The sequence below is a fragment of the Cupressus sempervirens genome, chromosome 10 (assembly GCF_028749045.1).
Source record: "Cupressus sempervirens isolate cs-2001-9-10 chromosome 10, ASM2874904v1, whole genome shotgun sequence".
NCBI lineage: Eukaryota > Viridiplantae > Streptophyta > Pinopsida > Cupressales > Cupressaceae > Cupressus > Cupressus sempervirens.
In genome coordinates this window covers 831,317,581-831,387,674 of record NC_143127.1, presented here as the reverse complement: position 1 = coordinate 831,387,674, position 70,094 = coordinate 831,317,581, and the positions used below count along the sequence as shown (strand labels likewise).

The following is a 70,094-nucleotide window of genomic DNA, read 5'->3' as shown; positions in this document are numbered from 1 at the left end:
TCAATACTTGTCTTTTACTGATTGGTTGCATGCCTTTATCATTTTTCTTATTGGCTACATGTAGATTGCATAGGAAAGATAAAAGATTCGATCTCATCATTAAATCCTTCGAGATTTTCCTTAAGTCGGCTGCAAAAATAGTTTGCATCATAGTTTGTGCAATTACAAACTCTTATGCTGATATTCTGAGTTACTCGGCTCCTGAAGCATTGCTGATGCTTGGCACATGTTGTTTCCTGGATAGCTCGACACCTAAACAAAATGGTATCACTTGGCACTTACTGTTACTCGGCACTTGTTAACACTCGGCACTTGTTAATACTCGACACTTGTTAACACTCGGCACTTGTTAACACTCAGCACTTGTTGACACTCGGCACTTGTTACACTTGGCACTTGTTAATACTCGGCACTTGTTAACACTCGACACTTGTTTAGTGGAAAAATGGTTAAGTGTATTGACACTCAGTTGTCAAATTTATTCTTTAACCTAACAATCTCCCCCTTTGACATGAGTAGCAAAAACACTTAACTAAGATCCTTAACACTCCTTATTAGTTGATCCTGTATATACACTTAGTGAGTTCTGTCCTATTTCTGCATTATGACTGATCAAAATTTGCTATGTCAAAATTTGCTCCCAAAATTTGCTATCTCCCCCTTTTAGCATACTTATCATTTTATTCCTGTACTGAACTCCCCCATACTTAATCTCTTCTTACCACTCCCCCATACTTATTCTCCCCCTTTTTGACACTTATTTCAAGGGTCTTACAAGGAAATGCCATACTTGGCCAAAAATGTACTATTTACTTCAAGGAGTACCTTCAGAGCTGCATCCCAATTTGCTAGTGCAACATCCAATGTCTTATGCTAGATGGCAATCTCTACGACTAGGTGTACAAGTCCATCAGATGAAGAAAGATTGGGGTCTTTCTTGAGGACTGTCTCTGCATTTATCTGCTCATTATGAAGTAGTTCCAAATGAGGAGTTATTGATGATTGAATTTGCATCAATTTAGCTTTTTTGTTTGCCTCTTTTGCTGCTAAGACATCTAACTCTCTTTGTGTGTGAAGCGATTGGGCAAAATGCTTCTCACTCTGAGCTGGATTTGTGGAGAGTTGCATGCTAGAAATCTTCAGATTATTTTCCAAGCTTAGTATTTTCTGGCTAGTGTCCTGTGTGAATGTGGAAAAATCACACAACGTGTTGTACAGAGAAAAGATGTTTCCTAGTATAGTTTTAACTGTTTTAATTTTCTTTGCCAGTTCTTCTTGTGACAGTGCTATATCACTGGATATTTTACTATTTACCTTGCCTTGGAACTTCCTTTCTAACTATTCGAGCAATTTGGCATTTGTTTCCTGGTCTTCACTAGTCACTTGGTCAACTATATCAAATAGTTGCTCTATAATTGATCTTGACTCATCTGGAGACTGTAAGCAAAAAGCTTCTATGAATATGTCTTTGATTTCATTCAAGGTAAGCTTATGCTTGTGTTCTTTTCTTAGTGCTTCTTGTCTCCTTCTTCTGTCTAATGCACTCTGAATTTCATTGATCTTTTCTTCAGTAAGAGTGCTAGATTCATAATATGGGATTTTTATTTCTTCATCAAGCTTAGGAACTCCATAGTGAAGTTTCCTGACTGCCTTTGATGAGCTCGAGCCTGGTGTCCTGATTTATAGTTGTAACCCATTTGTGCTCGGCTACTGAAGAGTTTGTGTTGGAGTACCAGATTTTGGTAATGCAACCAGTGTTTGTATTGCAGTCTCCTCCTTCTTCTTTGTCTCATCTTTTTCTTCAGCTTGAGTATCCCTTTTATGATCACTAGGTGGGGTTGAACTTATTGGTTGTTCATATGTTTCTTTTATTTCCCCTGCTGCTGTACTTGGCATTTGAAGTGTATAAGTGACTACACTTGGTGGAGGTGGTGGTGGAAGAAATAGAATACCAGTAGTTTGTATGGTCGAAGGTGGCACTTGTGCTTTTACCTTGACTATCTTTGTTTTAACTACTAGATTCTGTAATTCATCAACACTGACCAATACAGGATTTGAACTTAATTTTGCTACTAGTGATGATTGGTCAAGGATTTCTAAATCCTCTGCAGTTAATGGATTGATGTTTGGATTTGAAGTGTCTATAACATATTTTATTTTTATAATATCTGCAGGTGTGATGATGGCATGAGGAGGACTAGGAGGAGATACCTGTGTGTCTTGCATACTTTGATCTTGTGGCTCAGTTGTATCTTTCTCTTCCTCTTTCTCCTATGTATGTGCCTTTTCTTCCTTTTCTTCTTTACTCTTCTTCTCCACTTGTTCCTTCTCTTTTTCTTTGGTTCCTGACACCTTCTTTTCCCTTTTCTTGGCACTTGCCTCTACCTTATATTCTTCATTATTAACATCTTCTATTTTCTTGTAAACTATTTTCCACAATCTTGTGGATTTTGTAACTACCTCTTCAATTTTATTTTGTAATATGTTGAATGCTCTATGCTTGGGAGTGAATCTATTATTATGCCCTTTTACTGCATTTGTTACTTGATCTTAGTCAAATCAAGCAACAATCTAGCGAATGTTGACTCCCTTATCTCTTTTTCCATTTGTAAACAAAAATGCCATTTATCCTCTACAATTTTATACAATTCTTTTGGCATAGATTCATCTAATTCTAGAGGTGTGTGCTTATATTCATCCATCATAGCATACATAGATTCCTCTAATTTATTTTGCTCTTCTTTGGTGAGCTTAGAAAAATTCAGGTTCTTTAAACCTTTCAAATCATCATTCCTAATTTTTGAACATAATTTGTCAATAGCAATCTGAGGTTTGTGTCTTAGCACTTGAAATTGACTATTGTCCTCTGACTCTATCTTCTCCTCATCTGTTTCAGGCTAGGGAATAAATTTTCTTTTCTTAGACTCGGCAGCAGTCTTCTTTGAGTCTTTCTTCTTTCCTTTTGCCTCCTCTTGGGCTTTTTGTGCTGCAGCCCTAGTGGTAGGTCTCTTTGGTGCAGGAGCAGCTACTTTCTTCCCCTTGGATTGAGGAGCAAGAGGAGTTGTGGCTTTTCTTTTAACTGGTGCTTCCTCGGCTTCTTCTTCCTCAGCACTTTCCTCTTTATCTTCTCCTAACCCTTGAGTCAGACCTTGAGGTTTATCTCCCTCTTCTTCAATGTCTTCTCCTTCCTCTTCTATTGTTTCTTCTTCTTCAATGCCAAATTTTTTCTTGATTTGTCTCACCATTTTTTCTTTCTTCTTTACTGCAGAAGCAATCTTCAAATATATTATCACCCTTGATTTAACAACATCATAGGTTCCAAAAGTTTTTGCATTTTTATTAACTTCTTCTACAAGTAGGGTTGTTATCGTTGTAGAAGCTTGATCAATATCAAGTTCATAACCTAGTGGCCTAAGCCATCTTACTCTAGGTATAACTGCTTGTATATAGGTATAATCTATATCTACAAGAAAACAAATGTCCTTTTCATATTTCTCAGTCAATGAGACTAGAATCCTCATTCTTTGTTTCATGGACTTTTTGAAGTCCTCAAAGTAACTAGTCATTTGGGCATCAAAATTTTCACCATTGATTTGTTCAACAATTGTTTTGTTTGGACTCCATCTGACCTTACTCATAGAAAGGAATTCTTTCATCAGATAGAAAAATATGCACATCAAAACTGATCCAAATTTGCACTGAGCTCCCTTGCTCTTCCTTATAGCTCCCATATTTTCATTAATCTGTTGAAACATGAGCTCTGCTAGATCATAAGTGTGATCCTTTTTTATTATCTTGTATGCAACATCAACTGCTATACAAGGTACACTATTTAACCTACTTGATTGATAGAATTTGTGTGAAATGATTCTCACAGCAAAATCTAGTAGGGGATCTATGACTGTTTCGATAGTCATTCCTCTATTGTTCCATTTAGCACCTATGTTTTTCTCTATTACTTCCCTTTTGTCACTTCGCAGGGTCTTTGGCCGATCTAGGATTGGAATACCAGTAACCCTATGAACAGTTTTCTTGGTGAATTTTACTGGCCCTGACTCTAACCAAAAAGCTCCATCGTGTATTCTACTCAAGATTATCCATACCCATTCAGTTTTGAAAACAATCAAAAATTCTAGGGTTTTGGTTAATCCTTTTCTTTCTATTATTGAGAACTCATCTTTCAATCTTTTGTTCTCACATAGTTTGTCATATGCATTATAGATTTCTAAATCTCCTATGGCTCCAATTTTGTAGTTATAACATTTGCGAACATCTTGGACCATAACAACTTTATCTGGAATAACTGATAATGCACTTGCAGGATGATTCTTGTATGCTACCTCTGGAATGGGCTTAAATTCAAGTTGTTTAACTTCATTGTTGACCAGTTGTATCTCATGAATCTCTCTACCCTTAGTGGTTCCTAACCCAAATGCCATTGTTTTCCAAACTAGGGTTTACAATTTAAACAAGTTTATAAATTCTACATAGCTCAAAACTTAAGTAAAATACCTCAACTCAATGAAACTTGTCCTGAATCGCTGTTGAAATCTTCACAAATGGCTTCTGAGCTGATCTTGATCTTCTCCGCTCTTCTCAACTTTGCTTCTTGTTTGAATGGTGGGAAAATGATCGAAAATCAAATTTATGTACCCTTCAAAATAGAGTAATTAATGCTTAGTGCACTGCCAACTGTCTACTCAGCACCTAAAGGGTTTCAACATGACTCGGCACCCATTTTATTTCACTTTGATTGGCTCCTATTGATATTTCACAACTCAGCATCAACTATCAACTCGATCACTATTAGCAACTCGGCACCTGAAGACAACTTTGACAGATCTTGCAAAGTTCTCAATTTTGACTTTGCATCTTTGCTTATGCTGATTTCTTCTTTGTAGTTCTTCTATGTCTTGGGACTGATTTATGATGTAACTTGGTTTATCAATCCCACACAATTATTCTTGCTTAATTTGATGAAGTGTGATCACTTGACCTATTAGGTGAAGTGATCTCTGCACTTGATGTGCTATACTCATCTTTCTTCTTCCATGTCTTATTCATTTCACTTCTGATATGTCCAACATCTATCTTTTCCTTTCCATTACTAAACTCAGAACTTGATGCCTTTGACCTTGTTGGGCAATTCCTGCTGACATGACCAATTTTTAAGCAACTGAAACATGTTGTTTGATTCAACCATTTTTGTAGTTCCCTCTAAAATGTGTTCTTATGCAGTTCTGTGGTATATGTCCATATTCTTGACAATAGTGACAACTGTACCTGGTGTTGTAATCCCAAAATTCATGGTTTGATGTTTTTGTTGGTTGATTTAATGTCCACATAGGCTTTGATCTACATTCAAAAGCTCTATGACCATACTTTTTCCAATTATAACAATGTCCATCAAATCTTGATGTCTTAGTAGTTTTAGTTATGCATTCATATGCTTGATGACCTTTCTTCTTGCATCTATGACAATGGTTTATACTTTTAGGTTTATCATGCTGATGGGCATTCTTGCTTCTACATACATTAGATGTATGTCCTTTCTTTCCATAGAAATGACATGTAGGTTTAACATCTTTACCTTTATCACTTCTTTGTTCTACACTCTTTGATGATTCTCCTACTTCAATGCTATTGTATCCAAGTCCTGATGTATCATGGGTGATCTTGGGGATTTCAGTAATTGCTCAAAATATTTGATGGCTTCACTTGACCTGTTGAGATTCTCTGCCACCTCTCTTTCTCTATTCAATTCATTCTGCATTTGTTCATTTTGCATCTTCAAAGTAGAGATCTCAATATCTTTCACATTGAGTTCACGATGAAGGTTCATCATTTGGGCAAGTGTATCCATCTGCATGTTTGAGACCCTTGTCAATTCAGTACATTTTTATTCAAGTCTGTTTGCAAGATTTCTTTTGTCATTTTCCATCATGACCTTATCATCAACTGCTCTTTTCTTTTGTTTAGTAATTTCACATATCATTATGGCCTATGATTCATGTTCCATCTTGAGAGGTCTTATCTCCTCTGTTTGAGCTTTGTTTTTCTCTATTAGTTCTTCTATTGCTGCATCAAACTCTTTAGTGTCTCCGTTGGAAAATATGCTGGTGGTATCAATCTCTTTGTAGTTTATCTCATTTTTGGCTATGGCTAGATCCTTCCTTTTTTTTAATGAATTTCTCAACTTGTTTCTAAATTCCTCCAAGCTATGTAGAGCAAGTTGCACATCTATCACCTGATTTTCAATGATCTTTCCAAGTTTGAAAGCTTCCATCTTTAGATCTTTTCCTCCAAGCTGTTAGGCTTTCCCTTGTGAGAACCTGGATTGAGCTCTGATACCAATTGTTGGAATATTCAAATATGGAAAGAGTACTTATGAGAGGGGGGGGGGTGTTGGGGGTGAATAATAGGAATCACACATTATCCAATAAAACTTTTAACTGCAAGTAAATTGCATGCATGTAAATACATCAAACAAATATGAAACTAAACACATGCATCAACAACACATAACACTAGAATTTGGTAACCCAAAAACCCTCCAGGAATAAGAAGGTAAAACTGGGGTGGGGATGGTACCCACAAAAATTACTGCAGCAATATTGTTCAACCACTTCTGATGGTCTGCCCTGTTAAAGGCTTTACACTATATCAATAGTGACCTGGTTAAAGGCTTTACAAACACTTAACATGAAGTGTCACCCTGTTAAAGGATTTTAATCACCTAATTAAAGGATCTACAAAATAGTTGTTAAGCTAACCTATCACCATAGGATTTTCATTCTAATACAATTGCTAGAAAGTATTATGTATAATGAACCTGATAGATTACAATCCTTGATTGCTGAATACAAGCACCTTTTCTGCTTTCTCTGATCTTGATCCTTTTGTGATCTGATAACCCTCGCTTCTAAAAATAGTTTTCCTTGTGCACCCTTGTATGTCCACTCATATATTTTTACAATGAAATTTTGTCTTCCTTATAAAGACTTCAAGGACTTAGGGTTAGATATGGATCTATGATCCATATTGAATCTCAATTTCCCGCTCAATACTTGTCTTTTACTAATTGGTTGCATGCCTTTATCATTTTTCTTATTGGCTACATGTAGATTGCATAGGAAAGATAAAAGATTCGATCTCATCATTAAATCCTTCAATATTTTCCTTATGTTGGCTGCAAAAATAGTTTGCATCATAGTTTGTGCAATTACAAACTCTTATGCTGATATTCTGAGTTACTCGGCTCCTGAAGCATTGCTGATGCTCAGCACATGTTGTTTCTTGGATAGCTCAGCACCTAAACAAAACTATATCACTCAGCACTTACTATTACTTGGCACTTGTTAACACTCGGCACTCTTTTAGTGGAAAAATGGTTAAGTGTATTGACACTCAATTGTCAAATTTATTCTTTAAGCTAACATAGTGATATTATATATGTGTGTTTGGACAACTTATGATGTCAGCATTTTTAAAGTTAATCTAGAAGTTGGCTATGCAACTTCCTGCTTGATATGGCCTAAAACTCTAGTTCATGTATAGTTATCAGGGGGATGGATCCCCCTACTATTTCTCCCTCTATCGGAGCTGGTACATGTGTTCCTAGATTTTGAACTAGTCATTTCTACTAAATCTAAGAATGCCTGAGTGTTGCATTTGGTGGTGAATCTTAGTTTGATGGAACCATGTGATGTTCTTGATGATTGTGCCTATTTGGGCCACCACTCTCTGAGGGTCCCATGATGGTTATGGTTGAGATTGAGATCCCGAAGTCAAATTGGTTGAGAGTTATCCTTGGATTCAAGATCATTGTGGATTCTAGAGAGGAACCCATATTTTCCTTAGGGGTTACAAGACCAAGATCTCACTCTTAGACTTTGTGGTCATTCAATTTCCTTGGGACTATCCTTTTGTCTTGTTGGAAAGTTTGTCTCATTCCAACCTATGATGGACATGGTGACAAAATAGTGCTCCACTATGTGGAAACTCTTCGGATAAGTGATTGTTTTTGTAATGGCAAGCACCCTTTTCCTATTTAGTTTCACTATTGAAACGAATCATGAGTCAATCATGGCAGGTTCCTGGCACTTTGGTAGACGCTTGTTGATTTTTTCCAAATGGAAACCAAGTTTTATCCCGAACTTGACCTCTATAGATCTGCACTAGTTTGGATACAATTATCTGGAACCCCCTTGGAGTTTTGGGATGAGCGAGTGTTTAGATGGATTGGAAACTCTTTTGGACATTTCACCAAAGTGGATATAATGACTAGCTCCAAGATTAAATTGGGCTTTGCCAAGTTTTGTGTGAATGTGGGTATGAATAAACCATTGCCAACTATGGTGGATCTAAAATCAAAATGGGGTACTTAGTTGCAGTTGATCATATATGAGAATGTTGCACCATTTTGCCAATGCTACAACTTGTTTGGCGTTTTGATAGTTGAATGTAAAAAGGGTGATAAAATCAAGGATAAAGTATCCTCACTTGGTGTGGTGGTAGTTGAAAGCTCAAACAAGGCAGAGATGAAAAACTAGACTAAACCCTAGGGGATTATGGAATGAGGGAGATTGATGGATGCAACCATTGAGGAACTCTAAGAACTAAAGGAAGCTTGTAGTAAGGAAACGGAGAGAATGAAGACCCCTATGGAGGAGGGTGTTCATGAGCAAGCAAAGGAGATCATCTATGGTCAACATGACGAATAGGTAATAATGGAGCATGAGGAGGGGGAGATTATTGAAGTTCATGCCATGCAATAGGCCCATCCTAGGGAAGGATGCCTAAATAGATTGAAGATTGATGAGATTGAAATGAATCCTCCCCACAACATATCCCTGAGCAAGGCCAATGACTCACTACTCACAAAGGATACCCTGGTGGTCTCACTCTAAGGTATTTTGGAAATGCTTTCCCCTACCTCTATAGTTGCAAGCCTTAACTACCTAAGTAATAAAGTTGAATGGATGGTTCCTAAGAGGAATGCTAGAGGTGGAAATAGGGACGATGTTGGGTGAACAACTTGCAAGGGTGGGTAAACCTCTGATCAAGAACCTTCATCAGAAGGAAATAGAAAAAGAAATAGCACAAGAGGAAAACAAGAACCTTGAAGGAAATCCAACCACACAAGAGATGCAGATAATATCCTAGAATGTGAGTGCTTAATAGTCCCAGGAAGTAGTATGAAATTAAACAAAAGATCATTGAACTTAATACTAAAATGATTCTTTTCAAGAAGTGAAAATGATAGAGTATGTGTTCTCTAGAGTGGTTGATTACATTTGGCCAAGAGTTAAATTTGCATCTAGTGGTGAAAATGGTGCATCTAGAGGCATTGCAATGTTGTGGAACCTGAACAAGGTAGTGGGCAAGGTGATCCTCCTCAATACCTATTTTTTGTTAATGGGTTTCACCTCCCAAGTTGGTAACTAGAATTTGTTCAACTTTTATGCCCCAACACATGTAATGGTAAGCTAGTAGTCTAGGACGAGGCAACTAAAATGGTAGATTTAATGAGATAGGACAACATATTGTGTATGGGAGAATTTAATACTCCTCTCTGCCCTTTGGAGAAAATGGGGGGATTGGAGGATTTCTCTAAGAGTATGCATGACTTGGAGGGCTTCCTTAGGAGGAATGACTTGATTGATATTAACCTTCAAGGTTCATCTTTCACATGGTCTAACAAAAAAATGGGCAAATATCTTATCCAGGTTAGGCTTGACAGGGTCCTTATCTTAGTCAGTTGGCACATTCTCCCACGTACCTCCCTAAAGGAAGATCTGAGGACCATCTTAGGCCATTCTATATTAGTTTTCTCATGGATACAAAATCAAACTAATAGATGAAGGCCCTTTTAGGTATGAAATCATGTAGCACTAACATCTAGAGTTCATGGATTGTATTGTGTGGTGGTGGAATAATTTGGTTGAAGGAATGACTATTTTTGTATTGCTAGGAAACTTGAAAGAATTTGCAAAGAGGTTAGAGGATGGATCTTTATGAATCAAGAGAAAATCTTCTAGAATTAGAGATCTAGGGTTCAATGGTTGGAGGAGGGTGACCAAAATATGGCCTTCTTCCATAGCTTAGCATCAAGGAGAAAAAAGAGGAACACCATAAACCTTTTGGTTGACAATAATGGTCAAAAGATAATGAAAGTGGAGGGTATTAAAGATTGGTCCATTAATTATTTTTAGGAGATCTACAACCCCCATTTACTTAGGTCACTATTAACATGCAAGAAAGTATTTTAAGGTCACTAAATTTAGTGGTGGGTGAACAGATGAATGAGGCCATGATTGGTAAGGTCAATAAGGAGGAGGTAAAAAAGCTATTGTTCAGTATAAACCAGTACAAAGCCTTAGGGCTTGATGGGTATCCCCTGACCTTTTATTAGGAATTTTGGGATATCATTAAGTATGACATGGTTCACATTGTGAATGACTTTGTCAGTATTGGAAAGTTGTTGAAGGAACTTAACTAGACATTCACAATATTAATACCTAAGATGGATAACCCTAGTCATCTTGAATATTTTAGATCCATAAGTATCTACAACACGATCTATAAAGCCCTCACAAAGATTATGGTTAACCTCATCAAGCCCTTGCTTGATCTATGTTTATAGGCCTACACCAGAATAGTTTTATATCAGGGCAACAAATTCTCAATGTGCCCATAACCACACATGAGGTAATTCATTCTATGTTAAGATCAAGAGGGATTTTTTTTTTGATATTCTGATCAAGTTAGGATTCAATGAGAATTTTATTAGAATTTTTCTTCCTCCCAAGGTCTAGAGAAAGGTGACTCCCTATCACCTTACCTATTCATCATTGTGGTAGAGATGTTGAGCAGAAATTTAGTGTCCTTGGCTAATTTTGGTAGAATAAAAGGCATTAAACTTGCATCTTTGTGCCCCCCATAGGTTATCAAGAAATTTTTTTATGACACCTTATTTGGCATATCTTTACTCCATGAAGCTAGGGATTTGAAAGAAATTCTAAATTAGTATGAGAAGGTTTTGGGAAAATGCATCAATTATTAGAAAAGTAAATTATATTTTTTCAATACAGACACTAGCTTGAGAGAAAAGGTGACCAAAATCTTTGAATACAACGAGACACGTCTTTTGGATACCTATCTTGGCCTTCCATTGACAATCAAGGAAGCTTCCACCCAGTACTAGAATGGGCTGGTTGAACACTTTTAAAGAAAACTTGTAGGCTAAAAAGAAAAGATCCTGAGCAGCGCTAGGAAACTCCAACTTCTCTTAGCCTCTTTATAGGGTATTCTGATGTATTTCATCTCTATTTTTAAACTCCTTGGAAGATATAGGGATGTTCTTGAAAAACTATAAAGACATTTCTTGTGGTTGGGATCTAAAGAGAGATTTAGAATGAGCTTGGTGGGATGGGAAAAATTTTGTCATCTTAAGGCTCTTTTGGGTCTGAACATCAGGAGCATAGGACATATGAATAAGGCCCCCTTGACTAAGGTCAGCTAGAAATTGATGAACTCCTTGGGTAATGTGCAATATTGTGAATGCCAAGTATCTTGGAGGTGACTTGTTCCAACACATCTTGTGGTCCCATGTAGTCCCCCAGGGTTCTAAAATTTGGAACAATGTGGTGCACACCAAAAAAAAATTTGAAGATGGGTACTCACTAGGTTGTGGGGGATGGAAACAACATTGACTTCTAAGAAGACCAATGGATAAAAGATGGCCGCCTCATGCACACTAGGTTTCATCCCTTGAGAGAGGCTTGTACGAGACGTGATTGTATTTTGATTTAAAGCTATATCACCCCCGATAGACAATGGAAAAGAATTCATAATTAGGAGAATCTAGGATGAGGCTCACTCCAGAACTCTAGAGTCTTATCCAGAGTTATCAAATCCCTTCCACCCTGGTTGGTGACTCTTTGGTTTGGAGACCTACCCCATTTGGAAACTTCATGGTCTAGCACCCATGGATCCTACCAAAGATAAATTTCTTTTCGTGGACAACCTTACATAAGAGAATTCTCACCACTAATAATCTCAAAAAGAGAGGGTATCAGTTAGCTAAATGTTGTGTGTTATGTTACAAAGAAGTGAGATCTATCCCACACCTTCTCATCCACTACCCTTTTTTGTTGGATGTCTAGAGGGGTTTCCCTATGTTATGGGACGTCTAGTGGTGTGTTAATGAGAACTTACATTAATTTGTTCACTAGGATGGATCATCTAATCACCCATATCTAAAAACCTTATGGAGAATAATTCCCCCATATGTCTCATGGAAAATTTGGAAGGAGCAAAATAACATAATCTTCAAGGACAATATCACCCCCAGTTTGATAGGGGTCCAACAGGTTACAAGACTCTTAAAGGGACATAGTGGGATCTGGTGATGGAAGCCCCCCAGAACCCCTCGGGAAGACAAGATATGAAGTGAGTGTTTGCTTTGGAATTAGGCCCAATGGTGGAAAAGTTTGATAACTCCAAATTTATGGCCAACCATAGAACAACATGTCACACCCCTCCTAAAGCATGATTAAAACTTAATTTTGATGGGTTGGCAATGGCTAGGAGTACAAAAGTTGGGGGAGTCTTCTGGAAGAATACTAGGGAGTTGGTGGTCACCTATACTTGGAATTATTGAGGTGAATCAAACAACAAAGGTAAAGCCCTGACTCTTCTATCTGGTATGAGAATTGCAAGAGCTAGAGGAATTACCAAATTGGTAATTGAGGGGGATTCAATGTTGATTATTAAAGTAGTGTTGGTGTAGCTAGAAGATAAAAAGGATAATAGAAGAAATTCGCAATTTGAGGGAGGGGTGTCAAGAGGTCCACTTGGACTACATTTCTTGAGAAGAAAATAGTGTGGTAGATGAGTTGGAAAAATTTGGCCATAATGTCACATGAATAATCAAATGGAAGGATGTCAGCAAAACTCCATCATCAACTCAAGTGATGATGGAATGTGAGTGTACTTCTTACAATGTTGTAAGAAACATTACAAAAGGTCGCACATCTTTATGAATTTGCATGGATGTCAAGGCCATCAAATTTATTTTCATAAAGTTAAGCTTTGTCAAGATTGTGTGAAGATTTTCTTTTTGTGATACAAAGGACAAGTGGTGTGGATTTGTTCAAATGTTAAAAACTAACAAGATATGATGACAATTTGACACTTTCACCAAACCTCACTCCAACTACAGTTGGTGAGGGATCATTTTTCAAGGTAAGGCATTGATCACAAATGACACTAAGAGAGGGATTTTGAAACTATGAAGCCTTGTGTTCTTATGATGGATTTTGGTTACCTTAACAATTTCAACTTAAATGTGAATTACTTAATCTGTTGCGGCTGCCACAATTTAATCTATAATAAGGGGATGTCAAAAAACTTTGAGAAGGTTGTGATTGATCTTGGTAAAGAAATGGGTGCCAATGACTACATTGAACCAATGAAGGGTGAGGATTATATCAAAAAAAGTGAGGTTTCTTGGGTTTATCTATGGGAAGGAGGATTATTGTCATTCATGGAAGAAATGGAAAAGCATGATGAGTACATATTGATGTAATTCATAAACTCTTGGACTAGTAGGAAGGTAAACATTAATGGGATGACATTTGAAATCATGGAGGAGCTTGTTACTAGGTTCAAAGAGTTATCCCTGAAAGACAAGAATTGATGCAAGTAGGCCAAGGTGTCTGATGAAACCAGTCTGAGGATTTTCTTTAAAGCTAATAGGAAGTTAGTTTACATGCATGGTTGATTTCCCAGAGAGGATCTTTTGAAGCCCTAGGATGTGATTTTCCACACCATTATGAGGTATATTAGTTTTGAGGATCGATTCCAGGTACTGTATTACTACCATTTCCCCATTCTCAACCATTTCAAGAACCATGATCTGATTTATTTTCCATACCTTATTCTATATTCCATGGAATATTGTGTCTTCAAGGCTAGGAAAAAGAAAGAGGAAGCCAAGCCCTTTTACTAGGATTACTAGGATTTAATTTTGCAGTTTTCAAGTCAAATTTATTGATTGATTTATGATTCGTAATTTCTTCTAAAAATGAATGGAATACATAGAGATTTAAAGAATCAAGAATTTTTTGAGTTCACTCATCAAAATATACTCCAGTCTAAACACACTTAAATATGGAGTTTCCTCCAAGGGTAAGCCCACATCACTTGTAACCGCAATTAACAAACCTTTAACAAGTGTTGTGCCTAATGAATCATTCATTATAAATCTCCTTAAATTTTATAATTCATAATTATATGACTAATTTTCCAATACATATTAAAACCTTCTTTTGTAATGATTCACAAACAATATAATTAATTTGATTGGTTGCAAGTGCTCTTACTAGTTTTATTTTATTGAATAATCTAGTGTAAGTAATTCGATTTCATATCACATTGTCTCGCATTGTAGTTATTTGTATTTTATGAGATATATTTTAAGAGTTCTACAAGGGAAAAAAATTCAGTAGTTTTATAGTTTATTTCATATATCCTAAGGTATTAAAGGATACATCAAAATTTCTAGTTTTTTGGATTTTCTTTATTTACAATTTAAGTGATCATATCTTTTTCTTTTGTCCTCCTACAATGTTATTACAAATTTTATAAGATATTTTATGTGCACGGAGTTCAAAAAGTGGTCATTTTGAACAAATATCCACTACATATTCTAAATTGTCCTTTTCATTGTTGACTTGACCAACACTTTGTTGGATATTTGAGTATGACAAATATTAGTGATGTATGATACCAATTGTGTCTTTTCATTGAAATTCACATATTATTATAGTTGTTGTAGACAATATATTGTGTTTGTTAAATTTGGATAATTCATGACGTTTAGATGATATATTGAAGATCAATTTTTTTCTTCTTGTTCGAGGTTTTGATATGTTTCTTGATGATTAGAGTCAACTTACAAAGGTTTCCATGGTTGTTTAAGAGATATATTATGTCGTTGGTACTACAATGTTCATAGTTCAGTGACTAAGTATTTGTTTTGGTGTGAATTGGATTTGATTTTTAAGACTGTGAAGTTGGTGTTTGTATCAATTGGGAGTTATAATTATGTCCCTAGCTATTGGTGTTTGTGATTAAGAATACAAAAAGCTATCTCTTATTATGATAAGGTTTGGTAGTTCAATATTTGTGTTGATTAGTATTGAACATTAGTTTAGATTTTGAGTTAGAGATTATGTGAATTTTTTGGATGGTATTCATGCTACTTATTATTGTTTTAGGATTGTGTTATTATTAGTTTGTAGGTTCACATTGATTAAATATATTAGATTTTTTTATTTTGTTTTATGTAGGCATTTCTTCATTCAAGTTCTAGTTGCTTGGTGAAATAATATGTTATGATTCTTTGTATGGAGTTGGTGATGTGTATATTTGAGGTTGTTGATTTGGGTTCTATATAATTCATTGCTGACATGATTTGGATCACATTGGAAATTGAGTATATTATTTATATCTTTTATTGTAAAATTTATTGACCTATGAGTTAGTGTTTACTTCTTGTAATGTGTATTAAGAAAATATCATTTTGTAATTGTGATAGAATGAATGTAAGAGAGATGGTGGTAATGTATATTGTACTTAATAGAAAATTTATTGGAATTGGTGGTAAAAAAAAAATTCATAGGTAATATTTTAAGTTTGGATTTCATAGTTCATGTTAGAAAATGTTATTGCATTCATTGAGTGTCCACTAGCAATCAGACAAGGTGTAACTTCAATGAAGACTTTTACTCATGATTGTTTTATCCTTGTCAGTCTCTATTTTCTTTTGTTAGACTTGTTTCAACAAGAAATTTACTACCTAATAGAAGTCCATACACAACCCATTTTTACCAATAAAGACCTTTACTCATGTCTTGAACAATATTATTCTGTATTGATAATAAGTATTCTTGGTGCACCAATAAGAAAGTAAGGAGTATATTTATTTTAGGGAAAATAAATGTTGTAGCAGATTAGGTTGCTTGTTTGTACAAAGAAAAGACTTATATTAATAAAATTGTGGTCATTAAAAATAATTTTAAGAGAATCTATCATTGTTTTGTTGCATAACAATTGTGTTAGCAATTCAAACAAAGAAAATGAAAGTAAAATTTAAAAATTGAAGTATTCAAAATCGTTACATAACAATTGTGTTATCAAATCAAACAAAGAAAATGAAAGTAAATCTTAAAAATTGAAGTATTCAAAATATTTTTAAGGAATTATTTTCAATACCATGATTCCGATCATTAAGAATATTGCAATTTTTTTTAATTAAGAGAGATAAAAATAATTTCCAAATGATCAATGCTCTTTCTTTATTGCATCCTTATTTTATATCAGAGGCATAATACATATGAAGTATTTTTATATTTTAAATAAAGTATTTTAAGAACATGAAAAATTCATGATAACTAGATCAAGTTAGCAATAACACCCCCTTAATTATTTATTGTTGTTTCTAGTTGCAATTATGTGAGATAACGCTCTCTTAATCTTTTATGGCATATAGGTGTAACCAAAAGAAACAATACAAGTATTATGGACTATGGAAATTTAATGTTATTGACTTCTTTAATCTTTCATTAATTGACACTTCAAAAAAATTATATCTTTTGATTAAACTTATGATAGGATTGGTTGTTATTATGATACAATGAATGTAAGAGAGATGGTGGGAATGTATATTGTACTTCATTGGAAATTTATTAGCATTGGTAGTAAAAAAAATCCTATTCATAAGAAATATTTCAAGTTTGGATTTCATAGTTCATGTTGGAAATCTTTTTTGATTAAGAAAGGTGGGAAACGAGTCTTGAACCCATGTAACAACATTACTACACTCCTTTAACTAATTTATGTCATTACAACCAAGCAAAAGAAAAGGGTAATTGAAGCCCAAATGGCAAGAGTCACACTAGAGTAGCATTAATAAAAAACCATCAAGTTCAAAGAGTAATAACAATATCAACGCTAACAACACTAACAATATTACTTAAACTACAATAACTAGCAAAGTCAAAGAAAGTTTTTGAGCCCCAATAGGAGTGGGGATTAACCAAATACATACAAGTTTTAATTTTGTGTTTCAAAATTATAAGTGAATGTTAGAAATTTGTTCTATGCTCCCCTCAGGATTCCTGACAAGGGCTTAACCACCTCTTGTGTACTATAAGTTGAGTGGTTGTATTGGGTATTGATAGATCGGTATTTGATGCAACGATAACCCCACTCTAACAAGTGGTATCAAAGCTTGGTGACAAGTTCAAACCCTTAGACACTCAAGTAACACTAAGGGGGAGATTATTAGAAATTTGTTCAATGCTCCCCTTGGCATTCGTTACAAGGGCTTAACCACCTCCTGTGTACTATAAGTTGAGTGGTTGTATCAAGCATTGACAGATCAATCTTTTGATGCAATGACAACCTCACTCTAATAGTGAGAACACAATGTACCAAGTCTAAGTAGAAGAAACACATAAGTATTGATAAAAGACAAAAAAAAAGGAACAAGCAAGAAAAAATAACTAAGTCTTCTTAAAAGTTTCCCAATCTTCTACCAACCACTTGAGGTCCTCCATCAAGTTGGTGAGATCCTTAAGGTTTTTTTCCTCCTCAAAATTTTTGTCCTGAAGTAGGTCATCCTTCTTGAATTTTCTCTTTCTAGTGATGGTGCCAAACACAACCTTCCTAAATATTTCCTTCTGAACCCTACAAATAGAGGAAATCACCACCCCAATCTTGACACTTGTTATAAAACTAGAAACTTTTTTATTGAGGATATCAACTTTTCCCTGAAGCTCCATTAACTTTCTAGTAAAGTCCTTCTCAACATTGTGAATATTGTTTTGCACATTGGTCAAAGGATTGTCTTTTTCTTTACTACACTCATCCTCTAACATTTTGGGCAACTAGACCTTCTCTTGAATTCCTAGGTCAACCTCAATACGATAATCCTAAGATTCATGTTCCTCATCTTCTATTCCTTCAGCATCTTCTGCTTCAAAGTCATCATCTTTAGTGGTGTTACTTCCCATTATTTCCAGAGTTTCCTTCACTTTAGTTTCATATATCACCTCTTTGTTCTGAGTATCATGGGTTTCCTCCTTGTTCTCCTCCTTATAGTTCTTTCTTTTTTGTTTCTAAATCTTGCAAACCTTCTCTCCCCTAAACTTGACTTGGGTTTAAGTTTATTATCTCCCTCTTCACTATCTAAATTACCTTTTGAGTCCTACTTATACACTTCAGTGATTTCTTCTAAAATTTCTACTCTTTTTGGGGGTTCCCATAGGGCTAGACTTAGCACTCCAAATAACAACCTAACTTTTATATCATGATTTGGAAATTTTTGAAGACAATAGAGTTTTATGGTTGTGTATTACTAGAATGTAATTATCTAGCCCTACCCTTTTGAAGTAGTTACATATTTCTTTGTTTTACAATCAAATCCCTTCAACTTCTCATCTCAACACGTTTTAGAGGGTGACCCATAATGTAGACTTTATAAAAAAATTGGTTTCCCTCCTCTAAGTTATTTTCAATCCTCACAATACTCTGATCAATGGTCTCACTCTACATGATTATCTTCTCACTAAAACTAGGACACTTAACTAGGATTTTATGAAAGCTTGCAGAGAGCCAAGAATCGCTAACAAAAGATATGAGGTGAAGGGCAATAATTATAAAGATGCTTACTAATTTACCATCCCCACTGAATCACCCCTCTTTAATTATTGATGTACACCCATTGACTAATTTGGAAACTTTCTAACTTATGATAGGACACTTACAATTAATAATGAAAGGGCTTAGCTCATACTTCTTCATTTTTAGAAGGTACTTCAAATTCATCGGCCAAATATTCTCGACTTCAGCATTATCACCCACCTTAAGTGTCATCATTTCCAAAAAAAGATAAATATTCGCTAAAATTTTAATCATCTGCTCTAAAATGGTAGTCTTCATATTTTTACAACCACCTCTAAATGCTAAGTTAAAAAGGTTTAAATAAGTTCTATTACAAAAATTCCTATGTCAATTTAGCTTGATACTTGACCACTTTTTTGTATGATTTTGGTGCATATATGCCAAAACATTTTGAAAAATACTTTAAGAATTTTCACTCTACACCTATATCCTTCAAGAACACACAAGCCTGTTCTCTTACTAACTTCCGTGATTTTTCATTCTATCATTTATAAAAATGTCCTTTAGTTCTTGCATATTGTAGAAGGCAATAACATGATGCCAATTGTCATAGGCTAGGCTCCAAGTAGAAAAATAATTTGCAACTATCTTTCATTCTCTTAAAGTGTGTTCAATTATCACCTTATTAAAAGAGAGAAAGCATCTTCTACAGTCAGATACTAGAGTATAGAGATTCCATGGGAATTTCGCTTTGTTCTGCAATATGTCAATATTAATTTTTGAGTCTTTCTTCATCACAATATTATCCACCCCAAAGTATTGTAACTTTTTAATTCCATAGCACATTGTTATTCACTCTACATAGTTATTAGAGTTTGTACCTAAATTCTTAGTAAATTCTAGAATCAGATTCCCTCTACAATCTCTTATCAGACCCCCAACTCTAGTTATCCCTGGGTTCCCTTTCAAACAACTATTCATATTACACTTTAGAAATTTAGTATTATATTTATTGAGTGCCCAATAGCAATCAAAGAGGGCATAGCTTAAGCAAAGACTTTTATTTATGATTGATTTATCCTTATCAAGCTCTATTTTCTTTCATTAACCTTATTCTAGGAGGAAATTTACTACCTGATAGAAGTCTGTATGCAACCCATGTTTACCAATAAAGACCTTTATTTATGTCTTCAACAATATTGATATTATATTTGTGTGTGTGTGTGTGTGCGGAGAACATATGAAGTCAATAAGAACTTTATTTTCTCCATGAAAGAAGCAGCCATAACTCTACCCTTATTTTATTTTTATGCAATCCTTGTAATATTATTGTTGGGTTGTGGATCTTAGTTATAGAAATGGTCACCTATGCCTTTTTCTTTTGTTATATGTTTTAAACTTTATGTTATGGTATATTTGTTTTCAAAATTGTTCATTTGCAATGATATTTCAAAAAAGAGTTTGTCTTGATAAGGTTGAGTTTAAATAAAATCTACGTTGAAACTAAAAAAAAGTTTTTAGAATAGTGGCTAGAGGTATTTTCATCTAAATCTAAACTATTTAAAAGTGTAATCTTTCGAATGGAGTTTCATAAATATCTTCAATTTTGAAATTAATATGAATATAAATAATACAATTCACTTGATCAAAATAGATGATTTGTTCTGAAATTAGCACTTCCTTGCATCGATATGTATTTAATAAGATATTGACTAATGGCTTTATGAGTGATATAGTTTCTTTCTCTAAGTACACAACTCTCATTGTGCTAATAGACCAAGACAATAGATTGTTATGAAGGGGAACTAAATTTAATATATTAGAATAAATGGATTTAAATTTAATAGATTGTTATGAATGGAACTCAATTTAATAATCCTTCATATGTTATTTTGTTCTTTTTCAAATGAATTGTTTCAATGCAAGAAGAAAAAATTTTTAATAAAAGACAAGGACAATGTAAATAATCTAAATATTCAAAGGCATTTTGTAAAAGGAGCTCTCACTAAAATTTAATTAGATAGTTTTAAAGATCAATCAATTGTTTTGATAATCTATTGCCTAAAGACCCATGTTATTAAATAATTGTAATAATTACATGTATTACTTGTAATAAAAATCAACAATTGCAGAAAATTGAATAGAAGAAAAAATACACATAACACAAAATTTATGTGGATAAACCAAAGAAAAATATACCAATAAAAAACCAGCCAATGCCTCTCCACTTAATTTCTCATAAATTTGCACACTTACAATAATGTTCAAAATATATGAACAACCATGAAGTCTCCATACAACATGCATATTATGTCTGTTGACATGATGGTCAAATCATTTGTCAGGTAGTGACTCAACATTTAATTAGTTTAATTGGTTACATTGCTACTGAGCTTGACAGAGTCTACTGAGCTCATCAGTACAACCAAGAAGGAATGTAGTGTTAACTGAGCTTCACAGAGTCTATCGAGTAAGTCATGTTAACCAAGTAGAAGGAAGGTAGTGTTGATCGAGCTATAGTGTCAACCGAGCCCTTTAGTATCTACCGAGTTCACCAATGTTCATCAAGTCACCTCATGCTAACTGAGTTCGTGCCTACTCCTAAGTGATCAATGTGGACCGAGCACTGGTGTCAATCCAGTGCCAGTGCTTGCTGTGTTGTTAGTATTGTCGAGTGTCAAAATATCCCCAGAGCAGTCTTCTAAACTTGAGTTACAATGGTTAGCTGACTTAGTGAAGATTGTCTAAATTTGGTGTTGTAGCCTTTTCCGGGTATATATCGCATCAACTGGTGGGCGTTCTGAATTGACCAAAGCCATTTTAAGGCTGATAAAAAGAAAAGAGAAACATCATGAGAATGAAACAAAGACTAAAAAATTCTCCCAAACCGGACGTAAAGAATCAAATTTTGGCACAGCGCCATCTTCATAAAAACTATAATAAGAAGCTAATTCTAGGTCATGCACTGCACCATCCATGAATAGAGCTGTTGAGAAATATTCCACCTAGCTGCAACAAAGGTATTTTTCTTGTGTTTATTCCCATTTGATTAGTACTTGAGATTTGTTTTTGGTCTTTATACTTTTATATTATCGCGATAGCGATTGTTTATTGTTCCTCATTGTGTGTGTGTTCTGTTGAATTGTGTTCTCTATCATCTCCAATCATTCTACAAATTTCATTAAAAAAATATATATTCAATGATTCAAAAAATGGTCATATTCATTTATATATTATCATTTTTGCATATTTGATCTAATAATTCAATTTACTGTGCACACGTCTTCACACCCTTTTGATTAGAAATGTTTCATTGAAAACATCAAATCTATCATGTAGAAAGATATATATTTTTTAAAGAATCAATTTATGAAAGATTAAGGGAGTGTTATTGCTGACTTGATCTAGTTATCGTGAATTTTTCAAGTTCTTAAAATACATTATTCAAAGGATAACTTCAAATGTATTGTGGTTCTTATCTGAATAAAGATGCAATAAATCAAGAACATTCATCTTTAAAGAAAACTACTTTTTATCTTAATGAAAAATATCACGATATGCTTACCAATCAGAATTATAATATTGAAAATAATGAATTAATCACTTCAACTTTAAACTTTTCTTTCATTTTCTTTATTTGATTCGCTACACAATTGTCATGCGAAAGTAATGTCAGCGATAGATTGAGATGTGGGATACTTTACCTTTGCAGGTGAAAGTAGTAATCTGGGCCAGGGAAAAGTAGATTGTAACTCCAGACAGATTCTCCCACTGTCGATCGAAAAGAGTACTACATTCTTTATTCACTCATCTCTTTGTACTCGCTTGTTCAAGAAGTTGAGCATGGCCAGAAAGAGCGCCAATAAACAGGTTGTAAAAGAGTGGCATTTATCCGCAGTGGACCCAGAGACTTGTTCATCATGGTTTGATGACGTGAAGGGCAAGTTTGAATTTCACAGAGCAGAAAACATCGAGTCAGATGATTAGACAAGAAAACCTTCTCCTATTTCCATAAATTCAATGCCCAACTATCTGATGAGCTTAAACAGGGACGCATATGTGCCTCGGGTGGTCTGTTTGGGCCTTTTCCATCGCAGGATATCTCAGCCACTCTCTCAGATGGAGCTTTACAAAATAAATGTTGTGAATCGGACAGCGAAAAGGCTCCCACGGGAACAGCAGCATGCACGCTTTCTGGTGGAGCGAGTGCACAACTTGCTTCCTAAGCTAACTGAAAGCTATGAAGTAAAAGTGGAACGTGACCCAAAACTCCTTGCATGGGCCTTCGCGTTGGACGGGTGCTTCATTCTAGAGATGCTCAGGCTTCTACCAGATGAAACACAATGGGATCTGAATGTTGAATCACAATGGAAGCTCGATCCTGTCTTCAATAGAAACAGGGTCCAATCTTGCCAATTCGACATTTTAAGCGACATTCTGATGCTCAAAAATCAGGTTCCAATAGTACTGCTCCTAGAGCTTTTGGCAATGGAGCACAGATCGACGGTAGAAACGACGAGAAGAGAGCTGCTCAGAATGATATGTGACGGTATAATTGCGTTGGTCCACCCTTTCAATTATTATCTTCAGCCAAGCGCCAAGGAACAACAAACACAGCATAGAGACAGGGAGATGAAATTGATGAAAGTTTTCGAATCAAAGTACAAAAATCTGGCGGAATACAACCACATTTTAGGGTTTTTTCATGATTTTTTTGTGGACGAGTGCGCCCATGCAGAGAAGTCGGGGGATGTTCAAAATACAGTGCCACGTCACTGCCGCTGACGACACCGTGGTCATCCTCGTGAGAAAGCAGTTCGCCAAAGTGAAAATTAGACTCATCGTAAACAGATGATGGCTTCAGCGACAGAGTTGTACAGGAACGGAATGAAGTTCAGATGGTACGAAGGAGTTCAGTCTGCAGATAATCTTCATTTTGTGAAAAGGGATAAGACTTTGTTTCTCCCTGTGATATATGTTTCTGATACTACGGAGGTGATCTTGAGGAACCTGATGGCTATCGATGTTTGCCAAGAAAAAGAGCTGAGCATTATCTCAGAGTACGTGTTTCTGATGAATGGGTTAATTCATGCTGAAGAAGACGTGGTTTTGCTGAGGAAGAAGGGGCTAATTCAGAGCTCCATTGGGACTGATAAGCAAGTCACTAACCTCTTCAACGTCCAGAGGAGTCAATTTCAGTTTTGGAGATGAAGATGAGTTCGGGGAGTTGAAGATTAGTGTGACTGAATGGTATAGAAGGCGAACCATGGTTCAAATTGGTGAGTTTATGGAGAAGCATCCAAGGTTTATGAGAACTTTCACTATGTTTTGGGGTGTGGTTCTGGTTGTGGCGGCCGCAGTGCTTACAATGGTGCAGATATTCAAGCAAATATATGCCAATGCAAAGTAGCCAGTCATATTGGGTCTATCTATTTTGTTTTGTTCTTAAATTCCAGGAGATGTGAAGTCAACATTCTTTTGAGCATCTATAAACTTGATTAGATGTCATATAAACATAGCTAATACCTTGTTTGTACGATAGTTTTCTAAAAAATTATTGTACCTCACAACAGACATAAGATTAAATTTTTTAGAATTTTTTTGGGTCTCCATAATTCTTGTGTTTGGTACACTTGAAATGAAGCTATTAAAATTGTTGGATTCAAAAAAAAATTTAGTAAACAATAGTATGTAGTGATTATTCTTATTGAAGTTATATATCAATAAGATTTTACTTAGAATAAATAAATGTCTTGATATTATCCTACCTTTATGTATGAATTTGTTTATTTTTTGCAGTTTGTATTTTACAAATAACTAACAATAATCTTATGTATGAAGGACTCTAAAAGATAAAAACCAACATCAATTTCTTTTAAACTGTGTATTACACTTAATTTTTTCAAACATACTAAACTCTAGAAATTAAATATGACAACTTCAACACAAATAGGCATTGTGCTTCTTTTTTTTCAAATAATATGATGAATTTTTTTATTCTTATATTTTTTTTTATAAAAGTATCCAACAATTATTGTATGCTGAAGGATTCCAAAAGATAAAGATCAACATACCACTTTATTTTAAGTTACATGCTAGACTTAATTTTTCCAAACATATTAAATTCACTAGAAACCAAATAAGACAACTTCAACTCATAAAGATGTTGTGAGTATTTTTTTAAAATAGTGTGTCATAATTATTTTCAAAATAAATACAAAATAGTTACAAGATATATTTCAAAATATTGTTATTGCATAACTATACTATATGATGAAATGCAATAATTGTAACATATGCATAGAACAAACTTGTGAAACACTATTTCAAAATAAAGTCAAATGCAATCTATAGATTTAAAGCCAACCTTCACAATTCTTATCAACATTCTTCAATTTATAAACACTGAAACTTTTGAATATAAAATTCAAATTTGCTAGAAAATAATAGTATAGATATTTATCATAGATTAATTGCATATATCCAAATAGACATTTTTTTAAATGTAAACAAATACATAATTCAAATGAACTATTTGATCACTTGTAAATATATATTCATATAATGTTTCTCTTTAAATCATATATAAATAAAACAAATATCAATATACATAGACTTGATATATTTTATGTATATTTATATTGTATTTCCTATTTAAATCTAAATATCAAGTGTCATTTTTAATAATATTATAAATAAAATAAAAAATTAAGCTTATTACCGTATCTTATCAAATTTTGATTATTCCAACTATTAGAATTTATATGGTTGAAAGTGATTATATTAGTTTAGCATGATTGAAGAGATTATATAATAAGATATAATCCAATAGAAGGCTAGGATGAAATTCTAGTCACATCTAGCACATCAACAGCGTCCGCAATGGATAACTATGTGAAAATCAACAAAGAATTTATTTTTAAATGAAATTCAAAAAATAATGGAGACTACATGCATAACTTGGGAATGTGATGTAACCCAAACTCTTCAAATAATATATCAGAAAATGATACAACTCAAAAGTTTAAAAACACCATAATTCTTCATTAAACTTTTGCAACTCTACTCTTCCTCTAGAATGAACTAAAATGCCTACTTATTAAAATTCCTAAAATTACCATATTTGGTAGTTTATTGGGAAAAATACATTTTTTAAATTTTTGGTAATTTTTAAAACCCATCCTATGAATCCCATTTTTCCCAAGAAAAGCCCCCCACGAAAGCAAGATGAATTGTCGATTAATCAAAAAAATCAAAAAATTGATTTTAGATTTGTTACGAAAACAACTTTCTAAAAAAATTGGAAAAAAACACAAAATGCCAATTTCTGAGGTCAATACAATATTTCAAGCTTCTGAAAAAAATGATGAAATGACCACCTATTGAGCAAAGCTACTTTCGCAATCCAAATAACTCCTCACCCAATTGTCTATAACATTTTTGCCAAAACCCACATCTGAGTCAAAATTTATGACCCTTGGAAGTATATTTCGATCAAAACCCACATCTAAGTCAATAGCCTTGACTCTTAGATGCCCTTGCATCATAATGGTGAGCATGGTGAAAGTATGTTACATGCATTTTTCATGTGAAAGGAGGTAAAAAAATAAGGTGCAGAGGAGAAGAAATTTATGGACTATTAGAATAATGAATAACTAGCTTCACATGTGGCAACTCAAGTTTGAGTTGCTGGGAACAAGACTTTAGTTTAATTGTAGTTGTGTCAAAGAGTTCTAGTTTGAACAAATGACTAATTTTAGATCTTTATCTTAGATCCAGTTAGCTATCTAGAGTAGTCCACTTCCATTACTCGTGTTGTGGTGTCAAACCCTTTTAGTGTGTTGTCAAACACTTTAGAGTTTGTTGTCAATCTCCTTTGCAATATTTTAGGTATGTAGGTTGTTCATTCAATTGCACAAATAGGCTTCCATTATTCAATAATATCAAGTTGTTATTTCTTCTTCTCTTATCTATTTTTTCTTAAGTATGCCTTCTCTATTTTGCAATATGGTATTAGAGCTAAGTCTAAGATTCATTTTGTGGTATTTTCAAAAATTCTTTGGAGTGCTAAAGATGCAATATATATGTGTGCAAAAGAAGGAATTATTGCAAGTAATATCAGCTAATGTGCTGATCTAATTGGTGTTATTGGGAGAAGTACTCATTGTGACAATACTCTCAAGTATAAGAATTTTTTTGATAAAAAGTTCTTGTTAGCTTTCTCTCTCTTTTTTATTTGTGAAGACCAATATTGTAGATTCATATCTAACTGAATCAAATAAGTTAGATAGTGCCAATTATGTTAATTGGAAGTTCAAAATGTAGACTCTAATGGAAGGGCATATATTTGGGCCATTGTAAATGGCAAAGAAGCCAAGCCTACATCACCTACAACAACACTAGCCAATGTCCAAGATTGGGAGAAAAGAGAATTAAAAGACAAGATTGTCTTGTGTATGTCAGTAATAGACTCAATTATCCCTCACATAAGAGGCATTACTACTTCTAGTGGTACATGGTCAGCTTTGAAAGATTTGTATGAGATTACAAACTCAAATAAAAAATTTCTTTTAAAGATCAAATTATTGTCTATCAAAATGAAAGTGTTAGTGAATTTCTATCAAAAGTTAAGGAATTGAGGGATAAGTTAGTTGATGTTGGTCAATAAGCATCTAGTTATGATCTAGTAACAGTTACTATGAATGGAATGGTTAGTGATTATCAAGTTTTCATTACTAATTTGGTTGCAAAAGAAAATACACCTTCTTTTCAAAATTTGGCAAATATCCTTCTACAAGAAGAGGAAAGAAAGAAGCATGTGAATAACAAATCCCAATGCGTAAAGTTAGCTTTGATGGTGAAAGAAAAGAAGCCATATAAAGGAGAGTAATAGTCAAAGAACAAAGGATGGGGTATGTTTGACAACCAAAGGGACAAAGAAGAGAAAAGGCATCATGATGGGGAAGCAACAAAATCAAATGTAAAAAAAATTAGAAATTGTAATTATAGTGGAAAACTTGGTGATTATGCATATGAACATTATAGAGAGAGATAATGAGTCCAAAAACAACAAATATGAGGGTAATTTTGTGAATGGTGGGGCTATAATAAGTGATAACCTTCATGATTTAAAGTTGTATGTTTATGACTTTGCTCTATCAGCTAAATCAAGTGATTGTAATGATTGGTTTATAGATTCAAGGACATCAATCCCACATGTCATATCATAGAAATTGGTTCAAAAAAATTTAAGAGAAAAATGATGGTCGAAAGATCTATTTAGGAGATAATAGGTCACATGATGTAAAAGGATGTGGTGACATAAGTGTACAACTACCTAATGATCATGTAAATAAACTTTATAATGTTATGTATAACCTAGGAATTAAGAAGAATTTGAGTTTAGTTTCAAAAATTGATGATCAAGGTCTAATAGTTGAATTCTTGAAGACCGGTTGTCAAGTTAAAGATATGAAAAATGTTGAAGGAATCCAAATGGGAGGTTTGTGTAAACTTGATGTCAAAATAGAAAGTCATCATGCAATTATTGCTACATGTCTATCTACTAAAGAGCTATGGCAGAAGAGTTATGGTCATTTAAATTTAAAAGATATTATTTCTCTACAAAGAAAAGAGATGGTGCAAGGTCTTCCAATATTTAATGATGAACAAATTAGTTGTGATGGATGTGCATTAGGAAAACAATATACAAGTGAATTTATAATAAGAACCAATGTAAAGAAAAGAACTATTCTTGAATTAGTGCATTTAGATGTGTGTGGTCTTATGCAAACTCAATCACTTGGGGGAGTATCTTACTTTCTTATATTTGTTGATGATTGCACTAGATACACTTGGGTGTATTTCTTAAGAAATAAGAGTGACTTTTTTCAATAGTTTAAAAATCATGACTGAAGCTAACAGTAACCAGATTTTGTAACTTAATGGAGTTGTTCTTTATAATAGTAACATTCTAAGTTGTACTAGGGATCAAGTTTGAGCCTACTTTGTAGATTACATTAGAACAACAAAGAAGATAGTGATTTCCCACCTTCAATCATAAGAAAAGTCACACGCTTCATACATGATCTACATCTTTATGTTCTCTATATCATGCAAAAGAAAAATTATTTGCAATTCTCAAATACATCTCCTTTTTTCAAATAATTGTAGTTGTCAAAATCCATGCACAAAACTTCATACACAGGCCACAAAAAACTCACCTGCATGGGGAAGAAGCCCTAATTTCCAACTAGAAGAATTTTACACCCTATAGGAATTGGCTGTTACTTTTTCCTATTATTGTTGGATTGTTGGGCATAGCCTGTGGAATGGTCTACTCGAGACAACATGCATCATAAGAAGAAAACAGTAAGCCCTAAATGCACTTGCCCCTGCAAAAATGGCCTCTGCAAATGTCTCAACTAGATGTGGTTATTTAACTATCATGATTGCAAGTTATTGAGAACAAAAGATCAAATGAGTCTCATTTCATAGTTATTCATCATGATTTCTTAAATGAAATGATAGTTAAGATTGTATAAATCATGCATATGAATGCAATTTAAAATCAATCAATGAGAAAGAGATTTTTTGTTTTAACAGCTCTGTTTATTCTACTTTTTTTATCTGCAATTTGGCTTCATTCTTTTAGCAAATTCTTAATTTATTTTGTAGCTTTAGGTTGCAAAATCACTGTTAAAGATGAAGTTAACCTATCCATAAATTATGGAAAGAAACAGATTTAGTGTAGAGTTGGAAACATAAATCATGCAATCGCATGTAGATAGAATTAGTCACCAACAATCTATAGATTTAAAGCCAACCTTTACAATTCTTGCCAACATTCTTCAATTTATAAACACTTAAACTTTTGAATATGAAATTCAAATTCATTAGAAAATAATAGAATAGATGTTTATCATATATTATTTGCATATATTCAAACAAGCATTTTTTTTAATGTAAACATATACATAATTCAAATATTCAAGGATGAGTGGTGCTATGAACTTTTAAATATGTGTTTCAATTGGAAAATAAATAGAGTGAATATATGTATTTTAAAGGACTTGAATTGTAGACTCTTGAAAAGTGACTAAGCAATAGAATTACATTAAGTTTAATTTTATTAGTTTTAATCACTCATCAAAGAATGAAATCTAAAAAGTGTCACAATAGTACTTAGCCTACGACAAGTACTAATAATTAAAAATATTTAGATAATGATATTATAATTTATGAAAATAAATTTTATATAATCAATTATAAATATTGTAAAAGTCAATATGAAAATCATATAAATATTCTATTTTTGCGCTAGATAATATAATTTGAGCTCTCTATGAAATAAAATTCATTTATATATATAATAAATATAATAATTTTAAAATATAATCAAATATATTTAAACCAAATTTTAAAAAAAGATTAAATGGATACTTGTAGGAAGATTTGTTTAATTTAATTAAACTTTCCCTATCAAAAAGTAATTTTCATTAGAAGGTAATACATTATTCGAAATGCAGCGCATTGACCGACTTATAGATACATTGAACTTAAATAGAAAATATTTGACAGCTCACAGACCCCACCCGATGCTTTCGCCTCCACCCGTTATTTGTAGTACGGCTTGAAGAGTCAAGGTAAAGCTTTTTCTGAACGTGTATATTGACTAAGTCAAGTCTTTTGCGTCGGGCGAGATGATGATGTTGCTATACACGTAATCGAGGCAATTGAGTGGATAGGTTTGAGTGGATAGGTTTAAATTATAATGATTTAGAAAGCTTTTTTTTACCGCAGCCGTCGCTGTCGCTGTCGTCGTCGTCGAGCTGATCTAGTAGCACCTGTAGAGACCTCGGAATTTGGGGCGCAGCAGCCTCCATCCTACCCTCCATTATCTTCACCACTTCACTCATACTCGGCCTCTCATTCTCATCGTCTTGAATGCACAGCGCAGCCACCACAGCGGCTCTTCTCACCTCTTTGATATCTGCCTCGCTTGCTATCCTCGCATCCACAACGTCTACAATGTTTCCTCTCCGAATCTGAGATGAAGCCCATGTAGGAAAGAAAAATCGACTCCCCTGAACCTTCAAGTTCAGATTTCTACGACCGGATATAATTTCCAGCAACGTCATACCAAAACTGTATACATCCACTTTGGGAGTGATTGGCAGGCCGGAGATCCACTCGGGGGCCAAGTACCCACGAGTTCCTCTTGTTGTCGTCAATACACGGCTGAAATCTCTGCCCACCAGCTTTGCCAACCCAAAATCAGCTATCTTTGGGCTAAAATCACCGTCCAGAAGAATGTTTTCAGGCTTGATATCGCAGTGAATGATATGATCCCTGCATTCCTCGTGGAGATAAACTAATCCTCGTGCAGTGCCCAGAGCGATCAGAAAACGGGTCTTCCAGTCCAACACTTTCTCCGCGTTTTCTGACTTGGTGAAGAGGAGGGAGTTGAGAGAGCCGTTGGACATGTAGGCGTACACCAGTAACCTTTGAGAGCCTTCTGCGCAGAATCCCCACAACCTCACCAAATTCACATGCTGTATTCTACCGACTGTGACAATTTCCGTGCGGAATTGCTTCTCTCCTTGCACGGAACCCTCTAATCTCTTTACCGCCACGAGCGTCTTGTCCGGAAGAATTCCTTTGAAAACGGACCCAAATGCTCCGCTCCCCAGCCTGTGGTTGAAATTATCCGTTGCCACTAGCAGCTCTTTGTAACGGAACCTTTTCAGCGAAATTGGTACCTCCTCTTCGATGTCTGTCCTATACAGCCTTCGATGTTTCCACAGAACAAATGCGCCGATCAAGAGAGCTAAAAAAGCACAAAAGACGGCAGCGGCAGAAAGTAAAATACTGAGAGCGGGGCATTTGATCCTTCTCTCCGTTGTCGGGCACGGCAACTCAGAAGCAGCCACCCTAATGAAAACAGATTGGCCCTCCGACGAAACCCGCATTCCGAATAAATCCCCAAACCACAATTTACAGACGGGTGGATCAGAAGCAGAGAAAGCAAAGGCTGTGCAGGAGCAATTGTTGAGACAAGAATTCCGACACCCTTGCAGAGTTTGCTCTTTGTTGTATAAGACGGCTTCTTTGTCGGACATGAAGTATTGGTTCTTCGCTTCCAAGAAACCGTCGGTTGTGCCCTCCGCGACAGAACAATGGAGAGGCCTTCGCCGAGCACATCCGCTTGACCACCAACCCTCAGAGCCGTTCTTGGGAGTGAATCCCTGAACACAACTACACACATCATTCGCATTGCACAGTCCATTCGCCCCACAGATTTCGAAGTCACTGCATTGACCTCGGTGTGTCGACCACCTCAGACTCCACATGCCATCATCCATCCAGAAGTAGAGTTGTAATTCACCGTTCGTATTTAACACTAAGCGCCCCGTGAGGGTATGATCTATAGGATTTAGGCTGAAATTAATATATACTCTTGAAGGAGAAAGCTTCACACACGAGAATTGAACTTTCCTCTGACCTTCCAATTCCGGAACCTTACCAAAATAATTGGTTGCAGTACATTCCCCGCTGGACATGTACGGAACCGTGTTGTTATAGAACAGCATCGTCTGTGCCTTTCCTGGAGACGTGTCCATTCCGAAAGAGAAGAGCCCACTTGCAGGATCAGAAGAACTCTTCCAGGAAATTAGCTTCGTGCCTTTCCAAATCTTCATGCCAGGCAACCATGTATCTGTCGGATGCGCGAAACTCTCCCACACAGTCTCAGACTTGTTGTGGCCATGATCACTCAGAATTACGAAATTGCCAGAGTCCATTATCACAGCTCGTGACCCATTCTGACCAATATCAGTCGACCAAACTGACCAGCCCCTTGTATCAAACAATCTGAGATGACCGTCCCTTGAAAAGTTCAGAACGGCGGGCATTCCTTTGACAGGATTATCTCTGTTAGCCACCCAAACTATGGCCTTTTGGGAGACCCGTGCATACCAGATTCCAATATACCAATTTTTCGTTCCACTCGGATTGAAAAATCCCAGTGCAAACGTCCCATTCTTCGAAATTAGGGTCTGATTTCCAGTAAGCGAATCCCCCAACTGAAGTGTATCAGCTAGTCTGCCATCAAATGTTAGAGCACTGCAATTGTGCAGTGTAATACTCAGAGTAATCGCCAGGGCCAAATACTTAATCGCCATTGTAGTTGCGAAACAGAGTACACAATGAACGAGATATAGCCAAAGGAGCGCCCAATATCCCACGCCAGTAAATTCTAATATTCGTCTGCTTTGACCCAATAATTCCAGATGTCGCAGTCTGATAATAGTACAAGATAGCGTCCAAATTCTAGATTAGCATGACGCTAATGTTTATCCTCATTAATTAAAATAATGCATAATTTGAAGTAAATAATCAAATAAAGGAAATGATTCGTCAGGCATCAGCTTGGTGCCTGACAAGACAGTTTCTCGTAATTAATAATTATAATTATAATTATAATTTTCAATACAGTTCTACATTTATTTTTAACTTAATTGTTAATTTTAGAAATGATCAGCGACCAATTGTTAATTTAATTATTTTTTGATCCATTTTTTTCTAATTTTAATGATGTAGAGAATATTTATAATAAATTAATAGTATGATTAACCTGTTATTGTATTTTATTGCAGATTTTTTTCCTAATTATCTGTGATAACTTTTTCACTTCTTTTCATAAAAAAATGATTTATAATCATATGGATATATTTAAAAGAACTGTCTTTTAAATTTAATAATAAAACGTAATTATCAATGTCTACTTCTAAGTTCATGTGGAGGGTAGAATATAAACATATTTTTAACGTGAAGATTGCTAAAACAGAGAAATATCATACATTTCTAGAAGGCGCTACGAAGGTTACGTTGAATTGACAGAGAAACGATTTGACAGCCCACTGAATTCTTTTCTAAACGTGGGTACTGGTAAGTCAAGTCTATAAATGTCAAGCATACTGACCCCACTGAATTTGTTTAAATCGTCTTTGGTGCGCTCTTCCAAGCTAAGTCTATAAATGTGATTCCAAAATCTTTTCTAAGTTCCATGACGATGAATTGCATTAATGAGCATTTGGGACCACATGCTCAAACATCACATTGGTGAACACAATAAATAAAACTTGTTTGATGACTATATTTATAATTTAAAATAATTAAAATAATACTATAATTAAAATATTTTGTTATTTAGATTTTATTAGAATTAAAATTATATTAGATATAAAAAAATGAATTGATCAGCATTATAATATAGATGTATTTAAAGTTGAAATATATTTTTGAAAGAATTTAGTTGTTTGAAGCATAAGTATTTAAAAGGAGGTTCTAAGTTTCAATGTCTGTCTTAACTAATATTCTTATTAATTTACATTTAATTGTTTGATATTATAAATTATTAAATTATATTTATAATCAAAATTTAATAATATCTTAAATGAATCAAATAAATCTTATATTATTTATTATTTACGCAACAAACAAATTTTTGTTAATTATCAATGATTTTTTAATAGTAATGAAGTATAAAACTATTGTCTAACTAGTATAGATATCTTAAATAAATCTATCTAAAGAAATAGCGATAGATATCCACTACAAAATTATTAAAATTTAATTTACTAAACCCAAAACTATTTATATTTATTTTTATCTTCATTTACTTTTTTGCACTAATCTAAACCTTTTATTTTAATTTCTAAAAAAAATGATAATTTATATCTCCTAAGATCCAAATATTATAATTTTAACAAATATTTAATGTTGTGTTTATTGAATTTTTTTTTTAAATATATTTTTTTTATAATTAAATTTAAAATTTTGACGTGTAGATGGTTTTCAAATTTAACCTTGAATCTATCTAAAGAAATGTCAATAGATATCCACTACATAATAATTATAATTTAATTTACTACATCTAAAATTATTTATATTTCTTTTATCTCTATTTATTTAGTTTTTCACTAACTTAAGCTTTTTATTTTATTTTCTACAAAATTGGATGATTTATATCTCCAAAATTATAATTTAAACAAAAAACTTATGTGGTATTTATTAAATTATTTTTAAAAGTATATTTTGTTTATAATCAGATTTAAAATTTTGACATGTAGATGGCTGTCAAATTTAACCTAGAAGAATAAAAGTTAACATTAACACACTCACACCATCTCACTCCACCCATTCTGCCATTGTAGAATGCCTATTGGCATTAATTATCCAAAATAAGATTTTCATCTCAAGGTAATATAGTGATCATAGAAATCAAAATAAACTCATTAATATTTATAAACAAAGTTAAATTTTAAAATAATATTAGCAAATATCATAAAAATAATAAATTTGAGGATAAAATTACTTTAACATCAATTAATATTAAGTGTTCGAGATTATTCCATTACAATACATTTAAATAAATAATTATATGTAGGAAATAAAATGTAAAAAATAAATCAATAGAAGATAACTGAATATAGGAGAAAAAGAAAAAAATATACTTCGAAATTGAAATATAGTTAAAAGAATCTTACTAAATAATACAATTGTATTATTAGGAAAAATATTTTAAAATAAGAGATGGTATGGGTTAACTCCCTTTCCATTGATATATATAAAAAGTAGATTTCAATACCTATTTTTGTCATTGACCTATAAGTTCTTTGGATCCTTAATAAAATGCACCATAATCAATATTAACTAGTTAAGTTAACCATCATTATCTACTAAGTTTATTTAGCACTATGAAGGTGATATTGCTATCCAATATACCAAATAGAGAAATATTGTCACACCAAAATGTCCAACCAATATACTAAAATGTGGAGAACTATTAACATTATTTTGTACTATTAATAGCTAACACCATAACAAACTATACAAATATAGAGTTAAGTCACATTATCAAAAATTCTTCTTCCCTCCTAGATTCCACAATAGTTGTGGCCTTTACAATCATTGGGCACTCCAAACTATGTGCATGGCAAGTCAAGTTCCCTAAAATTTCCTCCAAATCCTAGCAATCTTTTTCTTTCCATTCTTTACCATCCACCAAGAACTCAACCACTTCAGCAAACCATTGTTTCCATTCTCTACTTCATCAACCACTTCTCAAAGCCAAAAAAGTGCAAGAGAACCATTGAAAAAAGATAACACTTTTCTCCATATCACCCCATTTAGCTTCTAGTGGGTCTAGTTCTATAATTCCATTAATCAACTATGTTTTTCCCATCCCACCAAATAATTATTCAAATTGTAATTATGTGGTAAAGACACATTAATCATTTTCACCTTTGAAGGGTGTGACGGTCACACCAATGGTGCTATGTATGTTTATTATCGCTCTATACATGTGAAATGGGTACATCTTGTTTCCAATACTAGTTGATTCGAGTGCAACTCCTCTATTTTTTGTTTAATTGTATATGGATTATTTTGCATTTTACAATACCTATCAAAGTAAAAGTGGGTTGGATACAAAAACAATCTAGATACTTCAGTCTAGAAATAGTTGTAAGTGGCATTCCCTATCTCTCTATTTTACCAATGTCATTTTATTTTTCTTTTTGTAGCATTAGCCCTTGGGATTTATGTAAGGTAATAGCCCATGACATGGTGATGAGAGCTGTCTTTTGATTCCTAATGTGATGGGAATAATTGGTACAGTCTTTAGTTCATGTTTGTTTAATGGCATTCCATGATATTTATCAAAATGTAAGACAACATACAAGAGGATACTTGGTGGCTAACAACCTAGTCTACAAAAAAGGTCAACAAACTCAACAAGAGCTCCATTAACAAGACATTCCTCTATGAATTTTTTTTTTAAAGCATGATGTGTTGTCTCCTACAAAGGAGTACATGTTTTTCAAGCTATTTACCATCCACGATATTATTGTTTCCACTGGTAGATTGCATTGTTGTACTTAGTGTGATCGAGCAATTTAATGATTTCAACATATTTTTATTATGTAGTTTTACTGAAGCATTAGTTGCAAAGAGGTGTGTAGCATTTTAAAATGCTTTATTTTCATATTTGTAAGGTGTATGTCTTTATGAGTCATTAGTAACTTCCAATGATTTTTCGTTGGATTTTCATCTTGGATAGTCTATAGCATTCAACAAAATTGTTCTTGTGTATTTATCTCCTAAACTTTTCAAAGAATTGTTTGTAAAGTAGATCAACCATTGTGAATTAATCTGACAACAACTTAGCATTAGAATGTTACGTATAGGTTGGCTTAAACATAATAGGTGGCAATTAGGCTAAGTTAATGAATAGAATCAGGCAATGGATAGAATCATTGAGACTCCACCAAAATATGGGGAAAATCTTCACATGACAGTTGTCAATTTTGAGGAGCATCTTTCATACTATGAAGCTCATCTCATTTATAACAATACATTTAACATGTTCCAATTCTTCATGGAATGTGGTTAATGCCTGTATTTTAATGGTTGTATTTTTTAATAATTTTTTTAGATTTGAATGTATTGTTGAAACATGTACATTGAAAGTAGAAACCCTTATTAAGGCTAGTATCAATAACCAAATTTTGTGTCATAATGTATCATTGTTTAAATACCTCTCTAATACAAGAAATGAAATATGATTTTTATGTACCTTCAGTCCCTTGTTCAACAATGCATATTGGTTTATTAGAGTGATTCCTACTATGATAATCAATTATTTGGACTATGATCTTTTTCTCTAGTGATAATGTAGAGACATAATGCCTGGAACTTTTTGGCACATTTTCATTATACATGCACTTTTTCCTATCATTTATAAAATGTGTAGCAATTTTATGTAAATATAGTGTGACTATAGTATGATCCCAATTTCTACTTGTATCAAACTCGTGCTTTTCAAGAATGTCAAGGTCATTTAGTAGCACAGTACTTGTTGGGCCCATCTATGAAAATATTTCCCACTCATTGATGTTAATTATTCCAATTGTACTATTGCCCACTCTTTGTTTCTCTTCAATCTTATCTCTTTTTTAAAATTGTTTTCTTGATCAATAATGTGTCTAATGTATAATGTGGTATATCTCATCATGTGCATTTGTATCTAATTTGTGATTATAGACAACTTTGTGAGGTATATACCCATTTATATATTATGGAATTATTTATATAATATCATCCCGCTCTAGAAAAATGTTTCAAAGTGTTCTAAAGTGCACTATGAGATTGTGTAGAACTTTGGATATACATTAACAACTTTATTTATTATTTAGTCCTTCTACTTGAACCCCTTGCAATTTTGAGTGTATGAATAGGTCCTTGCATATTCAAGTATTATCATGCTTTCTAACTTTGATGTGCAATCCATATAAGAATGTTGGTAGATGGGTTGTATCTTGTTTCTTTTTTTGTGTTTTCATTATATGATGATGTACTTTTTATCCAATATTTAAATAGATGAAAGGTCTACTACAAACAAAATGGGAAATTTTTTGTAGCATGTGACATGTTTCTTGTGCTCTTATATCATGCTCAACAATTATCTCAAACAAGAATTTTCGATATGCCATGAGTTGGGTCATCTAATTTTTGTGTTAGACATTTTTTTTGCATGCCATAACATGTCTCAAATTATTTCTCTAATTTTACAATATAGTTTCTAGTGTACTTAATGAAAAGAACCTAAGAAATAATGGGTTGGCAATCAATATTGGGTCTAAAGATTGAAAGAATACATTGATTGTGGATGTTTATGTATAATCATTTCTCACTAGTTTATATCACGTCTTCTCGATATTATCATAGGACAACATAGATTTTTTTGTTCTTTCTAAAGATATTTTTATCTTCATGTTAACTTGTTACTCTCTTGCATAGGCATGTTTTTTTGCTACATTTTGTATGTCTATAGACTCAATCAATCAGATCCACATAATCATGAGCAATGTTTGTAACAAAAATCTTTTGTGTGTCTAGTAAGCAAGCATTATCCAATGGAAATTGATACTAAAAATCACCTCTATGAGATGCATTCTGAGAATTCCATGCATTGACATGGTTATCAGAATTCTAAATCTTGCATGTTTGAATTATGTGTTTTTATGCTAGTCAATTCTATACATGTTTAGTGCATCTGGGAGTCAAATAAGACCATGCACATGCCCAGTTCCTCAATATTTCCATTCAATTTTGTACCACCAATGTATTGTATCGAAGAGCTTCTCAATTACTTCTTCACAAAATATTGTGAGCCACTGATCAAGATATAATGATGTAGTATGAGGATTATTAACCACATTGTCCAAACAATGCTTGTTTGTTTACATTTCCATAGGAATGTCATCAGTCAATAATCTTTGTAGAGTTGGTCATTTCATAGCCCACTTTATTCATTTCTTTGACTATGTAGAGAACTAGAAATTTCTAACAACAAATAATGGTATTTTTTTGCCAACTAGCATGTTGGAGAAAGGATCTACAAAGTGTGAATTGAGCCACCAAAGAATGGATGCCTAGAGCATAGTGGTAGATGGGAGTGAAGGATACAAAAGCATAATTTTGGGATATGCATACCCTCATTTGGATGCCAAAATCCCAAAAGACCACCCAAAATGAGTTGTGATGAGAGAGAACATTCACATATCTATAGGAGAAAGTGTAGTCCCTGGTGCTAGGGAATCCTAGATGTGGGCATATTGAATGAGCCCTCTAGCAATCTATAGCCCCATAAGATACCAATGAAAAATACAAAAAAACATCCTTGTCCCCATTTTACATGTTCTAGACCACATCATCTCACATAGAACTTGACAAGTTGTGTACCTAAACCCATTGACTCATTTCCAAACCAATTAATTTACATGAATTCTACTCCAATGAGGTGCCCCAATTGGTTGACAAATTGGCAATGACATTAGTCTCCCTAAATCAATGAATAATCTTAAATTCCTTGAATCTAGGGAGATTTTGCCACACTTCACCTAGGGTATATTGCAACTCCCAACTGATGATCCTTTTAAATATTAGACCTTCAATAAAAAGCTTATCTAGCTCCATAACCAGAGAAATTTTAACTCCCTCCAAATCTACTAAAGAATCTATTAAATTATTTGACCAATCTAGAATTGTAATAGTTAAATCCTTCAAAAAAATTCCCCTATTGTCTCTTAGAGTTTTTCCAATCCCTGATCTTTCTGGATTCCCTTTAGAAGCCCCATAAAAATTTCATTTAGTTAAGGATCCATTAGGCCTTTCTATTAGTTTGTCATGACTGATCAGGGAAGTACTGTACATACTTCATAATTTATTCACTAATTTATGTCCAACATGTTATAACTAATTTTAACCCTAAAAGTGAAAAAAAAATACTTGTATAAAATGGGTTAGGGTTAGGGATTGTTTCATAAGATGCGATGCAAAAATTACTTCTTGCAGTGGTATTGAGCTATAAGGGATTATAGATTGTAATCAGGTGTAATCACTAGATTCTAATAATATTGGACTTGTTGTTTGGTGGACGTAGCCCAGGATTTGGGTGAACCATGTTAAATCTTGGTGTCTTGTGTTCTCTTCTGTGTGATTTATTATTTCTTGATAATGTTCATATTTACATGTAATTATTATTTCTATCTGTGGGTTAATCCTAATAAGTGGTATAAGAGCGAGGTTGTTTTTCAATTATCCTCTACAAGAAAGTCTCATGGTTGAGTGGGAGCGATGGCAGACAAGGGTAAGCTGAAGGTTGACAAGTTTAATGGGTAGAACTTTTAGTTATGGAAAATGCAAAAGGAGGATTATCTTTATTAGTAGAATTTATGGAAGCCGTTGAAAGGAAAAACCAAGAATCAGAGAACTATGACAAATGAGGACTGGGATCTTTTAGACAAAAAGGCACTTGGAAGCATTCAATTATGCTTGGCACCATTAGTGACATTTAACATTACAAAAGAAAAGATGACAGAAGAGTTGATGAAAACCCTCGCGACATTGTATGAAAAGCCCTTTTCTTTAATTGAGGTATTTATCATGAAGCATTTATTTAATATGAAAATGGTAGAAGGTGGATCTATTGTAGATCATTTAAATGAGTTTAATATTGTTACTAATCAGTTGTCTTCTATGGGTATTAGTTTTGATGAAGAAATTAGCCTGCCCTGGCTCTTTTGATTTTGTGTTCTTTACCTGAAAGCTGGAATGGCTTGGTAAATGTTTTTGAGTAATTCTATCTCTGGATCTAATACCCTACAATATGATAATGTGATCAATGTTATTTTGAGTGAGGAAACTCATAGGAATACCTTAGGTGGATCTACATCAGGAAGAGCTTTGAACACACAAAGCAGAGGTAGAATGATTGAGAGAGGAAATAATCCCAAAAATCGTGGGAAATCAAGAGGAAACTCAAAGGGGAAGAGATCTCAATTGAGAGGACCAAACAACGACTGGTACTGTGGGAAAGTAGGACATAAGAAGAGCCATTGCTGGACTTCAAAGAAAAATGAAGGAGATAAACGAGAAGGGAACAAGGAGGCAAATGTGGTAAGTAACAAATTCAAAAAAGAATGCTTTTCTTTTGTCTTTAGAAAGTATTGATGATTCATGGGCTTAAGATTTTGGTGCTTCATTTCATGCTACACCTCATAGAGGTTATTTAATTGATTATGTTTAAGGGGAATTTTGGGCTTGTTTATTTGAGGGATAATGAACCTTGTCAAATTGTTGGAAAGGGAAAAGTTATGATTAAGCTATAGAATCGGAATCATTGGCTACTACATGAGGTAATACATGTTCCAAGGTAGAGTAAGAATTTAATTTTAGTAGGGCAACTCGATGATGAGGGTTGTGTAGTTACTTTTAATGATAAAAATTAGAAGGTTTCAAAAGGTTCCCTTGTAGTAGCAAAAGTGTGAAAGTAGTCACCTTATATCTTTGTACAAGTCATACTATTCCCTCTACTTTGATTGTTTCAAAAAAAAAAAAAATGTTTAGGAATAGTTGTTGCAGTTGAGCAGGGAGAACAATTAGCTATTGTAGATTCTGATAGAATGCTATGGCACAACAAATGTGGACACATGAGAGAGAAAGGTATGAAATTACTTCATTCAAAGAAAACTCTACCAGGTTTGAAATGTGTTAATATGGATTTCCGTGAAAGTTGTGTGTATGGAAAACAAAAGAGAGTGAGTTTTGTGAATACTGGGAAGGAAAATAGAGTGAGAGATTAGAGCTTGTGCATATAGATGTATGGGGACCCGTTTAGGTATCTTCCCTTGGTGACTCTTGTTATTATGTTGCATTTATTGATGGTGCAACTAGAAAACTATGGGTTTATTTCCTTAGACAAAAATTTGATGTATATCAAACTTTTAAAAAATGGAAATGCTTGGTTGAAAATGAGACTGGTATGAAATTAAAATGTCTCAAATCTGATAATGGTGGTGAGTATTGCAGTCATGAATTTGAATATTATTGCTCCACTAATGGTATTTGTAGACAAAACATTGTTTCAAGGACTCCACAGGAAAATGGAGTGATTGAACGCATGAACAAGACTATAATGGAGTGTGCAAGGAGCATGAGGTTACATGTTGGGTTGCCCTTAAACATGTGGGTGGAGGCTATCAATACTGCTATATATTTGATTAGTAGAGGTCCCTCTACCCCTTGGGTTGTGGGATTCTAGAGGAAGCATGGACTAGTAAGAAGGTGAGTTATTCATTTCGCAAGACCTTTAGTTGTGAAGCATTTTCTCATATATAGATTCTGAAAATAGAACCAACCTGCAAGATAAGTCAAAGAAATGTGTATTGTTTGGATATGGAATTGATGAATTTGGTTATAGAATTTAGAATTTTCAAAAACGTAAAATTGTAAGAAGTAGGCATGTCATGTATTCAATGACAAAGTGTTGTACAAAAATCTATTGCAACAACATGAGAAGAAAGAATATGATTATGTAGTGCTAGATGATACTCCAAAAGATGATGTTCCAATACTTCCTCATAATGTGAAACAATTGCAACAACAAATACCACACACACCAGTGAATGTTAGACTATCAACAAGGCTAAGTAGACCTTCAGAAAGATTTTCTTGCTCTTTCTATTCTATGTTACTTACTGATGTTGGTGAACTAGAATGTTATGATGAAGCTATGTAGGTGGATACAAAGATTCAGTGGGAGTTTGCAATGGTAGATGAAATGGACTCCTTGCTGAAAAATAAGAATTTGGATTTATGCAAGTTGTCTATAGGTAAACGGGCTTTACAAAATAAATGGGTTTATAGGTTGAAAGAAGAGTATGGAGGTAAGAAAATATTCAAAGCTAGGTTAGTGGTAAAAGAATTTGAAAAGAGAAAAAAAAAACATTGATTTTGATGAGATATTCTCTCCTGTTGTAAAAATGACTTCTATCTATACTATTTTAAATATTGTGGCTACTGAAAATTTACATTTGGAGCAGCTTGATGTTAAAACAACCTTCCTTCATAGTGATTTAGATGAAGAGATATATATGTTGCAACTAGAGGGATTCAAGGTCAAAGGTAAGGAAAACTTTGTGTGCAAATTGAAGAAAAGTCTATATGGCTTGAAGCAAGCACCTCGGCAATGGTATTTGAAATTTGATAGTTTTATACATGAGCATGGATATAGTAGGTGTCATTTAGATCATTCTATTTATTTCAAGAGGTTGGATAATGACAATTGTATATTATTTTATGTTTATATGTTGATGATATGCTTGTAGCTGAGTCTAACATGGATCACATTAAGGGGCTAAAATGCTAGTTAGCACATGTTTTTTCTATGAGGGATTTGGGAGCAGCAAAAAAAATCCTTGGTATGAAAATTTGCAAATATAGGAAGAATAGAAAATTGACTTTATCTCAAGCTGATTATATTGCGAAGGTATTGCAATGTTTCTCTATGGAGAATGCTAAAGTTGTCAAAACACCTTTACCTAGTCATTTGAAGTTGACTAAGGATATGGGTCCCAAGACATAAGAAGAGGAGGATAAGATGTCCAAGGTACCTTATTCTTCAACTATATGAAGCTTGATGTATGCTATGGTATGTACAAGGAGAGGTATTGCAAATTCAGTGGGAGTCATTAGCAGGTAGGTATATGAGTCATCCAGGAATTGAGCATTGGAATGCAGTCAAATGGATTCTCAGATATTTGAGAGGAACATTTAGTAAGTGTTTACACTTTGGGGGCTCTACTACTGATTTACAGGGCTATTTTGACTCAAATTTGGCAGGCGATGTTGATACCAAGTGGAGTACTATAGGTTATGTATTTACTGTTGGTGGGGCAACAGTGAGCTAGGTTTCTAGGTTACAAAAAGTGAATAGTTTATCCACTACAGATGTAGAGTATGTTGCTACTACAGAGGCAACCAAAGAGATGATATGGCTTCAGTTCTTCCTAGAAGAATTGGGACATCCATAGAAGGATACTTATTTGTTTATAGATAGTAAGAGTGGCATTCATCTTGCAAAGGATTCTGCTCTACATTCAAAGACAAAACACATTAAGTTATGGTACCATTTCATTCGATAATTTTGGATGATGGATAGTTAAAGTTGGACAAAATACATACGGATGATAATCCAGTGAATATGTTTACAAAGGTGGTGACAAGGGAGAAGTTGAATTCCTCTCCAGCTTCGGTTGGTCTTCTAGACTGAACAAAATAAAAGAACATCATGATCCAGGGTGGTTTGATCCAGTGGGAGTATCATGGAGTACCAGCATAGCTATAGGATCAATCTTCAAGTGGAAGATTGTTATCTAGTGTGGAGTTTGATTAGTTCCCAAGTGGGAGATTGTTAGTTTGTGCTGATTGTGGATATTATTCACCACCTAGCTATTATTCACCAATTGGTTATTATTTAGCAATTAATAGTTGATTATTCACGAATTTATGGTTACATATTATAACTAATTTTATCCCTAAAAGCAGCAAAAGAATTTTATAAAAGGGCTTAGGGTTAGGGATTGTTTCATACAGTGTGATGCAAAAATTGCTTCTTGCGGCAATATTGAGTTGTAAGGGATTACGGATTGCAATCAAGTTGTAATCATTGGATCATAATAATATTGGACTTGTTGTTTGGTGGACGTAGCCTAAGGTTTGGGTGAACCACGTTAAATCTTGGTGTGTTGTGTTCTCTTCTATGTGATTTATTATTTCTTGATATTGTTTATATTTGCATGTAACTGTTATTTCTGTCCATAGGTTAATCCTAACACTTTCCCATTTTAATTTCCTCCTATTTTCTTTTTTATCCATTTTATTGACTAATTCTTTACAGTGGGATATTTTCTCTCTTCCATCTATTCAAAACATAACCAAGGAATAGGGATATGAAAGAGTATTGGACCACATAAAAGATGCATTAAGTGATTTGTAAATTGAGGCTTTAATAATATCCTAAACTTTATCCACCAACACTAAGTCCTTCCTAAATCACATCTTATTCCTCCTCCACTAGATAGCCCTTACTAGAGCCGAATGAGAAATCCCCCATATCTCAAAAAAGATAAAAGCCCTTATTCAAAAGTGTTCATCTCACCAAATGTTGAGAGAGAGAAAGAGTGCAAGGAAGAGGTCTATACCATCCAAACTTATTCAAAACCCATTTCCAATATGATTCAGAAAATTTTCAATTGAGTAAGAAGTGATTGGCATCTTCCATTGCATGTCCACAAAGAACATTATTTAGGATTTTATCTTTACCAAGTCTCTCTAATCTATCACTACTAAGGATTCTAAGTTGAAGGGACCTCTATCAGAAGGCCCTCGCTTTGGAAATATTAAGCCATGCTACAAAAAAATTAACTCCCCCTATCTCTTTGACCCAACACTTGAATTGATCTATATCCCTCTTTTAGTGAGTATTTTCAAGATGAGCTAACTTGCCAAATTAGTCTTTCCTCATTAGAATCAATAAAAATCCTTTACTTCTGCTATATGTTAAAGAGTTATGACATATCAACCTTTGATATAGGCACACTAGATAGGTCCTTCCATGATGAAACTGGTATCATCCTCTATTTTTCTGGATACATAATCTTCCACCTTAACACCCCATATTTTCTCCAACACCACCTAGGCCAAAGATAAAGAATCCAATGTTGCAATTGGTGGCACCACATTCCATGAATCAGTTTAGAAAAAGGCTTTTTCTTCCTAAGTTAATGACCCAAGAGAAACAGGGAAGAATAATCTCCCTAAGTTAATGACCCAAGAGAAACAAGAGAAATTTTATATTTTTGACCCCCTTGGAGGATTTATCATAGTGAAAATTATTTTTAAAGGAATCCTCGTAATTATTTTTAAAGGAATCCTCATCCAAGTCTTTAGCTCTGATAGTCTTTTCCAATAAGGTTGAAGGCCTTTCATAATATTTCTGTCAACTTAGCCACCAATCTCATGTTTCATTCCAATGTATTATGGATTCCAACTCATTTTCCTTTGTTCAAAATTTTTTATCCCACAATACAAGTAGAGTCCTCCACTTTTCCTCCATATTACCATTCCAAATAAAATTGCCAAGATTTTTTTTAAAGATTCAAGGATGCCTTTTGGTGCTGAAATCATTGACATGATATGGTTTGGAATTGTAGTAAGGACTGATTTTAGCAACAAAATACTACTATCAATGAACAACCATCTATCTTTCCATCCTCCAATTCTATCCTTGACTAATTGTATGATATTTTCCCAATGAGATAACTTTCTTACCCCTTGGAAGAAAGAGATTGCCAAATATTTTCTAGGAGTTTTAGTTACCACAAAACCAAGAGTCCTTTAGATTTTCACCCTCATAAATTTCCCTATATTGAAGAAGAAAATATTATTTATCTAGATTAAATTTTTTGCCTTGAAACCTTGTAGTATTCCTTTAGGGTCTCTCTAATGCATTTGGCCTACTTAAGGGACCTTTTACCAACCAACAAGGCATCATCCACAAAAATATTATGTCTCACTGACAACTAATTATGGATACTAATACCTTCCTAAGGCACTTGTTGGTGCTTATGTAGAATAGGTATGCTCAACCCTTTAGCTAAGAAAATAAACAAGGACAAGGACAGCAAGCCACCTTGTCTCACCCTGTGAGACGAGGAGAAGAATCTGCATGGATTTACATTTAGTTTAACCAAAATTTTGGCTCGTGAGATACAAGACATAACCCACTTTTTCCATTTCTAGTAAACCCAATTCTTTCCATTACATATCTAAGAAAATTCCAATTAACCCTTTTGTATGCCTTCAAATTATCCAATTTTAGGATCATAGATGGGCTAACTTCAACCTTGATAGATTGTAGAACTTCATAGGCCACAAAACCTCCTTGTTGATCTGAAATAATAGATGAAATAACCTTGGCTAGTATAGAGGCAATTGCCTTGGTGAAGATCTAGTATATTGTATTGCACAATGAGATTGGTTTGAAATCTCTAAAGGTAGATGGTTGATGACACTTTGGAATAAGTTTAATAAATGTAGTGTTGAAATATTTCAATATGCAGCTATAGATTCTTGACTCCTATACCACCCTCCAAATATATATTCCCACGAGAACCCAACATTTTAGAAACAAATGGGGGTTGAAACCATCTGGGCTCAGATCCTTGTCAACCACTAGAGAAAAGTTTATTTTTATAATTTCATCTAGAGAGAAAGTTTCTATGAGCTTAGAGATTTTCTGGTTGGAGACCAACTTAGGAATTCAAATCAACACCTTATTAGTAGCTTGGGATGGAAAATCTTGAACATTCAATATCCCTTTAAAGACCCAAAAATATAGAAAGAAAGGTTCCATGAGAATAGAGTTTTGTTGGTCAGAGACCAACTTCAGAACACAATCTAGCACCTTATCACTATCTTGGAATGGAAAATCTTGAACATTCAATAGAGTGGATATTTTAACAAACAATTGGTTCATCTAAATGTAGAGCTGAATTTTGGTTATCAAAAAAATAATATCATTTCTTATAAACACATTTAATATCATAATGTAAGTAACTCATAGCTTCATTATTCTTATTCTAGAATATAGTAAGGTTTTGAGAAATAGAGATAATACATTTTGAAGCTACTCAAGAAATTTTGCAACAAGGTAAAAATGAGTAGAATATGTGTAAATCACCATAATATCAAGATAATTGTTAATATTAGACACACAGTTATAATGAGATTATAACCATTTAAACAATATTCATTGCTGTAAATTGGAGAAAATGTTTGAAGTAAAAGAGGAATTGTTGAAAAGTCTGGTGAATTACAGTAATTAGAGAAAAAAAAGATGAGTAGTTATTTTTCTTAGTATATTATATATATACATATATATATATATATATATATATATATATATATATATATATATATATATATATATATATATATATATATATATATATATATATATATATATATATATATATATATACACATACATACACACACACACACACACACACACACACACACACACACACACACATATATACATATATACATACATGTATATATGTATATGTATATAATATGTATATATACATATACATATACATACATATATATATATACATGTATATATGTATATGTATATATATATGTATATATACATATACATATACATATATACGTATATATATACATATACATACATATATATATATACATGTATGTATATATATGCATACATATATATATATATATACATATACATATACATATATATGTATATATATATTACATATATGTATATATGTATATATAAATTACATATATGTATATATGTATATATATATATATGTGTGTGTGTATATATATATATATGTATATATATATGTGTGTGTATATATATGTATATACATACATACATACATACATACATACATACATACATACATACATACATACATACATACATACATACATACATACATACATATATATATATATATATATATATATATATATATATATATATATATATATATATATAACTATGGAATGAGTTTTCTATAATCAACATAAAGATTAAAAGATTTAGTTCTAATTTTTGAAGTATTCATGTATGTAAATGGATGATGTTATAATATAGAAATATCAAGGAGTACCTAATTTAATGAAAATATATTTTCTTGGAGGAAGAAATACTAGAAGACACTTATATAAGTTGATGTCTTTCTTATATCTTTTTGTAGTATGCCAGTGTCTCCTTGGGATTTGAACCATAGTTTTTAAAAAAATCTATGGATTATATAAGTCTATTGGGTGTTAAAAGGTTAATATTTTGGTGCATCGAAACTGCTAATTCTAACAAGTGGTATCACAACTTGGTCATAGGTTCAAATCCACATAGGCTACAATGAGTAACTTTTGGATGGGGATTCTTGGTAGAGCACCAACATCCCTTGCAAGATTCATGACATGGGTTAACAATATTTTGTGGATTCTATAAGTATAGTGGTTTGTATTAGACATGAGTAGGAAAATCTTTTAACAAATTGACAACTACACTTCTAATAAGTGGTATCAAAGCTTGGTCATACATTTGAACCTATGCAAGCCACGATGAGTAACTCTGGGAGGTGGATTGTTGGCAGTTCCCTAGCCTCCCTCACAAAATTTATAAATTGGTTTAACAACCTCAAGTAAATTATACAAGTATAATGATTATATCGAAAATTAAGAGGTTGATCTTTTGATAAAATGACAATCACTACTTCTAATAATGTCAATATAATATGTCAAAAGTGTAAATAAGGAGTTTAGAAAGCATCTTCCATTAATCTAGCTTAATTTAATTATGAAAGCTAATAAAACTTATATTAATAAAAAAAAGTTGATGGAAGGACAAAAACAATCTAGATTAATGATAAAAAGAAAAAATAGCATAAATACAAATGTCTACTATTCAAAATTGTTCCACATCTTAATATTAAATTATGGTTGGCTTGAACTATGATCAAATAAATAAAGCTAGGTCTACAATAATTTTAACATTTACCTAGCCTACATTTATATTTAACATTGCCATTTCTTTATCTATTTTTATCAAAGCATGGTGCACTTCACATATTGAATAATATTATTAATCTAAGAAATATTCCAAGAGTTGTTATAACACACATTAAATAAAAAATATTTAGAGGAAAAATAAATAATTAGGATCATGCATCTTTTGTATAGAAACTATTTAGATAATTTTTATTATTTTGGTATAGGATAATTCATTTGAGTGATATGATTGACACTTTTGTGTAGAGATTAACATTATTTTATGTTTTTAATACTTAAATATATAATGATACAATACTTTAGTGCACCGTATATTAATATATCTAGGAAATTATTATTATTCAACGAAAAATATTAGGGAAAAACAACATGTATCACCTCCCTTGATCAATGGGGTTTTTTTCCACCTCTGCCTCATTTAACTCCTTGATTAACAATAGAAATAGCCACATCTTCATCATTAATATATGTTCACTAGATATGTCTTGCTTGCAAAGCTAGACCAATTTGGTCTCACAATAACAAACTACTAAATTAATATATGAAATAATCATCTTATGAGAGAGAGAGACCTCATTTTTAGGCAATGAGCCTTCATTTCATGAACTTAAGTATTGATATTTTCATCCCCACTATACCCATCCAATATAGTGGTTTCTTATGATAGATGATATTTCTCGTATCTTCGTTGTTGTTCTTAATTTTTATTTTATTGCATATTTTGAGTGGGGTTACAAATAGATTGACAACATGAAGCTTTTGGAAATGCCTAATTGATGGCACTTCCCAAGTATCTAAAGTCCAAGATGAAACATCTTGCGCCTTTTCTTTGTACATGCAATACCTTTGAACAAATATTAAATTTCAAAACTTTAAAGACAAAAGAGAACCAAGAAATAAATTAAATTGTGTGTCACTGAAAATGTGAAAATTAATGAAGATGTTGAACAAGGATCTTAACATGAAGATGAAAGAAAGGAAATGATAGATAATGCTTTGGGTTCTCTTCAAATTCTTCATAAGGACAAAAGCATAGGTGGGCCAAATGAAAGAGGAAAGAGGTGACAATTACTAGAGAATCATTAGGGTTCGATGCTTCAATTTGACACAGAAACTGGAAATAAAATTGTTACTTTTTAGAAAATTCTAAAGGATTTGAATTAAGAATGGAAGGAGGTCAAGTCAGATTTCATATACTCATCTGATTTTTTGGTTTTTATTTCCTCTAAGATTTGCTTGTATTTCTTTGCTTCCACTTATTTTAAATTCCACTAGTTAATTTGTTGGATCTTTCCCTAATTCAATCCATTCCTTATGTATTCACTTTTTTCCCACTTTTGACTCAATTCAAGATTTGATCCCCTTATGTTTCCTATATTTCCTACCAGTTTTTTATTTACAATTACTATAATAAATTATTACATGTCAAAACATAGTACTTAAATAACAAAATTATAAGTTCTGCACAAGCCAATATTTATAATAACAAAGATAACAGATCGGCCAAATATGCTCACTTTCTCAATATTATAAAAACCGAAAATCTGTATTTTGAGCCCACTTAAAACGAAGATATTTCTTGGGATCCATGGGCTCTGTGAAACTCTGAAGTAGTTCTTTTTTTCGGTTTGGATCACAAATCACATGTATTTTAAATTAAATTATGCTGTCTTTACATTTATTTTAAAGAATTATGGTGATAAGTGACTATGTAGTATTCACATTTATTAATAGTTAGATTATCTCATCTTTTCATTTAGGGAAGTATACTCTTTATTTTACATTTAGAGCAAAATTTATTATAATGTTCACATTTATATAAAAGAACACATTTATTTAAAGGAGGGTCCTTTTATAAATATGTATTTTTTATTGTCTAGATGATAATATATATGACTCTATTGCGTGCTATGAATTCTTATACTGGTATTAATCTATTAACCAAATACATACAATTATAAGAATATAAGTTAATTTAAATTGATTGACGTAATCATATCTCAATTTTTTTAATCTAAAATATATTCAGACATCTTTTTTAGGTGTTTGCTCTATTTATATTTGATACATTAATTAAAGTTGTGCACTTAAAAAAATTACTTCATATATTTTATGTAATGCTCCTAAGACATTCAATATGAAATACACCAATTTTTTTTAATTTTAGAAGCTCTAATTACTATGTGGTTTATTGTAATTAGTGTAACTAAATGTTCATACTTGGAAGAAATATCATGAAGTATAATCGTTATTTTTAGTCACAAGGATGATTATGTATGGTAGGTCTGGCAAGCTTACTTCATAGAAGGTGACAATGTCTTCATGGAAGAAGATAGGTGTGAGTTCATGTACATGGCTAGTGATTTACACAACTAGGTCTACTAATAAGATAATCAATTGTCGCACTTTTTTATTTTTTTAATTCCTCCATTGGATTGGTATTTTATGACAAGTTGAAATGATGTTCACCTAATCATACTAAATCCCTAATCATTCCTTGTCCAAGCATAAGAATTCCCCTTCAAAGCATGAGAATTCAAATCCTAAGTTTTCTTCACCTAACTATACTTCTCCTAGTAATTCTTCTATTCTATCTCACAAAGAGATTGACTTACTAGGAATTTTAGAAGTGGTGGAGAAAATTAATTGCCTATGTGTGCTCTAAAATAACAAAAATTGAGATCATTGAAAAGTTGTTGGTCAAGTTGCATACAACTAAAACGAGTATTAATAGGCTTGAAGCCTTGGCCAAAGTTGATGTTAAAGTGGTCGATTAGTCTGAAGTTGTTGATGATGAGAGAATTTAGGAAGAAGGCAATGTTCAATCTATCCAATAGGCTCAAGAATTGGGTATAAATAAAGTAGAAAATTGAGGAGCTCCAGGAATTGGTGATCTTTAAGGGAAAATAGAAGAGAAAAATTCTTTGTAATTACAAATATAAGAAACAATCAAGATGTCCTCAAAAAAATCTAAAAGGGGTTGTAAATTATAGAGAGGAAATTATGGTCAATACTTCTATCTCTCTTTGGATTCTCTAGGACAAACATAAGAGTAAGCGAGTGAAAGTGAAAAAGAAGGAGATGACAATTGACTTGATAATGAAGGTTTCTACTACTTCATCCCCTATTCAAGGGAATAAATAAAAGGGCTCATTTCTTAATTTTTTTAAAGGAGCTTAATTAGTATTAGAAATGAGGTTAAGCTCCCTACCCTTTAGGATTTAATTTCAAAATTATCTTGTTTTGGGTGGTTGTTTTTTGCTCTCTTTGCTACTATTTTTTAATTCTAGTTAATATGATGTATTTTTTTTTCGGGTTGTCTCACTCCTTGTGAGCCCTTAAAATTCTACCTTTTTAATTTTATAAGGGTTTAGGTCCTTTCCAAATTCAACTAACAAAAACCTATCATGATTTTTCTAGATTAATTTAAGAAAAGAAAAAGAAAATAATTTAGAATGATTTATATTATAGTTGTCTCATTTATATAATTAACATAAACATTACTATAAATGATTAATTCCCACACACTACAATCATATGTATATTATCTTTTTATGTTTCAATTTTAGAATGCAACTCATTTGAACTATTCATTTCCAACTTTCAACCTACCTTGGGTGTCATGATATAATATGCAAACACAATTAGACTTAATGAAAAACATTGCATGGTCTAGGAATATATAATGATTAAAGAATGATAATCTACATCTCATTGGAGAAATGAATAAATATAGGCATTGCATTGAATAAAGAAAAAATATTTCTTTTGATTGATTTGGGAGAATAATAGTAGGGACGACCCTGAATCCTCACATCATATCACAATCCAAAGACATGCCAAGTGTAAAGAGTTTTTGAACTTTAAAGAAAAATGGTATAGGAAAGACCCACATCGTCATATATGTAAAATATAGTGTTTTTAAATGTTTAAGAGAAAATACAAATAAACCATATTACTTTTGAAAAAAAATCAGAGTGGTTGATTAGACAAATCGTGTATTAACTTGTATAGTCATAAATTTTGTATCTTTTTAAAGAAGAATAATAATAAAGAAAATTTTCATCATCACACCATATGACAATCCAAAGATATGTCGAATGTTAATAGTTTTTACATTTTGAAGAAGCAAAATACCAAGCCATATTACTTTATAAAGAATAAATAAAAAAGTATTGTCTTATATGAATCACACATAATAAATTTAATTGTTATAAATTATGTATCTTTTTTGAAAGAATAATAATAGAAACTTTATCATCCTCAAATTGTGTCACAATTCAAAGATATGTCAATAGTAGAGAGCCTTTAGATTTTCAAAGAAGAAATAATAACGTGTCATATCACTTGAAAAAAGTAAGACTTAGAAATATTACTCTGATTAAATTGTACACTTATTACTGTAGTTAATATTCCTTTTTTATAATAACAATAGACATTCACAACTAAAGTGCTAACGTTTTCAAGACGCAAAGAATAGCAAAGCATATAGCTTTAAAAAGATGAAAAATGAAAATCATTACCTTACTTGTGGAGAGGACCCACATCCTCACAAAATATCACTGCCTGGAAATATGCCACAGTATTATTGTGTAGATAGATGTACTTTAAATCAACGAGCAGATGGGATTCAATTGGTATTGTCTAGATTAAATCTTAAAAGCGCACACTACCTATCACGCTGTAGGCTTGTCAAATTTAAAGATGGAAGTATTTTTATTGTTCCAAAAGAGGTATCTCTCTAAGAAATTAACAGAACTTTAACGAGTTTCACTTGGCTGCTTTAAGATGGGCCCTAAGAAATAATTGGCTTCTTTATCAAAAGAAGGCGAGCAATTCAACGAGAAACTTCATTAGAATATTTCATAAATCTGCTGCTAATTAAATTCATTAAACCAGTTATCTGCTTCATCCCTTCCAGATATTGTGATTTTTGAGGGATCTGTTAGCTATTGAAAATGGAGTATGATCTGAGTGACTGGAAGATGATAGCTGCCACATGTGTGCTTATAACATTTATGCTATGGGATAGTGCATTGGAGAGAGCCAAGAACTATGTAAAGGTATTACGTAGTTGGTGGATCCCAAGCAATCTCTTTGTTCTAAGTGCTCTTACCATACAGATTTTGGGATATGTTAACATTCAGAAAGTGAGTGTTTTTGGGCACTCCAATGAAAAGAACCTCGAGATCTTGGTTGACAACCAACTGGTAATGGATGCTGCAAGGCTCACAATGTGTGTATTCGTGGGATGTCTTCTTCCCGGCATGGCAATGGCGGGCACCGAAGGAAGTTGGAGCAACGTGGCAGCCTTGTTCGTGACTCTTCTCTTTCACATTGTTACGGAGATCTATGCATTGCAGAATGCCAATGACTCAGAAATCCAAAAGGAAGCGGGACCGTGGTTCGTGTCATCCGGTGGGCTTCTATTACTGGGAGCCTCATCTCTCCTCCTTTTGTTGGGGGTGGTCATCTTGTCTGGCAAATTAATGCGTGATTATGTGAGTCCCATAGTTTCCACAATACTGTCTAAAGATGTGGCGAAGGAAGGCGATAAGTGGAAGAGTTATAGAAATGAGGTAATGAAATCATGGGTTGCAGTTCGTGCATGGAAAACATGGTACTTCATTTGCAGCTCATTGTGCAGTCCAGGTGCGGGAATGCTCGTCACAATCTGTGTTGTGGTCATGGGGGTCAAAGTAGGATGTCGCTCATCTCTTCTTCATCACAATAATGGAGGAGGTAATCTCACATTTTTTCTTCAGTGCACTTTCATTTTAGTGGGATGGATCCTCATGCTCGCTAGATGGTTCGAAGCGGCGCATTATTGTGCAATACTGATGAAGAAAGAGATTTTCATCGCCATAATACATATATTCCTAGTACCAGCTGCCGTTGTAGTGAATCCATTATCTCCTAGGCTGGCATATTTTCTCCTCAGGCCAAAATGTAGGCTGAGAAATATTTTAGTTTCCATTTTATGCCTCGTGCCCCTTCTTCCTTTGTATGTGTTGATTTTAGCTGTAAGTTTACTGTGGCTGTTCTGTTTCATCGCCTGGTATTTCTCGGTTCTGGTATTCGGCAGCCGATTTGTTCGGCGTCTCAGAAATTTTGACAAGAAGTATGCTCTATCATCAAATGATGACTTGTTGACATATTTGTCAGTAATGGATCTCCCCGGATTTGATGAGGAGAATTACAGGAAGATTTTCTGGACGGTGAATAAAAAATCATTCGATAGAATAGAGAGAACCATGAACAAAGATATTACAATTGAAGAAAGGTTCCCAGGGTTGTTTTCAATAATGGGAAATCATAAAGTTGCTCTAAATCAGCGTCTGCGGCCTACCCAGCAGAGTTGGATTGCAACAATAACAAGAATATGCAGTGGTATTGCTGATCTTGAGATAGGGTTGGATATGATGGATGCAACATTCAGAGAGACAAAGGAGATGCTCATGTTTGTGGACTGTCCGGACAACATAGTTGTAGATCCCCTGAATGTCTTCGGCACAGTCAATTTCAGAGTGCGTGCAGAAACTATAATTTGCGAAGGAGACATGGGCAAGGTTATTACAAAGTTGAAGCAGGACTCGGACAAATCCCATGAAGAGAGAGTGCTTAGATCAGAAGAGCGGATGAGAATAGATAATCAGCTCAGAGAGTTTAAGGAGCTGTTGGAACAATCAGAAGAAACAGTGTACAATAGTCTCTTGATCAGACTTGGTGAATGTTCTTATTCAAATCTGGAGGAGTTGAGTGAAATGCTACACACATTGGTGGGCCATGTCATTGTTTCCGGCCTGCTAGAAGCTCGAGATGTGCTACTGAAATACACAAAGCAGTGGGCACATAATATGGATGAAAGGAAGATCGAAAAAGCCATTGAACTTGCAGGAATGGTGAGCGCACTCTTGGAAAATCTGGTTGATGATGGAGATCATATCTTATTCACTACTTTTTAGTTTAGATAAAGTGCACAACTTTTACGACCGATGTAATCATCTAACTATCTGTTATTGACTGTATAATCATTTACTTAATTGATGTAATCCACTTGAACTCCGAGATATTTTATTTACTATTTTTCGGATAGGTATTTTTATTCATCTGCCTCTTCCATTGGTATCTAAATGGCTCATGAATGTGGGATAGGTAGGTAGAGTATGGGTCAAAGGTGAATCCCTCATTTCAATTGTTTAAAAGGAATAACTAACTCTATGTGGACTATTTGTTTGTTTATTGAAAGCAATTCTTAATCGATTCAAACTACATAAAATTACCTATGTTTATGGAGAAGGAAATTGCAGTGCTGACCCACTCACCCACTTAGTTGTCGTATCCAATCCTTCGGTTTTTGGGACAATAATACCCATATCCAAACTCAGATACAAATGTTATTACACATTGATGTTGATAAGTGCTCTTTTGGCAACGTCTATACAGCCACGAAAATGCACTTCCTTACGAAGGAGAGAACTTAGAATTTTTTTTGAAAAGTTAGAAAAAACAATGTAAAGGGAGTGCATTTTCGTGGCTGTATAGCCACCGGTCTTTTTTTGGCCTTGCATTGGTTTTGATGAAACCGTTCATACAAATTGATCTTCGTTTTATGACTTCTTTAATGATGACATCAGATTTGTTAATAGTACGTAGATTATCGTTTTATTTTGCTTTTCTTGTCTACCAAAGAGGTGGAAATTTGTATGTAGAAGAGGTGCGGGATGATCAAGATAGATTGTAGCCACTAGTCTACAAAAAATGACAGAAGATTGAACTGAGAAGTTGTATGTGGAAGGTATGCAAGTTGTCGATGCCTTTGTTGATGGATGGGAAGAAGGCCTTTTAAAGATTTGTGGGATGGAGTTAGAAATAAATGAGGATTTGATTGTAAAGATGTCAAATACTCTAAATGAAGGGAATTTTACAAAGATAAAGAGGGTGAACAAAGTGTCAATATATTTTTTCCTGCTATGCAAGAGAGATAAGGTTTTCAAGAAATTAAACAGAGGTTGTGATTGGGCTTCTCCCAAATTTCCTTGGGTAGATGTGGTGAAATTGACTATGACATATTTGATTCTTGCTGGTAATTGTAGCATTCTCTTCATGAATAACTTTGTGGCTTTGAACCATTTTTGGTATGAGAAATATATTCCATATCATCTTTTAACATTTATGTATCATAGTTTATAGGCTCATAAGTAAAACCCTTCTTCCTTGTATAGCATGAAGGCCTTATCATTTTGATTATGAAATGTGCCTATGAGTTGCACGTTGAAAGGAACCCCCCACACAAATCTAGAATAGAATACGAGAAGAACATTAGGCTCCATTATGGGAATTAGGGTTCATCAAACAAACTATATGATTCAGATGGGAATAATTCTTTACATTTGACTACTACGAAGGGACTCATTGTTACTTCCTCAATCCATAAACGAGAAGTTATTTCTGATGACATGATTATTAATCAAGAGTTGCTAGAAACTAGCTAATTATCTATCATATTCTTGCTATTTGCTTTCACCAAGACAATGTCCAACAATTAGGTCTTCTGCTCCTCAAGTACAAGTTTCTTGATGATCATGTTTCCTCCTAAGCCTTCACTGCACATTCTTAGACTTAATTTCGGATAAACCACAAATTGATCTCTTAGATTGCTTCCGTATTAACTACTTGCTCATCCCAAGGTTGTTTTTCAAAGAGAGGTTTGGTTTCCAACCTTTAGCCCTTTCTCTAATCTCCTACATACATTATCTTAAAATCACAATATTTTAGACTATACTAGTTTTAGGGATCAAAACTCACTTTTCCACCCAATTTCCTTACTTTGTCCTAATTAGGTTGACATGATAGGAAAATTGACTGCCACTTCTGACTCCAAAGGGTTCTAAAAAAACCAAGGACATTTTTCAGATACCCTTTTTGTTCCTTCAAACAATATAACAAGTGTAAGGAAATGTGACACCAGATGTCAGGAATGAAGGAAAAAATCAAGGAGCCAATGGTCATCTATTGTGATAACACAAGTGCAATCAATAATTTCCAAAATCAAGTGACATGCTAAAAGAAAAAATACATTACAATCAAATATCATTTTCTAAGGGAATTGGTTTAAGACAAAGAGGTGAGATTGGAATATGTGAACACCAAGGAGTAGATAGTAGATATATTTACCAAAGCTTTACCTAAGGATGCATTTATGTATCTAAGAGGTAAACTAGGGGTTATTTCCCTATCTGATGCTCACTAAAAGCAAAAGATAGTGAGGCATCAACCAAGCTCCATTGAAGATAAATTAAGTTGATGTAGTGAAATACAAAGCATATTGCATATGAATCTGGTGCAGGGGCACCCCAATAAATACAATAAAATGCAATGTCAAGACTCTTTTGAAGTCTTTTGAATCTTTAGGATTGATTAGGAATGTCGACTATTCATATCAACCCATTTGTGAGACCTAGTTCCAAGATTGGCACCCTATAAGCCCTTGGTCAACTATGGTTGAAGGTGTCAAATAGCCTAGAATATTATGATATAATACTTTTCATGTTTTTACATGTTATTATCCATGCTAGATTAGTTAAAACCAACTTTAGGTGTTATAGGCAAAAGATGCACTAAAAATTGCAAAGTTGTTAAAAAGTTGTCAAGCAACTTTTAGCAAATTTTTGAAAAAGCTATAATTTGAACTCCCAATTGCCATATTTGGTTCAAATGGTTGTTATAACCATTGGGAGAGCCTACATAGCCCTTCCAAGTGGGTGGTAGGCATACAATGTGTAATCTTTGCTTTCAATCAATAAAAATACCAAGTTTTCTGCCAAATTTGAGATTGTAACAAGTTGTGCGAATGCCTTCTAACACATAGGTATGGAATTCTAACATTTCTAGATAGCCTGGTGAATCACTTCTCAGATGCACTTGGAATGAGATCCTAATTCTCTATACAACTCCAAATATTCCCATTTTACATATTGCTATCACAGTTTTGCATATCCACTTAGGGTTTCATCAATTTTCTCTCATACCTTGAGATTCCACCATGGAAATTTAATAGCCCTGGGTGGAATCCAAGTGTGGAAAATTTATTTTAAGATTCTTTTGGTTTTATGTCAGAAGAGGCAAACATGAAAGAGAAACTTGATGACCTAGGCATGCAAGATCCATGTGCATGCTAGGAATTTGTAACATCTCTCATAACTCGATACAGAGAAGGTTTCAAGGCCTAGGATTTGGTTAGTGATCATTTCATATGAACCTCCTCATATTCTAATTGTTAAATTGGAGTTTTGTTCAAGGATTAGAGTACTTACTTTGTTAATGGAGGCTTAATTGCCTAATCCTACTAAGCAAGACTTCATGTTTTACTTGTTGCATTTTCATCTTGGGTTCCTAGTGCTTTGGGGGTAAAAGCACAAAATTGTGTCACCCTTTTGTAAAGGACAAGGCTAACAAAAGTATAATTGTTCACCTTCAATGACATAAAATTGGTATTATTATTTAGAATTTGAAAATGAAGTAAACTAATGAAATGTGTCGAAATGGATGAAATTTAGGATTATAATTTTTAATAATTAGTTGGAATAAGAATTGATATATTTTTCTATTTTTCATAGAAGATTTTTTAGTTTCTAAAAAATGTTGAAAATTAGGGGTTTGGTTCCCACCACAAAACTATATGGAAATAAATTTATTTCTATTTGAACTCAAACTATGTTATATATAACATATATAGCTAGAACAATCAAATATAAAAATTGACTTTAGACCTATATTTTCTCTTTTGTAATGATTCAAATTTTGATTCACCTAAAATTGATAGTTTTCATCTCCCACCACATTTTTGAAACGAAATCTATTCTAACCAAAAGAAAAATTATACATTCTTGAAGAGGACTCTCTCCTCTAGAACGTCATTTAATTTTTAATTTTTTTAAATATGATTTAAGATTTTTTTCTTTCCCAAAATTGACATCTTTTCGAGTGTTAAAATATGTTCTTGTAGAATTTTTTAATTACAATATACTATATATACATACTTAAAACACTATAAACTCTATATGAGAATAATCTTGACTTTGAGCTCTATAAAATATTTTTTATATGTTACTAAAAAAAATCATAAAATATAGTAAGAGTTATTGAAACATCAATTTTCTGAAATAATTTTATTTCTTTAGCAATTGGATACAAACTAGTATAAGACATGCATTTAATAGACATTTCCAATTGGAATAGTGTTAGTGTAGAAGTTGAGAAATCCAACTTCACAGATCCTCAACAACACCTGCATGCAACTATCCTGCAATGAAGAGAAGCTAGAAAATGAAAAAGCAGAGCTTAGAAGTTCTCAAAAATGTGAGAGTGAAAATGTATTCTAAGTTATGAAAACAAAAATACAAAAGTTCAACCTTTTAAGGTGAATGAAACCCTAAAGGAAAGAAAGCTAGGTTTGCACATTATAATTAATATAAAATATTAATTATATGCACCTAAGAGAGCTAAAGCACCTAGAGTAATAAATAACTTACTCTAACACCCCCCCTTAAGCGAAGCTTAGGAGGAAGCTAACCTAGCAAAGCTATAAAAGCAGGAAAAATGGGTCTTGACAACAAGGCCTGATTAAGTACCCAAAACAAAGAAATCTCTGTAAATTAGAGACAAAGGAGAAAACCCAGTGGGAAAAACCCCTCTCCAAAAAGAGATAGAACAAATATGCTGAAAAACAAACAGAAATTTTATGGCTCAAGAGACTCTCTCAAAACCATAAACAACCCCCCCATGAGAGAGAGATGAGATAGCAAAGCCCCCCAAGAATGATGAAGTCCCTGTAGAAATAAACGAACCAATGAAACTCCAATGCAGAAGAAACAAGGGCACAGAACAAGGAAACCACTGAATGACAGGAAGGCCTAACTAATGCTTAAAGGAGTTGACATGAGGATCTTGAAAAGGAATCCCCAAAGCAGGTGTGCGGACACTGTCATGAAAGAGGAGATGAATGTCCTCTATGGAATCTGCAACAAGTGCTCCTGAAGGCTCAATGAGTGGAGCTAGAGAGTCCGGCAAAGTTGAAGAAGAAAAGACTTCAACGTAATGAGGTGTGGTGATCTCAGGAACAATACAAAGGTTCACCTCTCCTTACTGCACCACATGATGCTCTTGCGAAAGAGAAAAAGTATGCTCCGATGATGGAGATGGTGGACCAAAGTGCGAGAAGGTGTAGAGACGAGTGGTATGATCAACTATCCCTAAAGCAATAAGGCCTCCCATTGCACTATCCCAAATGTAGATTGAATCTGCAATGAACTCAATTGTCTTCCCTAATCCACTGTGTGTAATCTGATACATCGAGAGAAGGTTTGCAGAGAGAGATGGAACATACAATAAATCATGGAATGTGCCATCCTGAATGTGAACTGAACCTTTCCCACAGACTGTTGGAGTAGTGTTATTCCCCATGAGAATATGAAGAATCGGAGAAGCCTCAATAGAGGAGAAGACCTCTTGAGAAGATGCCATATGGTGAGAAGCAACTGAATCCAGTATCCAAGGGACCTGGGAAGGGAAGGCAATGGAAGCCCATAATGCATGACCCTATCCAAAATCTAGTGAAGATGTTGAAGAGGTGGAAGAAGACTGAAAAGTAGACCCCTGTGAGGTAGAAGAGGATGGGGATGAAATAGAGCTATTTTGAAGAAGGGCTTGCAAATCTACAATCTGTTTCTCATAGCCATCAAATCTCTTCTGAAAACAATGTGCCTCATCATGAGCTCCTTTCTGACAATAGGAACAAGAAGGAGTCTCAGTCTTCTTTTTATCCTTCTTCTTAGAAGAAGAGGATGGATCAGTAGAGTGTTGAGAAGAGGAATCAGATATATGCTTCGGCTTCTGCTCCTGTGTATCCTTGACAAGTAATGCCTGTGATGGTGAACCTGTAAGTGAATCCATCTGAGTGAGCTTGGATTACTCATGAGTTAACCTATCACAGAAAATCTCAAAAGAGGGCATCTGATGTCTATTACCCAAGGCATCCATAGTGGAGTAGAAAGTATAAGAAAAGATCTGATACTGTCCTCACAACTTTGAGAGTATCAAAAAAATACACTCATCATCTGTTTTGTTTCTACCACATCCCTGCAAAAATATGCGTAGAGATTTGAACTTCATCAAGAAGTCCTTAATGGTGGGAAAGTCATTAGGTGTCAAAGAAGTCAACTCTGCATCAAGTTGAAGTGCCCAAAACTCATTCACTTGACCAAACAAAGTCTAAAATTTGATCCAATAAGCCCGTGGAGTAGTCAAACCATCCAAGTGAAATAACAGACTATCTGAAATGTTGAGTAATCAGTCCCATGGCTTCGTCCATTTTGTTCCTATGTTGTAGAACCTCAAAAGGGCACATAAGAATTGGCTAGTTTGCATCGAGGCAGGACCATAAGCCTCTTGACATGAGAAGCCTGGTCATCTGTGTCTTCCAGGTGTGATAGTTGTGCGGCATGAGCCAGATCACAAAAGGATCTGACATTGAGAGAAAGAAAAGACAAAAGTAGAAGGGTCTGATTCTGAAGCAAATTATAGAATAGAAAATGCTCCCCCATACAATGAATAAAAATATCCCCCAAAACCAAAGCAACAACTATGGAAAAACACAAAAACTAAGAAAAGAACCTGGAATTCGGATGCAAAGAAGAGGAAAACAAAAGCCTCTACTTCAATGCCAAATTCAAAATTTCAAACGAATTTGGAATCACATGAAACTAGCACCATTGTCTCTGTCTCTGAGTTAGCTTTTCGGCGATTCTTTCGAATCACAAAAATACATACGTATGCTCAAGTTATGAGCAAAAAACCAACTGCAGATCCAAAAAAAGAACTCTCTGAAAAATTAGACATGGGAAAAAAATTGACGACCGTATGGCCGTCAAATGGACGTCACTGAGAAAAAAATAGGTCACCAGATTGCTGACATCAGCAACCAAAATATGACGTCAGCCAGCCGAAAAGTGACGTCAGCTGTCGCGTGTCTGTGATGGTGTCATATGTACTTGAGTGTTGAAAAAGTTGACATGTTGCCGATTTACTGTCGTAATAATGCCACAGAATGACGTCAACGTTGGCAGAGTTTGTGGCAGTGGCACCGCTGGCAGTGGTGGCACCCGGGAGGTGGCGCTACTGCTGCGCCACTGGTGGCGGTGGTCAGGTGGTGGCCTGTCGGCGGCGGCCAGGGCCAGGCATTGCAGGAGCAGCGCGGCCGACTTTGGTAGAGTGTTGGTGGCACACAAGCAGGGCCGTGGTAGAGAGGCAGTGGCCACTAGGCGGCCCTGCATTTTTTTAAAAAAAAATTGCAATAAATGCAAAATCTTGTCCATACGGCCTCCCGAAGGGGTAAAAAAAAATTTCCATACGCTCGGAGGCCAAAAACAACAAGTTTTTTATGTATTTTGACTACAAACGGCCTTCCGAATCCAATGGTGGCATCCATTTAAGCCCAAAGTGTCCTAAAAATTTTCCCTTCACCCTTTTGAAGAAAAAAACTCTGAAAAAGCTAGGGTTTTTTACTGCGAATCATGGCTTCAAGAATCTTCAGACGAGGAAGCAGGAGGGAAGCTCTAATACCATGTAGAAGTTGAGAAATCCAAATTCACAAATCCTCAAGAACACCTGCATGCAAATATCCTGCAATGAAGAGAAGCTAGAAAATGAAAAAGTAGAGCTTAGAAGTTCTCAAAAATGTGAGAGTGAAAATGTATTCTAAGTTATGAAAACAAAAATACAAAAGTTCAACCTTTTAAGGTGAATGAAACCCTAAAGAAAAGAAAGCTAGGTTTGCACATTATAATTAATATAAAATATTAATTATATGCACCTAAGAGAGCTAAAGCACCTAGAGTAATAAATAACTTACTCTAACAGTTAGACCATATATAACTTAGCTAGAATGAATTTATCTTAGACCATATGTTTGAACAAATTTGATTTTTGGTTAGAAATACTCAAATTCTATCGTTCTGATAAGTCAGCCTAAAGGTGGCACAACTTGTACTTTTACCCTTGGCATATTATGTAAACCCCAAAAGGGTATATGAATCTATGATCCATTATTTGGGTTGTGTGGAGATTTATGGTTCTAAGTCAAGTTTTCAATTTTCAAAGGCTACAAGCCATTCCTTGAGTTTGTCAAGCAACTACTCAATAAATGTTGCATAGGTTGAATCTAATGTTTGATTCATGTTGTTTCGGACCCAAATAGACAATGTATAGGCTTTAGTCACCCTTGGTCCTTGCATGTTTTTGGGGATTATTGTGTCAAATATGCCTTGTGATACCCTTAGGAGCAACTAGTGATTAGTTGTCATTGAGATTAGTTTTCCTTGTGATTGGAAATTCCTAGGAGTGGTTTAGGTTGTAATAACCATAACCATCTTATAAAACACTTGTGATTGGTTTTTTGGGGTATATCTTTGTAAAAACACTTATTGTTTCATAACCTTCAGTGAAGAGGATTCTGGGAACCTTGTTCAACCCACTACTAGTTCCATTGCATCAAGTGGTATTAGAGCATGGCTCTTACTGAGGAAGATGAAGAGATCCCTACAAGGATGACAAATGTTGAATTAGAAAAATTGATGAGAGAGCAAAGAGCAACCAATGGTGCTCTCGCAAAGAGGTTGAGAGAACTGGAAGGCAAGGTAGACTAGCAAAAAGGGGCACAATCTAATGATGAAGATTAGGATGTTGAGTTTGATGATCTTGAAGAAGAAAGTGAAGTACTTGCTGAATAGAGACTACTCTTGAATGCTCTCAAATATATGGAGAAAATAACCATGGAGGGGAAGTTTGAATTGCCAACTTTCAATGGCAAAATAAATGCTAACATAGCATTGGATTGGATAGAGGACTTGACTAGTTTCTTTGAGTGTGAATACATTCCAAAGAGGCTGAGGGTAAAAATGGCTAAATCCAAGTTGAAGGGAGCAGCCGTAACTTGGTGGAACTTTATCCAGAAAGAGAGGGTGAAGAAAGGAAGAAAATGGATCTCATCATGAGATAGGATGGTGGCATTGGTCAGAGAGACTTATGTACCTAATGATTATGGGGTTCAACTCCAAAGAAGGAAGCAAAGTTTGAAGCAAAAGGACTTAGATATAAGTTCTTATACTGAAGAATTTTTGAAACTATGCATAAAGACAAATGTAGTAGAAGATGAAGAGGAGAAACTTTCTAGATACATGAATGGTTTGAAAGTACCCATTCAAGAAGAGTTAAGTTTACATACTCCTACTTCAGTAAACAAATGCTACCAGTTGGAAATAAAAGTGGAGGAGAAATGGAAGAGAAAACAAAATCAAAAGAAAGGCAAGGGAAATGACAATAAATCCTTCAAAGGAAAGAGTAATTCATGGAACAAGGGGTAGTATAGCAACAGCAAAGCTATTGATCAAAATCCAAAGGACAAGGATCAGAATGAGTCAAATTCTAGAGGGAACTATAGAGGAGGCAGAACCTTTAATAGAGGTAGAGGTGGTAGAGGCAATGGCCCTATCAAATGCTATAATTGTAACCAACTAGGACATCATGCAGGAAGATGCCATGAGAAATAAAATAACAATAACCAAGGTGAAAGGAGAGTACAACTGGTCCAAGAAGACTGTTTAAAACTTGAGGCTAAAGAAGGGGCAGTCCTAATGATGAGGCAAACATTCTTACAAGTCCCACATACCTAAGAGCCACCCCAAATGAAGAACTTGTTCAGAACAAGGGTAAAATGTCAAGGAAAGGTATGTAATTTGCTTGCATATTCTAGTTCCACAAAGAATTTAGTTTCTAAAGAAATGGTGTAGAAATTAGGATTAAAGAAAATACCACATCCTTTTTCGTATAATGTATCATGGCTTACTAAAGGGCAACAAACATTAGTTAGTGAACAAAGCATAGTAGAGTTTTCTCTTGGGAACTTCAAGGACAAAGTCTTGTGTGACATAGTTGAAATGGATGCTTTCCATCTCCTTCTAGGGAGACCATGGCAGTATGATGTGGATGCCATCTATAGTGGTAGGAAAAATATATATATAATCATCAGAGATGGAAAAACTTTCACCATGAAACCATTACCTGATCAGAAATTAGAAAAAGAGAAGGAAATCATAGGGATTTTGATAGGGGAGAAAGAAATAATAAAAACCATAGAAGAATCAGAAGAGGGAGGTTTCATACTTATTATGAAGCCTAAGTGTAGTGCCTGCCCCTAATTTACATTTTTCCTAGTTTACATTTTTGTTATCATTGTCGAACACTTTTAGGCCAGTTTTACATTTGATGACTAGTAGTATTATTTTGAGATTATCAGATATTGTTTCAGATTCAGTTGATATATGATGAGATTACTTGGTACTCTATACTTCATGTGTGCATGATGATTATTACAATGTTTTTAGTTATTGATGATGATTAGTTAGATGGATTGCCATATGTGTTTTCTTATGGATACTTACCCCATACTGCATGTGTATCTTGTGCATGTTTATTTTCTTTATGTATGGTGTTTCTAATATGGTTAAGGAAGGGAGTCATAGTCACTTGTTAATCAGGATCTACACGATGCACCACTTCCTGCCATTGTTTGTTTGGTTGGAATATTGTGTTTGTACATGCATGGATTTTATGCAGGTTGCAGGTACTAGGTATCGACTTCTCTGAATTGCTAGGATGAGTGTACCCTATTGCATTATCTCAATGGTAAGAGAGGGGAGATAAATTCTTAAGTCCAAATCCTAAACCTTTAAGCCATTTGTCCTAGAAAATTAGGACAAGTATCTGAGTTGTGTGCCCTCTGAATGCTTCGAATGGTGTTAATTCATGATTATAACCCTTTAGTTTGATTTTGTATGTGTTTTTCTATGATGGGTTTTCATATTTTATTTTATGATTCTTTGGTAAATTTTCTATTTATTAAGTCTAATTAATAGATTAAATTAATTATTTAATTTAATGGAAAATTATTATGATATTTTAATATTTAATTATATTTGATTAATTTGGAAATTAATTAAATAAAAAGAATTAAATTTGATAAAAGTTATAAGAATAAATTTAGAATGTGATAATATTTATTTAATTTAATAATAATATATTTAGAGTTCATTTTTTAAATAAATGCTAAATAATATTTTTTATTTAAATTAATAAATATTTTATCAATTAAATGTTTGAAAATAATTTAAAAAGTCGAAAAGAAATTAATTTATTAAAAGTTTCATGATTGCATGATGCATGCATGAGATTAAATTTAATAAATTAATTTAAAAAGAAGTCAAGTGAAAATTAAATAAATTAATTTAATAATTCAATGTGCATGGGAAAAGATAAAGAAAAGTTAATTTTGAGTTGAAGTATGGTGAGCAAGGAGTTCTCTTGGGTGAATGTGCAATTAGTAGGCTTCATGTGTGTCTTGTGTGCCTCTGGGTATAGATGTCAACCTATCTTGGAACCCTTTGAGTTAGAATACTTTTAGGATTTCCTAGACTTACAAATTATTTTTGATATTTAGTTTGATATCTTGTTTGGGACTTGAGACTATCTCCTAAGCACGGTGGGAGTGGGCCATTTAGGTTCCACGTGGTTGAGTGGTAGTGCTTTTTTTACTCTTACCATTGAGATCCATCCGTAGTCACCGTGGCTAGAGCATTCTTTGTTTGCATATCCTTTCATTCTATCTATGTATCATGATGATGGATGGTTATATTTTATGATAGATGTTTGTACCTTTTATGATGGATGGATATATCATGTATGGTGGATGGTTTGGTTTATTTTATTGTACCTTGTATCATGGATCCAAGGAGGAGGATGTTATTCTATTTATACATATGTATATTCTTTTAGCCTTTCATACCTTGTGACATGTACAATGGATGATTGAGCATTCTGAATTTCATTTGTCAAGAGGCATTCGAAAAAAATGTATATTATTTATTAAATGGACATTGGACCTTATAATTATTCTTTTATAAGGATGTGATATTTGATGGACTTTGTAATAATTAATTCTAAATATGATTCAACATCATGGGATCCTTAAGGAATGTAACCTGTTATGTATATTTTTAGTTGATTGTATGTTATTGCTTCTGCTACTATGTGTTTGATGTGTATTTTATTCTTCTTGTTCAAAAAAAAAAATCTTGGCAAACTTAGTAAAACTTAAGGTTATTTATTTTGGATCCCTTGGTGGGGCGTTACACTAAGGATGGTGATAAATCTAATAAGAAATCACTTATACTAGTAGAAGTCAAAGGACTTCTAGAGAATATATTGGGTCTTTACCTAATCATCACCTTGAATGTAATGATCAAGCTCATCAATCTAATCCTTGACACATTTTACATTTCCCAAGAGATCAACTGAGTCGAATTGATATTGTGATTCCTTTGAATTTGATATTTTACTGTCACTCAGCAACCATTGAATTTTAACACTTGGTCAACACTAGAATACCAAGTCATTTCTTAATATTGTCTATCTCAGCATCAACTAACTTTCTCAGTCGATGTTAATGCTCAGTCAATACTAGATTTTCTTATCACTAAGTCTGGTTCAGTTGACACTAGCATTACTTGGCACTCCTAATAATTTACTATTTTGCTCAGCATGGCTTAGCTTCCTTGACATAGACAATTACATTTCTTAATTAAATTCTATCTAATCAATATCTATTTTAACTTCATTTTTATAACTTCAACCTTTCCTCTAGGTGTTATAGTTATGAGTAACTCTCAAATCATCATCATCAATTAAAAGCATATGATATTTAAATTAGGTACTAATGTGTCTCATACATAGATTTGACATCAATGTAGAAACAACAAATGTTACATTTGTAAGTTTCGAATAGGATTCTCCCTATCTTTAATGCTCTCCAAAATACTTTCTTGCTCTAAACTACAAAACTTTCACTTTTGGTTGCCTTGTCCTCTTCTAGGCATTGTATCAAAGTCTAGTTTTATAATTATGATGTAGTGAGTATAATGTAGAATTTTTTTGCCATGTCATTTAATAAATTTAACTCAAATTTTTTTTTCAATCTTTGACTTCTTATACTATGCACCTTTAATAACAACTGAAGTGGTTGGACAAGCTTATCCATTATCATTTATGGTTAATTCCAAAAAATTGTAGTTTTTGTTACTGCACCTAAGAAGATAGTAGTCCACACGTTTAGTATTCCTAGGATCAAAAACCAAAGAAAAACATCCCCTACATACACACATGAATACACACACTCACACACACACACACACACACACACACACACACACACACACACACACACACACACATACATATATGCATATATCAATGTTTTCATC

The 70,094-nt window shown here is 33.7% G+C and overlaps 2 pseudogenes across 1 annotated transcript; one reads left to right on the top strand and one right to left on the bottom strand.

Moving 5' to 3' along the window:
• Window positions 1-22,536: 22,536 nt before the first annotated feature.
• LOC149536547 (putative UPF0481 protein At3g02645) lies at window positions 22,537-24,103 on the top strand (annotated as a pseudogene).
• A 6,043-nt stretch (window positions 24,104-30,146) lies between these two features.
• On the bottom strand, window positions 30,147-32,931 carry LOC149536546 (G-type lectin S-receptor-like serine/threonine-protein kinase At2g19130 pseudogene; annotated as a pseudogene). Its single transcript, XR_016357261.1, has one exon. The product of XR_016357261.1 is annotated as a G-type lectin S-receptor-like serine/threonine-protein kinase At2g19130 pseudogene (transcript).
• Between the last annotated feature and the right edge of the window lie 37,163 nt (window positions 32,932-70,094).